This window comes from Diospyros lotus, chromosome 1 (genome assembly GCF_014633365.1).
Source record: "Diospyros lotus cultivar Yz01 chromosome 1, ASM1463336v1, whole genome shotgun sequence".
Taxonomy (NCBI): Eukaryota; Viridiplantae; Streptophyta; class Magnoliopsida; order Ericales; family Ebenaceae; genus Diospyros; species Diospyros lotus.
In genome coordinates, this window is record NC_068338.1 from 2,304,694 (window position 1) to 2,376,782 (window position 72,089).

General features: G+C 37.9%; 1 protein-coding gene across 2 annotated transcripts; it reads left to right on the top strand.

The window, feature by feature from the left end:
• The first annotated feature begins 315 nt into the window (after positions 1 to 315).
• On the top strand, positions 316 to 20,251 carry LOC127786935 (RNA pseudouridine synthase 3, mitochondrial). 2 transcript variants are annotated; one of them, XM_052314725.1, is made up of 9 exons: positions 316 to 1,169; positions 1,497 to 1,568; positions 1,760 to 1,918; positions 2,268 to 2,315; positions 2,408 to 2,488; positions 18,745 to 18,861; positions 19,029 to 19,130; positions 19,220 to 19,378; positions 19,593 to 20,251. In XM_052314725.1, exons 1-9 carry the CDS (start codon positions 792 to 794, stop codon positions 19,971 to 19,973), a joined length of 1,497 nt encoding a protein of 498 aa, XP_052170685.1. In that variant the 5' UTR covers positions 316 to 791; the 3' UTR covers positions 19,974 to 20,251. The 2 variants fall into 2 exon arrangements, with proteins under 2 accessions (XP_052170685.1, XP_052170694.1); XM_052314734.1 differs by having other exon boundaries at positions 316 to 1,151.
• Positions 20,252 to 72,089: the final 51,838 nt, after the last annotated feature.

Sequence of the window (72,089 nt, forward strand, 5' to 3'; positions counted from 1 at the left end):
AAGAAATCTGAAAATAGAGATGACAGTGGAGAAGAGAGATCATTGATTGCGTGGACAAAAGAGTAATTCTTTGTTAAAAATAAGGGTAAAATTGTCACAAAAATGTAACTGTTTAATCATAAGTTGTAGAAGCTGAGATATCCCAGATTTGAAAAAGCCAGTTTTTACCCATTCTAAAAATTAATAGAAACTATAAGGTAGAATTATACAAATTAAAACAAATACTATATACTCATTTTTTTGAAATTAAAAATTAAAAATTATAACTTTTAAACTACCACAAGCAAACCCAATGTAATTTTAGCTCTTGGAAGTGAGAACTCAGGAGAAGCTGAAGTGAAGCTGATACAAGCCCTACTAGAAGAGTAGAAGTTACGAAGTACCTACTAGAAGTTTCAAGCCCTTCCAGATACTAGTTCTAGTTCTAGTAAAGTAAAGCAGAGGAGCAGAGAAATTGTGTAAAAATATTCGGAAAGGAGAATAGAGAAGATTTGTGAAAATCAGCAAGTGTCAGGGTGCCAAGAAGCACAACATTATCACGATTCATCGGGAAGTGTTGGCCCGCAGAGATGTACTGGATATTAACTTATATGACAATTGGATCATCTAAGTGTAAGCCACCTTCCCTTCTGGTTTGCGAAACCGAAATTTGTAGCATCGAATTCAAGGTTGCGTGTTTTGGAACGACGAACGATTGAACCTTGGCCGACAGCGGCCACACCCAGGTATACTGAATCTAGCTCCTCTATCCGGTAGTTGAAAACCAAGAGCTCGAGATCTGTATCCGGGTAATGCACCCCAAGTGTTTGATAAAAGGTCTAGCATATGGTATGCGTCGACATCGACAAATCAGGCCATGTTGGTTTGACATGAGGCCGTACTCAAGAGTTTCACCGCCACCACCTGTGTGTGTTGAGCCTGTCCTACGAGTTTCCAACAACATAGCCCGTCTGGGGCCTCCCAAGGAAGGCCCGAAGCCTAGGCAAGTCATGTCTTTGCCTCCATTCCCTGCTCACGCCTTGCCTGGGAAGGACTCGTCTTCTACTGCTTCAACTGGGGTGCCCTCTCGTGTCACTGCCATTAGTTGGGTCAAGTATTACTTCGACGAAATCCCCGGCTCTGTCATTCAATCCCATTTCAACAAGGGCCTTGTGCGTGCAGTTACAAGCGTAATTCTTTTATTGTTCGACATGATTATTTATATAAAATCAAAATTTTGTTGATGGCAGATGACATCTATTTCATTTCAATATCTTTTATAATTTCGTTCATATAAATTTAATTTACTTTTCAACAAGTCTGGACCTTTAACGACCATTAGACTTGGTATAAAAGTTGAAAATGACCACCTAGTCCTGCTTCAGTATTTGAGAGTGGTGTACTTGCCATGTCCCTGAGATTTTGACAGCTAAATAATGCAGATCACAGTACTAAATGTTTTTCTTGTAATTGGAGTGTATAGAAGTTTTGTGATTCTGTTTTTCATCTTCGTGTAGGTTCAAGTGGAAGGCAATGGCTCCACTGGGTCGCCCATTCAGAGTAGAGGACAAACAAGACCCATGAGAAAGGTAATGGCACTTGCTTATTGAGCCTGCTGCTCGTTGTAATCTTATGTCAGTCTGAGCTGCAGATTTTTGGAGGATAGCTGTTATTACTTGCTGTGTACTATCATCCGTTTATACTTCATCTTTTCTTTTTCCCTTTACTCTTTTATTTTATATGGATTTGATTATCCAACAGCTCTACAGCCAATTTACAGATTAAGCACAATGAGATCATGGAGGTGGGGGCAAGAGTATATGTACCTGTATCCGTTGCAGAATCTAGAATTTCAAAGAGATTTGACACCATACCAAGTGGAACACTATGTCCAAATGCAGATGAGATAGAGTACTTGCAGAGGCTTGTCAAATACAAGGCAAGTCTATGGTTCAAGGATGATTGTTTTCTTTAACACCTCTTGCACATGTAAATCAACTATATATTACAACCTGGTAAAGGATTAGCCAAAAAAAATACTATAAATAAGATAAAGACCCCCAGTTCATTACTATAAATTTATAGTTGATTTCACTTATCAAATTACCAGGTTGTAATATATCAGTGTCTTATGATTTTCCCTGTTTCATGAACAATTAGATGTGAAAGAACAGTAGACTATTTGTGCATGTTCACGGTGCACTATTACTAGCTTGGTGAAGTCATACAACTGTCTGTTGTTTATATGTGCTTTGTTCTTTTGTTCATCATAGTACTTAAATTTTCAGGACTCTGCTATTCTTGTACTCAATAAGCCACCCAAACTGCCAGTAAAGGTTTGCATCCGTCGGTTCACCTCTTTCATGTGTTTGCTCATCCTATACTTATTCTTTTACCTTCTCATCATCAACACAATCATGTTGTTTAGGGAAACCTGCCAGTTCATAACAGCATGGATGCATTGGCAGCTGCTGCGTTGTCTTACGAGTATGATGAAGGTCCTAAATTGGTAAGCTAGTTGGTTTGGATAATTGCTATAAATTGGAAAGGCTAATAATGTTGATATAAACATAGTTTAACTAGTGGATGCGAATTTCACTTTGTTGGTTGATATTGAGGCAAAAATTATTCTGGTAATTTAAGGGTGATGCTCAAGATTTCGTGATTTGGATTTATGCACGATGACATAGTATGGGTTAATATTTGATTGTAATTGTTCTAGCATTTAGCTGACATGGGTTAATATTCTGGTAAATGAACTATTAAAAGTTCTTTAGCTTATTACAATATGTTTTAAAACGATCCTTGGCAAATGAACCATTTTGAGTGTTGGGTCTCATCTTCCTTTGTAGGGTTCGCATCATTGATCTTGTTGCAGAACCCCAAAAACATCACCATCGAGCGGACGGCCAAATTCATTAGTAGAAGGTTTGCCCCAACCTCCAGGATGATAACCACGACTAGCTCTAGGGGAAATAGGGGCATTTAGCCTAGGGATTTTCAAATGCGAATAAGAAGGGGGTGGACCATATCTCTGCATGTTGATGAGCCACGGGGGAGGAGCACCTTTAGGCATCCAAAGAGCTTCTTTTAGTTCATGTGACAGCATCCCAAGCTTCATCACCCTTAGCTTTACCTCATCAGCCTCATACTTCTCATCAGCTGCATGAGCACTATCTTCCTCTTCCACTGCTACTTCATGAGCTTTTTGCACTACTTGATTAGCAGCCTTAGAAGCTCCGTTAATAACATCGATTTTGGTACACAAGTCGCCTACAAACTCTAGCCAGCTCCAATACACCCTTCCTTGACTCCAATTTTGGAATCAAGCGTTTGCAACATCATCCAAATAAGTTGCAACCATGTTCACTTTCTTCTTTTCAGCCACTCGGTATTGGTAGAGCACTGCTCGCACCTCCTGATCCACCATTTAGGCCTATCTCTTTCTCTTAGAAATAATCAAAGACAATTTGTCTTAATTGATTAAAATGAGCAAGAACATCATCCTCTTTTAAGAAGAGGATTATAAACAAAAAAGGAAAGAAATAATCTAAATATTGACAGCATCCTAAACTACATCCTTGACTTACTATATTTACATATTATTTACATAAAACTCAGATCCTAGAATATTCTAGGATCAAGGACAAATCTCCCTTGATTTTAGCATATTTCCAGCACTCCCCCTCAAGCTGGCTTGTAGATGTCTTCCATAGCTAGCTTGCCAATAAGTTTATCAAATTGCTTCTTGTGAAGACCCTTAGTTAGAACATCAACAATTTGTTTAGTTGTTGGAAGATATGGCATGCATATTATTCCAGCATCGAGCTTCTCCTTGATGAAATGTTTGTCCACTTCTACATGTTTCGTACGATCATGCAACACCGAATTATGAGCAATAGAGATGGCAGCCTTGTTGTCACAATAGACTTTTATAGGTTTTGATTGAGGAAATTTCAGCTCTTCAAGTATCCTTTTGATCCACATCCCCTCACAGATTCCATGAGCAACAGCTCTAAATTCTGCTTCTGCACTACTTCTAGCCACCACATTTTGTTTTTTGCTTCGCCAGGTGACAAGGTTTCCCCCAACAAACGAATAGTAGCCTAAAGTAGATCTCCTATCATTAACTCTTCCTACCCAATCTGTATCAGTGTAGATCTCAACTTGTAGGTGGCCATGTTTCTTGAATAGTAAGCCTCTTCCAGGAGTCCCTTTCAGATAGCTTAGGATTCTGTAGACTGCTTCAAAATGCTCTGGCCCTGGTGAGTGCATAAATTGACTCATCACACTCACTGCAAAAGCAATGTCGGGTCGTGTATGAGATAAGTAGATTAATCTGCCCACAAGTCTCTGATATTGTTCCCTATCCTTTACTTCTTCAGCTTTGACAGCCTATAGTTTCACATTAGGCTCAATGGGAGTTTCTGACACCTTGCAGCCGAGTAATCCTGTTTCTCCAAGAAGGTCAAGAACATATTTTCTCTGATTGACAAAGATGCCTTCTTTGGATCTTGCAAACTCCATTCCAAGGAAGTATTTTAGGATTCCCAGGTCTTTGATTTGGAGCTCATTTGCAAGTTTCTGCTTGAGGACTGCTAACTCTGTCTCATTATTACCAGTTAAAATAATGTCATCAATATAAACAATCAAAATTGCAACTTTACTGTCCTTTGAGTGTTTATAAAATATAGTGTGATCTGCCTGATTTTGAAGGAAGCCATAACTGGTAACTGCCTTTCCAAAGCATTCGAACCATGCTCTTGGAGACTGTTTGAGACCATATAAGGATTTCTTCAGTCTACATACTTTGTTACTCTCAAGTTTATTTTCGAATCCAGGAGGTAAACTCATAAAGACCTCTTCTTCAAGATCACCGTTAAGAAACGCATTTTTGACATCAAGTTGGTGTAGAGGCCAATCTGAATTTACTGCAAGAGACAACAGGACTCTGATAGAGTTTATTTTTGCCACAGGAGCAAAGGTCTCCTGATAATCAATCTCATAAGTCTGGGTGAAGCCTTTAGCCACCAGTCTGGTTTTATACCTGTCAACACTCCCATCAGTCTTATATTTTATTGTAAACACTCATTTACACTCTACTATTTTTTTGTCTCTGGGCAAGTTAATTATCTCCCAAGTACCACTTCTCCTTAGAGCATTCATCTCCTCTATAACTGCTAATTTCCAGTTTGGATCATCCAAAGCTTCCTGTATATTCCTTGGCACAAACAAGTGTGAAATCCTGGATGTGAAAGCCTTTTGATTCTTAGATAATTTGTGGTAGGAGAGGTATTTAGCAATAGGATATTTAGTGCAACTTCTGACACCTTTTCTAATTGCTATAGGAATATCAAGATCAGAAATAGTAGGTAAATGATTGGAAATAGTTGAAGAATCAATTTTGGAACTATTAGGTTAAGTAGAGGGAGGTGGACTAGAAGTTGAAGTGGGAGTTCTTGAACTTACAATGCCATTTATCAGGTTTTCAGATTGGTTTTGTGCAGAATTGATATTCAAGTCTTTGTTCTTTTGATGAAATCTCTTCCTGGTTGATGCGGTCACCAATCAAGACTCGGCCCAAGGCTGACCCAACCAAACTGGAACAGTATCACCAAAATAGTAGTGCCATAATGTTATTTTAATACTTCTTAAGTTTTAGAATTAAATTTAATTTAGAATTCTACTTTATATTTCTACTTGATTTAGGTTTCTATTTTATGTTTCTACTTGATTTAGGATTCTACTTTATGTTTGATTAGGGTTTTATTTTTATTAGGATTCTAGTTGACTTTTATTTAGGATTTATTTATATTAGAATTCTAGTTGGATTTTGTTTACAAATATTAGATGGATTTGGATTAGCCAAATGCTATAAATATGCCTAAGATCTAGAGTTTGTAATCAAGTTTTAATCAATCAAATTTCAGCAACCTATTTGGGTTTTCTTAGCAAAACAGTATTGTTTTTGTATTTTCTTGAAAGTCAAGATTCGGCCATTGAAGTTTGTTCTTTCAAGGGTATATTTTGGTTTGTTTTCTTCACACTTGCGCTACACGCTGCGTCAGGTGGTATCAGAGCGGTTAATCAACCAATCAGATGGCCAATCTTGAAGGTAATGGTAGCAACCAGCCTCGTGACGGTGATCAGGGGTTGTCCGCAGTTTGGAGAGCAATTGAAGAATAGCGGGAAGTAACTCGTACTATCCAGCAGCGATTGGAGCAACATAGCAACCAATTGGGCACCTTACTACGAGTTGATGATGACAGGAACCTGAATAATGGGGTGAATCAAGCTGGAGCGGGAAGACCACCTATTAATCATGTCCTTGTTAATCCTAGAAGACCAGTGATTGAAGATAGCGATGAAGAGGATGATTTTGGTCGAGCAATAGCTAACCCTGGTGGTATAGGGGTTAGGAGGAATGCGCATCAGCACAACCACTGGGGCAACGATGAGTATAAACTAAAAGTTGATATTCCTACCTTTAGTGGAGATCTTGATATTGAGGGGTTCCTAGATTGGATCACTGAGGTTGACCGTTTTTTCGAATACATGGAGATCCCAGATGAACGATAAGTAAAGTTAGTAGCTTACAGGTTGAAGGGCGGTGCATCTGTTTGGTGGGAGCGATTAAGAGAAACGAGATTGAGGGAAAGCCGACAGCCAGTTCAGACATGGAGATGAATGAAGCAGCTGTTAAGAGGTAGGTTTTTGCCCATTGACTATGAACAATATATGTTTGAAGCTTATCAAAGATGTGCACAGGGAATGAAGAGTGTGAATGAATATACCTCTGAGTTTCTGCGATTGGCGGAGAGAAACCAATTGTCAGAAAGTGACAATCAACAAGCAGCTCGTTACTTGAATGGATTGAAGCCTGCTATTCATGATAAAATTGGGGTTCAGATGGTTCTGAGTGTGCAAGAAGCAAGGAACTTAGCTTTAAAGGCTGAGTTAATGTTGAGTGAGAGATCTCGTAATGACAACTATCGTCGGTATAGTGGGAATGAAAATAAACAACCAGCTTTTGATAAAGGCAAGTCGGTTCAAGGAGTGCAACCCTCCAATCCACCTCATATAGTCAACCCTAATAAGGTTACAACGGGGGGAAACATTCGAGGTACTACTTCTAATATTCCAAAATCCCCTAATCCTTATGCAAAGCTTATTCTTTTAAAATGTTTCAAGTGCAATGAGGTTGGGCATCGATCTAGTGATTGTCCAAGGAGGAAAACAGTTAACATTGTAGAAAAGGAAGAGGAAGATGTTGTTGAAGAGGAAGTATATTGCGGGCCTGATGGGGAGGAGGACGAAGAAGATTATGGACATGGGCAATATACCTGTGTAGTGAGGAAGTTAATGCTATCTCAAAAAAATGAAGATACTACTCAACGGCATAAGCTTTTTCGCACGAGGTGTACGGTGAAAGGAAAAATCTTTGAGTTGATTATTGATAGTGGAAGTCAGAAGAACATCATAGGAAGAGACGTGGTGGCAAAGATGCAGTTAACTCCTGAAAAACATCCAAACCCTTACATGATTGGATGGATCAAAGAAGTTGGTGGCATACATGTGGATGAACATTGCAGGGTGCCTTTCTCTATTGGTAAGTACTCTGATGAAGTCTATTGTGATATTGTTGATATGGATGCTTGCCATATTTTATTTGGGAGGCCTTGGCAATTTGATGTGGATGCTAAACACTCAGGTAGGAAGAACACGTATTAGCTTGAGAAAGAAGGTGTGCGTTATACTTTGTTACCCATAGTGGAAAAGAATCAAACCAAAGCTTCTAAAGTGGAGCTTGATTTCGAAGATTATGTTGTCCCAGCAACCTCAACGTTTGCAAATTCAGGTCTGATTTATACTGCTAACATGACAGAAACTCCAAGGTTATTGACTCATACTGGGGTATTTTTCAGTCCCGATGGCTCAAGCATTGCTTCGCAACCCAATGATGGTGGTGTTTCTTCTGATCAACTTGCGACTGTAAAGGAGATGGAGGTCATGGTAGCAAATCCTTCTACAGTTTATTCAAGCTCTGGCATGGTTGAATCGAAGGCAATAAGATCTACCAGATTAGAGAAGCGCTCAAGATGGAAGGTTCAACGTCCTCAATCTAACAGTAATAATACAATGGAGGCGGAGGGCAACAAACATGGTGATGGTTGAACCCATGCCAACAAAGATAGGGCTAAGAGGGAAAGGAATGTCTTTGCTTATGTTCCCTTAGCAGAAAAGTTCAAGCAGTTCAAGAAAATGTCAAACAAAAGTTGCACAAATAAGAAGTACAGGGTGACAACTGACAAGCATAGGAAGCACAAGGTATTTGAGGTTGGAGATGAAGTCATGATATTCTTGAAGAAGGAACGGATTCCAGCAGGAAAGCAGAACAAGTTCAAGCCAAATAAGTATGGTCCTTACAAGATTCCAAAGAAGACCAATGACAATGCTTATGTTGTGAATTTGCCTAATCATATGGGTATTAAACATTCAAAGTGGCTAATCTCTCTTCGTACTTATCGGATGTGGATTTGTCCAAACAGGATCAAAATTCGAGGTCGAATTTTTTCTCAAGTGAAGGTGAATGATGCGGTTACCAATCAAGACTCGGCCCAAGGCCGACCCAACCAAGCCGGAACAGTATGATGAGATTCAACACAATAGGTAGGATTTTCCAGAGAATTAGGTGATGTTTCTGCTATAATGCAACTCTCAATTACAAGGAAAACAATGGAAATAAGTAACAAAACTAGGCATTCGAGAGGCCCAGTACTCTCCTGCCAGAAACTCTAAATTCTTCACACCTTCTCTCTCTTCTAACCTCCTTTTTATAGGTTGTTATCCCTCCAGCCCATGCACATGCTGGTTTGTTACACAAACCAGCCAAGTGCCTATCCTACCCCTGGTGCACATGCTGGCCGTTACTCCTCTCGCGGTGTCACCCATATTCCCTTGATTCTTGTTACGCCTTTGGTATGTTTGCTATGTTTGCAGTATCTGTGGCCTAACACAGTATCACCAAAATAGTAGTGCCATAATGTTATTTTAATACTTCTTAAGTTTTAGAATTCTACTTGATTTAGGCTTCTACTTTATATTTCTACTTGATTTAGGATTCTATTTCATGTTTCTACTTGATTTAGGATTCTACTTCATGTTTGATTAAGGTTTTATTTTTATTAGGATTCTAGTTGACTTTTATTTATGATTTATTTATATTAGAATTCTAGTTGGATTTTGTTTACAAATATTAGATGGATTTGGATTAGCCAAATATTATAAATATGCCTAGGATCTAGAGTTTGTAATTAAGTTTTAATCAATTAAATTTCAGCAACCTATTTGGGTTTTTTTAGCAAAACAATCTTGTTTTTGCATCTTCTTGAAAGTCAAGCTTCGGCCATTGAAGTTTGTTCTTTCAAGGGTTTATTTTGGTGTGTTTTTTTCACACTCGCGCTACACGCTGCGTCACTGGTATAAACTTGAAGCTCAGAATTTAGATCATTATGACCAGTTTGTAGTAATTCTCCCATTGCCTGAGAAACCCCTTTACTTGGCATCAAAGAACCAGAATCTCCTAGGTGACCATTATCAGAAACATGTGGTTCCTGAGTAGGACAAATTGCATTTGGAAGGGGGACAGAAACATCCTAAAAATTGTCTTCAACTTCATGGTTCTCCCCATGGAGGGAATTTTTGGTAAAATAGGGTTTGTTTTCAATAAATGAGACATCCATACTCACGTGAGTCTTTTTTGTGAGAGGATCATAACACTTATAGCCTTTTTTATGAGAGGTATAACCCAAGAAAATACATTTGACAGCTCTAGGATCAAGTTTTGAGCGAAATAGAGTAGGTATATGAACATACACAGTACATCCAAAAACTTTGATGGGAAGGTCCGAATGTAATCGTGTGTTGGGAAAAATGTCTTTGAGGCACTCAAGGGGTGTTTGGTACTTTAATACTTTAGTAAGCATCCTATTTATCAAATAGGACGCCGTTAAAACAGATTCGCCCCATAAATATTTTGGAACATGCATAGAAAACATGATGGCACGTGCTACTTGGAGTAAATATTGATTTTTACATTCAGCAATACCATTTTGTTGAGGAGTATACCGACAAGTAGTTTGGTGGTGAATACCTTTGGTTTTCAAAAAATCCCCTAAGTGCTCATTGAAATACTCGGTGCCATTGTCAGAGTGTAAAATACCAATTTTGGTTTGAAATTGGTTTTCAATCATAGTGTAAAAGTTTTTGAATAAAGTTTCCACTTCAGATTTTTTGTGTATCAAATAAACCCAACACAAACGAGTATGATCATCGATAAAGGTAACATACCATTTTTTTCCAGATAGAGTAGAAATTTTAGATGGCCCCAAACATCACTATGAATTATATAAAAAGGTTTGGATGCTTGGTAGGGTTTTGGTAAATATGTAGAACGGTGATTTTTTGCCAAAATGCAACTTTCACATTGAAAAGAAGAACAATCCATTCTTTCAAATAATTCAGGAAATAAATGTTTCATATAGGTAAAACTAGGATGTCCTAGTCATGCCATAACATAATTGTGTCTTGAACAGGAATTGAACTAGTACTACTAAAGCCCAGAGCTTTTTTATTACCAGAAGACTTTTCATCAAAGTAATAAAGACCTTTAATCATCCTAGCACGCCCAATCATCGTCCCCAAGTTTTGGTCCTGAAATTCACAATAGGATTCAAAGAAAGTAACACGACAGTTAGAGTCTTTGCAAAGTTTACTAACAGACAAAAGATTGCAGGCCAAGTTAGGAACATGAAGAACAGAATGGAGATTAATTTTTTCAGTTAGTTGAATAAGACCTTTTCCTGCAATAGATGAAAAACTACCATCGGCAATTTTGATTTTTTCATTTCCCGAGCTAGGAGAATAGGTATTAAATAAATAAGGAGAACTAGTTATATGATCAGAGGCTCCGGAATCAATAACCCATGGAGAGGAATGTAGACAAGAAAGAGCTTTAGGTTTTCTACCTGTGTGTGCCAAGGAAACACTAGGAATACCAGATGAGGAATTGGATTGTAACAGTTTCAAGAGTTGATCAATCTGCTCTTTGTTGAAGGGACCTGTGTCAACCTCATTCGCAGTAGGGACCCTACGGTTACTGCTCTTGTCTCCTTACTTGTTGATCTTCCAATTGGCAGGTTTGCCATGAATTTTCTAGCAAGTCTCACGAGTATGGTGTGGCTTGTTGCAATGGTCACACCAAACCCGAGGCCGCTCATTGCTTCTATGCTGGTAATGTGTAGCCTTGTAGGCAGCTGTATTAGTAAACAAAGCAGAATTTTCAATTGACTCACCAACAGTTTTTTTGCTGAGCATGACACTCCTTCAGCTTTCTTCTCTTCTAACCTCAACAAATACTTCACTAATGGGAGGTAGGGGGAATCGGCCAATAATCCTCCCTCGCACCTCATCGAACTCAATATTAAGGCCAGCAAGAAATTTGTAAATACGACCATCTTCAACCATTTTCTTGTGGTGGTTGCAATCTTCAATAGATTTTTACTCATAAGTGTTGAAGAGGTCAAGATCTTGCCACAGTCTCTTCAAGGAATGGAAGTATTTAGTAACAGAATCGTCTCCTTGCCGAATCTCTCCCAACTTCAGAGTTAACTCAAAAACCTGAGATTGGTTACCTAGGTCAGAGTACATCTGATTTACATTATCCCACAACTCCTTTGCAGTAGGATAACACATATAATTAGAACTGATATTTTCATCCATGGAATTAACTAGCCATGTCATGACCATAGAGTTTTCAGCATCCCAAACAAAGTGTGCTGGGTCATCCACTGCAGGTTCCTTCTTGTTGCCAGTAATGTAGCCAATTTTTCCTTGCCCGCGGATATACATCTGGACAGATTGAGACCAGTGAAGAAAATTATCACCATTAAACGAATGGTGGTGATTTGGATAGAATGGGTACTTGAATGGTTTGGCTGGGTTGCTTGATATTTTGTTTGGATAGTAGCGACAGGATTTAAGGATGTTTCGGAAGTGACTTCCGACATAACTTACACGCTGGAAGAGGGAAAAAAACAAGAAGGAAAGGAAGCAAGTAAGGTTACCAAGATGGCTGCAAAATTGGTTGCTGTCGATGGAATGTGCCAGCAAGCAGAAGGCGGTCCCGACTCTTCTGCACAACGCGGCGGCCACAGTAAACAGTTGTGGCAGTGCTTTCCAGTGGCTGCAATTGCAGTGGCTGTGATGTGCAACTGCGCTGCACTGTGCAGCAACAGTGACGGAAGCTGGTCAAGGTCGCGAGCAATCAGCAGTGGCTGAAGCGAACACAACCGACCCAATTGGAGTGGGTGTCACCGTTCGGAATGAAGAGCTTGCACTTGGAAGCTTGCACTCGCAAGCGGTGGAACGAGACCTGGCGGTTGACGATGGAGGACGCAACAGAGAAGATGACCTTAGGTCGATCTTGGGTGGCTGCGACCAGTAGATTCAGGCTTGGCGATGACTGGGAATTGCCGAATCAGGGCGTCGGCGACCAATCGAGAGGCCAATAGAGGAGGCGTAGACGGTTGCGCGAATAGCCTCACACGGAATGGATGGCTAGGATGTAAACCAACTCTGATACCATCTTAGAAATAATCAAAGACAATTTGTCTTAATTGATTAAAATGAGCAAGAACAACATCCTCTTTTAAGGAGAGGATTATAAACAAAAAAGGAAAGAAATAATCTAAATATTGACAGCATCCTAAACTACATCCTTGACTTACTATATTTACATATTATTTACATAAAACTCAGATCCTAGAATATTCTAGGATCAAGGACAAATCTCCCTTGATTTTAGCATATTTCCAGCACTTTCAAACGCCGGAATAGCCATCTGCAGTGCTGGGAATGTGGAAGGGTTTCCTCCAACTCTTCTTACTACATCTCCCTCCTCTGCCTCCGACCTCTCCCCTGCTTCCATAGGATCGTTAGGCCTTAGCCTAGATCTTGGCATCGTTAGAATTGATGCTGATGAAGCCTTGGGAGTGAAATTCGTCGGAAGGTAGACATTAGATTGCCGAGCTAACATGCTCAAGGGAACATTCAACTGTTGGCTGATTTGCTGGCGGAATCCAACAATTTCCTCTCGAAGCTTGCTAATGACTTGATCCAAATTGGCCGCATACTTCGCTCGATAGTAACTTGCCTCCACTTGGAGCTGCTTGACACCAATTACCAAATTGTTCGTCTTGGTTTCTAGTCGTTCCATCCTCATTCCCTCTGCTTTGGATTGTGTAACAACCCAGTAAGTGCGTGTAACAGATTTCTGTTGGGAAGGAGCGGGGGAAGAATATGTAGGGGGGGGGGGGCAGAAGTTGGGGAGATAGACATCATTCTTGTATTGAGTCTTGGGAGAGTTAAGGGCCTTTCGAACGCCTAATTCTTCTTGTAATCGAATTGACGTGAGAATTTGAATTTAGTTTTCAGTGAATTTTCTTTGGGTTCTCATCAATTTGGTATCAGAGCATCACCGATCCTAATGGTGAACTTGACGGACCGAGTAGGAGAATTAGAAGGGAGGATGGAAGGCACGCAACTGGGAGTTGAGGCCATGAGGGGTGAGATGCAATTGGTGGACAAGAATGTCGTGAACTTGCTGGAGCAGTTCGCATGGATGAGAACAAAGTGGGAAGAGCAGGAACAGGAGCGGAAAAACAAGGAGAAGATGGGAGGCTAGCCCACGGAATTCATTCAGGATTCCGAGGCGACCCTGGATGTGGGAGTGCGGCGCGCCGAGATAGGTGGTGCCGATGGGAGTTGGCGGCCAAAAATCAGAGGGTGACGATTGGAGATGCCTCTCTTCGAAGGCGACGATCCGGACGGTTGGATATTTAGAGCCGAACGTTATTTTGTGGTGACTGGGATGACTGATGAGGAGAAGATAGATGTAGCTGCTTTGTGTTTGGAGGGAGCTGCTCTGTCGTGGTTCCAATGGTAGGAAAAGCGGTGAAGGGTGAGGGGCTAGGAGGACTTCAAGTTTTTGTTGAGAAGTCGCTTCCGACCCACCCAAGAAGGCTCTGTTGAGGAGAGGTTTTTAGCCCTCCGGCATAAGGGAATTGTCATGGGGTACCGCCAATGCTTCGAGACATTGGCATCCCGCCTTGAAAACTTGTCGGAAGCCATGTTGGAAGGGCATTTCATAAATGGGTTAAAACTTGAAATCAAGGCTAAGTTGAGGGTGTTGAGGCCAAGGGGTTTGGAGCAGATGATGGACTTAGTCCAACGGATAGAGGAGTGGAATCAAGTGGTTCGGGGAGGGGCGGTTGGAGTAGGTTCAAACAAGGGATCGACCGGGCCAAACCCAATCTCAACTTACCAGCGAGGGGGAATTCTGCCACCCTCACAACAGCCCCCAAAACTGACAACGATCAGTCCTCCTAACCCAAATCGACCACAGACCAATGGGAGAGGGGTAACCCACCCTTCAAGCGGCTTAGTGAGGCGGAGTGAAAGGCAAAAAGAGATAAGGGCCTATGTTTTTGATGTGATGAGAAGTATACTATAGGCCACAAGTGCAGAAACAAAGAGCTGCAAGTAATGATGATATATGATGAAGAGGTAGAGGAGGAGGAAGGGGAAGAAAAGTTGGAAGAGTTAGTAGGAGAGTTGGGGCAAGATGGGAAGGTAATTAAGCTCTCCATGAATTTTGTGGTTGGATTGACTACACCATAAACTATGAAGCTCAAGGGGGACATCGAGGGGCAGCTGGTGGTGGTGCTTATAGATGGAGGGGCAACTCATAACTTCATAGCAATCGAGCTGGTGTGGCATTTGGCTTTACCAAGGGAGGAGACAGTAGGTTATGGGGTAGTTATGGGGACTGGAATAGTAGTGCAAGGTGCTGGAATTTGCAGGGGAGTGAAGCTTAATCTCCAAAATCTGCAAATCATAGAGGATTTTTTACTTCTGGACTTGGGAAGCTCGGATGTAATTTTAGGAATGAAGTGGCTAGCGGCTGTTGGAAAAATGAATGTGGATTGGAAGGCCCTCATAATGAAATTTCAAGTAGGAGGCATAACAGTAACCTTGCAAGGGGACCCTTGCTTGAGTAAGACCTTGGTGTCCTTGAAGGCGATGGTGAAGGCCTTTAGGGAAAATGGAGAAGGAATGCTGTTAGAGTTGGGAACCATGGCGACAGAGATCAAAGAAGCTCAAGAGGAAGTTCCGGAGGTGTTTGGGGGGGGGGGGGGGTGTTGGCTGAGTTTAAGAGGGTTTTTTCTACACTAGAGGGGTTGCCACCTTGCAAGAGGAAGGATCACATCATCGATCTAGTCCCTGGAACCACACCAGTTAATGTAAGGCCCTACCGATACTCTTATTTGCAAAAAAATGAAATTGAGAAGCTGGCGGTTGGAATTATTCAGCCTAATTCCAGCCCATTCTCAAGTCCGATTTTGTCGGTTAAAAAGAAGGATGGAAGGTGGCGTTTTTGTGTGGACTATAGGGCCTTGAACAAGGTTATTATATCGGATAAATTTCCTATACCTGTGATAGAGGAGTTACTTGATGAGTTGCATGGTGCCAGGGTCTTCTCCAAGCTCGATTTAAAATCTGATTACCATCAGATTAGAGTTAAGTCGGAAGATGTTCCCAAGACAGTTTTCTGGACTCATGAGGGGCATTACGAGTTCCTAGTAATGCCATTCGGGCTGACAAATGCGCCAGCCACCTTCCAATCTTTGATGAATGATGTTTTTAGAGATTATTTACAACGTTTTGTGTTGGTGTTCTTTGATGACATATTGGTGTATAGCAGGGATTTTGAATAGCACGCACAACATCTACGTTGTGTCAAAGGTACTAGCGGACAACCAGCTCTTTGCCAATAGGAATAAATGCGTGTTTGGACAGTTGGAAATCGAATATTTAGGCCACATTATATCTCATCTCAGGGTTTCAGCTGATCGAAGTAAGATACAAGCCATGCTAGAGTGGCTTACTCCTACATCGGTTAAGGAATTGAGGGAGTTCCTTGGCCTTACGGGGTATTATAGACGCTTTGTGAGGGATTATGGCAGGTTAGCAAGGCCGCTAACAGAGAGGTTGAGGAAGAATAACTTCTTTTGGGACGAGGCAGCTGAGTAGGCCTTCTAACAACTTAAGGCTAAAATGGTATCCCTACCCGTTTTAGCCTTACTGGACTTTGGGAAGCCCTTTGTTATTGAGGCTGATGCATCGGGATAAGGTATGGGGGCTGTATTAATGCAAGAGCAAAGGCCTATTGCTTATTTCAGTCGTGCTTTCAATCAGTTAGGGAGAAAAAAATATGTTTATGAGAGGGAATTAATGGCCATAGTGTTTGTTGTGCAAAAATGGAGACATTATTTGTTAGGCCGGAAGTTTGTGGTACGAACAAATCAAAGGAGTCTCAAATACTTAATGGAATAGCGGGTGATGAGTCCGGAGTACTTGAAATGGATGGTGAAATTGTTGGGGTTTCAATTTGAGATACAATATCAGCCGGGCTTGGAAAACAAAGCTGCTGATGGGTTGTCTAGGATCTGCCACCCAGCAAAAATAATGGCCTTAACAGTGCCTAAAGTGGTCCAAATGGATAAGTTACCCAATAAATTGAAGTCTGATGCAAGACTGCAAAAACTTATTCGGGAGCTGCAAACTGATTCTACTTCACACCCTAACTTCCAGCTAGTGGATAGTTTTCTCCTTTACAAGGGCAGGTTGTACTTACCCAAGGGCTCCACTCTCATCCATTGTTACTTCATGAGGGGCATGATGGGAGCATAGGGAGACACTCAGGATTCTTAAAAACCTACAAGAGGATAGTTGCAAATGTTTGTTGGCAGGGAATAAAGAAGGATATACACAAGTACGTAAGTGATTGCTCAGTTTGCCAACAAAATAAATATATGGCTTTAGCACTAGGGGGACTCTTGCAGCCTCTCTCAATCCCAACCCAAATTTGGGATGACATTGCTATGGACTTCATTGAGGGGTTATCGAAGTCGGGCAAGATGGATTCCATTTTGGTGGCAGTGGACAGACTTAGTAAGTACGGGCATTTCATTGGACTTAAACGCCCGTTTATAGCTGGGGAGGTGGCTGGAATTTTTATTAAGGAAGTGGTGAGCCTTCATGGAATTCCAACGTCCATAGTATCGGATAGAGACAAAAGTTTCATGAGCAAATTTTGGGAGGAGATGTTTCGACTACAAGGTACCAAACTCAACAGAAGCACAGCCTATCACCCTCAAACGAATGGGCAAACTGAGGTACTTAACCGAACTTTAGAAATCTACCTTCGTTGTTTTACTTCCTCAAAACCGAAGACATGGTACATATGGCTACCTTGGGCTGAATTATGGTATAACACCTCCTACCACATTGCTACCAAGGTGACTCCATTTCAAGCAAAGTGTGGGCAAGAACCACCACCCTTATTGAGGTTTGAGAAGGGAACCACCCCTGTTTCAATGATGGAACAACAGCTGGTTGAGAGAGACTTAATCCTTGAGGAATTGAAGACCCAACTAACAAGAGCACAAGCTTTGATGAAGAAGAGGGCAGATCTGAAAAGAAGGGAGGTGAAGTACAAGGAGGGAGACTGGGTTTATTAGAAGTTAAGGCCTATCGACAAAAATTGTTGGCTGCCGGCTATTATGGTCCATTTCAAATTGAGAAGGAAGTAGGTCCGATAGCTTATAAGCTGATACTTCCATCTCATTGTCCAATCCATCCGGTATTTCACGTATCACAGCTATGGGGGGCAAGAGGGGCATTGGAGGCTAATGTGGAGCTTCCTCGACAGCTTACTGAAGACCTTGAGATGCTGGTGGAACCGAAGGCAGTGCTGGGAGTTCAACTAGGGTCTGGAAAGAACTTACAGGGGTTCGAAGTGCTCATACAATGGAAGGGGCTACCCCCATTGGAAGCTACTTGGGAACCTTACCACTTGATCCAGCAGCAATTTCCATTTTTCCACCTTGAGGACAAGGTGAAAGTTTGGGGGGGAGAGTAATGATAGGTCCCCAGTTTACTTGACTGACCAAAAGAAGGTCCAAGGGGCCCCCGGTTTACTTGACTTACCAAAGAAGGGGCAAGGGGGTAAATTGCATGGCTAGCATAATAACCAGCCATATGCGTAAGGGTAGAGAAGGGAAGTCGCTGGGTTGTTAAGTGCGTGTAACAGATTTCTGTTGGGAAGGAGCAGGGGAAGAATATGGGGGGGGGGGGGGGGGGGAAGCTGGGGAGATAGACATCGTTCTTGTATTGAGTCTTGGGAGAGTTAAGGGCCCTCTCGAACGCCCAGTTCTTCTTGTAATCGGATTGACGTGGGAATTTGAATTCAGTTTTCAGTGAATTTTCTTTGGGTTCTCATCAAAATCATAATTTCACCATTGTTAAGCATCTTTGGCTCCTTCCTTCATCAACAGTAACCTTATCCTTTCTTGTATGGTCTATCTAATCATTCTCATCTTTCTTCTTTAGGTGTTCCGGAATATTGACTTTTAATTTCCCTACAAAATTGCAAATCATAGTACAAGAAGTTCATAAAGAACTGCTTAGAATTTTTTTTATTTTTAAAAAGGGACTATTTAGACAATAATATCAGTTTGTCATACTTAAAAAAAAAAAGAAATAAATAAAAAGATGCTGTTAGTGAGAATGCTATGGCTTATGCTTTTATTACATAAAAAATTTGGATTAGTTTTTTTCTTTTCTCATTGGACTATTTATTAGGTGCATCGTCTTGACAGAGAAGGCAGTGGCGTCCTTTTGATGGGAAGAACAAAAGAAAGCATTTCTTATCTTCATTGGTTGTTCAGCCACGTAAAAAGTACAAAATCCTCATCTAAGGTACTTATTCCTCAGCCTGAGCAGTCCATATTCCTTTTCAAACATCACGAACTCAATTCAGTTTATTTATTTTTCTCCTCTGTCAATTTAGTTAAATAGGTTCAAAGATTATTTCAGCTAATCTCTTTTCTTTTCTGTGACATGCGAAAATGACAATTCAATATTAGGCTTGGAATGATGCTTGTGAGGCAACATATCAGAAGTATTGGGCATTAGTCATAGGGTCTCCCAAGGAAAACGAAGGCTTCATTTGTGCCCCTCTCTCAAAGGCTCTCTCTCTCTCTCTCCCTCTCTCTCTCGCATTTGGTTGATGTGAAATAGTTAGCAATGAAAATGGGTATCTTTTTGCTGATTGCAGGTACTTCTAGATGATGGGAAAACTGAGAGGGTTATAATGGCTAATTGCTCTGGTTTAGAAGCTTACCAAGAGGCTGTAACTGAATACAGGGTGCTTGGTCCAACGATAAATGGGTGCTCATGGATTGAATTGCGTCCACACACAAGCCGGAAACATCAGGTAGCCTGAAATTAGTTTATCGTGTGTGTCTTAAGCAAATGAAGTCAGACAGTCATGATATACTCATTTGTTTCTCAATGATGGAATTTTGGGGTAGCCCCGGGCACTCACGTGCATCTGGAGCCCATCAGTGTTGGAAAACGCCTCATTCCTGTGTAGGGATTTTGAGGGCATACCTAACCTAACAAAAGTAAATTTTGCCTACGTCTTGCAGCTGCGGGTACACTGTGCTGAAGCTCTGGGAACACCAATTGTGGGCGACTACAAGTATGGATGGTTTGTGCATCGTAGATGGAAACAAATGCCTAGAGTTGATATCGAGCCAATTACAGGGAAACCCTACAAGTTGCGGAGGCCAGAAGGTTTGGATGTTCAAAAAGGAAGTGTGCTATCTAAGGTTCCATTGCTACATTTGCACTGCAGGGAGGTTGTGCTTCCCAACATTTCAAAGTTTGTGGAGGAGGAGCTTCATAATAAGAAGAAGAAACAGAAGAGCAGCAGCAGCAACTCAAAGCCAGATGTGCTTCGTTTTGTGGCGTCAATGCCATCCCACATGAAAATCAGTTGGAACCTGATGTCCTCTTACCTTGTATAATAAACAAAGCGCACAAGCTTCCACGGGCCACGCCCTCGTCTTCTTGACTCGCTCTGCGTCAAATTTTGATGCGCTTTTAATTACTTTGTGCAATTTTATAGATTTCATGTATGTTGGCACCGTTGCCAGACCTGCTTTTTTTTCAGTTTTGGTAGTAAAGCTAAAATTATTCTGGTGACCCAAAGGGAATGAATTTGAGTTGTGAATGTTATTCAGAAAAAGAAAATCATAAATTCTGAAAATAGTCTCTTTATTAAGTGCAGTGTAATGGTACCTATCAAATGATAATTTTTTTTTTTTTTCAATGTCTTGAGATTCATACGATTTGAGTCTGATTCTATAATTTCCTTTTGACATTATTTTTCAATAAAAAAAAATAAATTTAATTACATGTCAAAAGAAGAAAATGACCTTAATGTTGTTGGATCATATTGACTGTTGGGTCGTGCCTAGATAGTAGGCCCACCACTTGGCACCTAGCCCAATCACCAGGCTGGATCTTGGTTCATGAGCTCAGATAATATTTTCATTTGAGCTGAGATTTTTGTGCCAGTAACAGATTTTATCAACGTCGGACTACTCACATTGATCTTCATCAGTTCATGATTCTCATCAAAATTCGAGATCCTCGGGAATGATCCCTATTGATACCGTGCATCTAGGCCCTCTATCTTTCCATAACGGCCGGCAACAAGCAATGTACCTTCATCTCTATATAAACCAAATTGATCACAGGCCAAGGTATGTTCTTTCCAAATCTTACTCATATTCTGACATTCTGAATCCCTATTGACTTGAGCGTCAGAGTGCTTGCAGGTGCCAGCCATCCTTACTGCGCAGATTGTTAGATCGGGACTCTCAGCTACTATTGCAACCATTTGGATCAATCTCGTTGGGCCAGAAGGAACATCGACGCCTACCGTGGGGCTCGATAAAACTTATCTACCCTACAAGTTGAGCCTCTATAGCTTCTTCTATAAACCATCCATGGTCAAAATTAGAAGCCACAACAACATGGCTCTTAAGCAGGAAAACCCAAACACCACCAGCAACCATCAACCATAGAATCCAGCAACTATGGAGGCCCTCATCCGAACCATTCAACAGCTCCAGCACCAAGTTGTCGAGTTAACCTGCAACTAACAGTGTGACCAGTACAATGAGTGGATTGACGATGACGTAGAGGTCAGCCATCATCAATAGCTACAAGCCACCCACACCCTTGCTCCTCCACCGTCAGCATCCTTATACACTTCGAGCCACCCTTTCTTGGAGTTCATCATGCTCGTATCCCTGCCAAAGGGATTCTGCCTTCCTGGTACATTGAAGCTATATGTTGGAACCACCGACCCCTAGAAGCACTTAACAATATTCAATTTGTTGATGATATTCAGTAGGGGAACCAACCCGATCATGTGTCGTGCTTTTCCTAGCACTTTGAAGAATTCTGCCTTGCTTTGGTTCTCTACCCTTGAGCCAAGCTCCATTCATGACTTTTCCGAACTGGCGACCCGTTTCCTCACCGACTTTTCCACCGGTCGAGCTCATTATAAAACCTCAGCCAACCTGATCAACCTGAAGCAAGGATAGAATGAGTCACTCTAAGCTTTCATGAATCGGTTTAACTAGGAGGCCATTCAAACCAGGGACCTCAACTCGGCTGTCTCCCTGCACGCCATCATGGCAGGGCTTAAGCCCAGGTCCTTTGCTAACTCTTTGGCTCGGAAGCCTCCTGCCGACCTTGACGAACTTCGATTACGAGCAGCTGGCTATATAAATGTGGAAGAAATGTTGGTTGTTAGGTGTAAGAACTCCCAGCCACAATCATGTTAGAAACCCTTGACTGTGTAGGCTTCGATTCTGCCCCATTTCAATCCGTAGAGTTGCAAGCGCGATCTCCTCTAAGTTGGTTCACACGATCGACCCTTCCACGAACACCTCGAGAAGTGCTAACAACCCTAAGCGCCTTTTGAGAGAATACGAATTTTCTTATCCCTTTTCCAGCTTCTTACGAGGCATATAAATAGAGTTCAAGAACCCTAATCGTGCCTTGGAAAAACCCTAAACACTTTAGGCCTGACCCTTAATCACATTGGGCCGACTCTTTCCCTTTTTAATAGTAGAATGAGCTCGATCTAAGTGTGTGACCCCTTAGGTCCACCATTAAACTAGATGTAGGGTCAATTCTATTGGGCTATATCAAGACCTAACTTATTAGATTAATTAAACTCATGGGCTTTTTAATTAACACATCTCATGGGCTTCTTAATTAAACTCTTTTAATTAATAGTTTTAGAATTAATCAAATTAATTCTAAAACCCTACATATCATGGTTAACGTCTAGCAACATGCCTTGAATACCTAGCCAACGATGAAAAAACACGGACCTTTTCAATTGCAATTACTATGCAGTAAAATCCTTTCATCGATCTATGTCCCAATTGAATTTAGGGTATGGTTTTATGATGAAACCCTAATCATTCAATAACTATATATCCATTCCAGATTTATGACTTGATAGGTAAAATCAAAACACCTTTTGATTTCCATCTCACATTGGCTAAGGATTTCCTTAGTCATGAAATCATCGGAATACATAGGACATCCTCTCATCTCGACGATAAGTGATGAATGTTATTTCGACATTCACAAGCCTTCATATGTGATAAAGCCACGCCTAGTGATAGTTTGTCAATGACTCCATTAGAATCCAAAAAGCATCAAAACGTAACTAGTCAAATATACGACTACCATGATGTCTCAAGTCTAAGAATCAATCTGCACTATTGCAACATAGGAATTCCAATTCGATATTAAATAATAACCATTAGGAATTCTGTAGGGGGTCAGTTTAGTGTACTTAATCTTATAATAAACACCCATATATATGCACTAGTGTCCTCACATCAATGTCCATGAAACCAAGACATTCTCCTAATAAAGTATACATCATATATGCTAGTCTATCCGAGTTATTAGTGTCCAATCCTAATAACTCTATGACTAGGAACATTTAAGATCAAGGCTTGTAAGGAATATGTTTCATGATCGTCATCTCTATGCACGACCATATTCCATGAGCCTATTTGATCTATGGACTTTGTCAAGTATAGAATGCAATAAATAATGACGACAACCATTAATGACAAATAAAAGCATAATGCCTTGCAGTAATAATTGATTGAAAATAAAGAATCCCAATGTAAAATATGATCAATTACATAAAACACGATTGACTTGTGGGGTATAACTCTAACAAGTCGAACCAGCGACTAGGGTCATCTGCTGTGCATCACTGCCACCATAAGGACTTCGGCTGAAGACAAGAGAACAAAGATAAAGCTAAGGGACGAAGAAATCTAGCCTGGGTTCCCGAGCCACCCAGTTGCACTATGGCACTTACACCCCTCCGACGACAAGGCGAGATCGGATCTTCCAAGAAGTCTATAACTCAAGGGTCATTCCACTTCTCGAGGTGAGAGCCCGGCCTAACCCCAACCCTAATGTGGACACTAACAAACGCTGCGATTATTATCAAATGTTCAACCACACGACCAGAGAATGTACCGCCCTCAAGGACCAGATTGAGAAGCTAGTTAGAGAAGGTCACCTCTACCGATATGTTTATAGGAGACGGAGTCAGAGCAGAGAACCACATGATGACTGACGTCTGAGAAGAAGCCATAGCCCGCGAAGAAGACCTAGGGCTAAAGAAGGTCAAGAAGCCAAGGTAACCCCCTTGAATCAAATATAGGGGTTATTGATACGATTTTCAAGGGCTTCGCTGGCGGAGGAGATTCCAACTCATCAAGAAGACATCACCTTAGGGTGGTAATGTCTGTTAAGAGCACCAAGCATCGGCCAAGGAGAATGGCTCGATATCTAGTGATCTCCTTTACTAATGAAGACTATGCGAGGATCGACTAGAACTTAGATGATCCCATGGTGATATTAGTGGTCATGACCAACTTTGTCATCAAGAAGGTCCTAGTGGACCAGGGCAACTCTACTAACTTATTATACTTGTAGACCTTAAAGAAGCTGGGGGTACCAGAAGAAGATTTGAAGCCATTTAAGGGAAATCTGGTCGGCTTCTTTAGGGAGAAGGTGAACGTAAAGGGGTACATTGAATTGCTGACTACGTTTGGAACAGCTCTGCTACTTAAAACAGTTAGCGTCAAGTACCTGGTGGTTGACTGTCAGAAACCTTACAATGCCCTACTGGGCCGCCCGTCTCTCAATTCCCTAGGCATAGTCGTTTCTACACCACACTTGGCAATGAAGTTTTTGGTCTCAGCCACCAAGGTTAGAGTAGTCCACGCTGACCAAAAGGAGGCCTGGCAATGCTATAATGATAGCCTGAGAGTTAAATGCTCCCCGCTTGGTGGCGGGAGCCACAACAACCAAACTACTGCCACCAATAGCCGATCTATGCATCACAACATAAACATGGGCGAGCTAGACCTGTAGAGTGAGCTCCCAGATAGCCGACCACAAGCCACGGATGAGCTACTTCCTGTGAGCTTGGGGACCTACTTAGGGTATAACCAGGGTCGACACGACACTTCCCCCTAACCTCAAGGAGCAACTGGTTAAGATACTATAGTAGAACGTTGACCTTTTTGCTTGGATGCCCACAGACATGCCAGGCATTGACCCATCCTTTATTTGCCACAAGCTGGCAATAGACACAAATTTGAGGGCGGTTGCACAAAGGAAAAGAAAATTGGGTGAGAAAAGATGACAGGTAGTATTTAAGGAGACGTCAAAGCTCCTCAAAGCTGGAGTCATAAGTGAAGTGCATTATAGCACGTGGCTGTCAAACGTAGTGACGGTGAAGAAGTCCTCAAGCAAATTGAGGATGTGTGTGGACTTCACTGATTTAAACAAAGGGATTCTTACCCCTTACCGAATATCGATCGGCTTGTGGATGAACCCTCAGGGTATAGATGCCTCAGCTTTATGGATGCATACTCGGGGTATAATTAGATCCGAAAGCACCCGGATACGAAGAAAAAATAGCTTTCATCATCAAGGACGTGAATTTTTTCTATAGAGTCATGTCGTTTAGACTAAAGAACGCAAGAGCTACATACCAACAGTTGATAAATAAAGTGTTCGCTAATTAAATAGGTCGAAACATCGAGGTGTACGTTGATGATATTATGGAAAAGACATCAGAGAATAGATATCATTGCTTGGATCTTTGAGCAAATCCGACGACACAACATGAAGCTGAATGCGAAAAAATGCATTTTCAGTGTATAGGCTGAGAAGTTCCTTGGATTCATGCTCATCAGTTGAGGAATAGAAGCCAACCCCAACAAGTGCCAAGCTATCATCGAGATGCGCAACCCTAGCAATGTGAAAGAGGTCCAACGGCTAACAGGTCGGATAACCCCCTCTCCCGTTTTCACTCAAAATTAGTAGACCGGGACCAATTGTTCTTCCAATGTTTGAAGAAGCCACCAGAGTTCTGATAGATGAAACAGTGAAAAGTTGCATTCCAAGAATTGAAGCACTTTCTAACAACCCCTCCCATCCTTTCTAGGCTGAAGCCTAACGAGGAGCTTTTACTTTACCTCTCCGTCTCTAAAGGCGTGCTCAGCTTGGTGTTAGTAAGGGAAGACGAGAAAATACAACAATCAACCTATTTCGTTAGTAAAGTTTTACAATGGCCCAAAATGCGATACCAGAAGATAAAGAAGTTAGTCCTAGCATGGTTATCGCAGCTCGGAAGCTCAGACCTTATTTCTAGAGTCATCAAATCACAATGTTGACCGATCAACCAATCAGGCAGGTGCTCCAGAAGCCCGAGCTCTCAGGAAGAATGATCGCATGGTTAGTGGAGCTTTTTGAATTCGGCATGCAGTACCAATCCTGTAAATATATTAAATCTGTAATATCCTAATATTTTGAGAATAAAAATAATTAATTTTTTGTATTTAAAATATTTTTTGCATCCATTAGAGATTTTAATTGAAAAAAGAAAGGCTAAGTAAATAGGTTAAGAGTTAGTGGGCTAAGTTAAAAAAAAAAAGGAAAGGCTAAGTAAATGGGCTTAGAGTTAGTGGGCTAAGTAGAAAAAAAAAGGGAAAGGCTAAGAAAATAGGCTTAAAGTTAGTAGGCTAAGAAAGTGGGTTTAAAATTAATGAACTAAATGAAAGAATAATCTATTTAAAAGAAGATTTAGTGGAAAATAATTAAGGTGACAAAATAATTAAAGATGATGGGTGAAATAATTGAGAAATGTGGGAGACAAAGTAGGGTGTGGACAAATAATAAAAGATAATGGGTGAAATAATTGATAAATGTGGGAGACAAAGTAGGGTGTGGACAAATAATTAAATATTATAAGTGAGATTTAGTGGAAAATAATTAAGAAAGATGACAAAATAATTAAAGATGATTGGTGAAATAATTGAGAAATGTGGGAAACAAAGTAAGACGTGAACAAATAATCAAAGATAATGGGTGAAATAATTGAGAAATGTGGGAGACAAAGTAGGGTGTGGATAAATAATTAAAGATTATGAGTGAGATTTAGTGGAAAATAATTAAGAAAGGTGACAAAATAATTAAAAATAGTGGATCACTACAATTATGCTAAGCTTAACTCAACCTTCTATGAATAGAGGAAATTTGAAAGGTTTGAGAACTTAGATTAGAAAGAGAAAGGTTGTAAGAAAGAAAGATTTGAGAGTGAGAGAGAGATTTGAAAAAGAGAAAGAAAAAAAAAATAGAGAGAAAAAAATGCCTAAAAATTCTTAGAAAAATCCTATAGGCTAGATTTAGTAGTTTGTGTGAAAATTTGTGGCAGAAGGTGTTGTTGGATACGCAAATCGAGGTTTCATCGTAATATTGAAGAATACCGAATCGCTCCGCTAGAAGCTGAGTTATCTTCAAAAATTTCAGAAATATGAGAATGATATTTTAGAATTTTTGATGATGAAATTGGAAGATAAATGCATGATTGGTATTTATTTTGGATTTTTTGAGGTAATAGATGTTTGAAAATCAAAGAGAAAATGAGAAATAAATAGAACATGGATTCTGAAAATTATGAGGAAATTTTCAGGGCTTAGGAATATTGCTTTAGGAATTATTGAGAAGAGAAATTGAGAAAATTTTATGAAAAAGTATTTATTTCATAATCTTGAGAAAATAATAGGAGAAAATGAGAGAAATTAGGAAAATTAGAAATCTGATTTTCTTAAATAATTATGATGCCCAGGGTACGCCAAAGTTCATAATTGAGTATAATTGGAAGTCCAATGCGAATTTTGAGACAAAATTACGCTAGAGGCAAAATTATCTTTTTGCAAGGTAAGTGGTACTATTCAACTGGAATTAGTTTATGAAAATGGCTTGTAAGTGGTTCCACCAAAACCTGATTTTATGTAAATATTTTCATCATGTTGTCAATGTCTTGATGTGAACATGTCATGTGGATTGCATTTACATGTATTGATGAGATGTCTTGATGTGAACATGTCATGTAAATATTTTCATGTCTTGATGTGAACATGTCATGATGAGATTCACGGTCATACATTGCATGGGTTTGGGATTAGATACTGGCGCCGTTGCTTTTGCCAATGGTGCACCTATACACCTCGGTCTAGCAGAGAGACTGTAAAAATGGCAGGTAATCTTAAGTTGCAATCGACCCAAACATGAGAGATTATGATGTTATGTGCATTGCATTCATACATATGTATTATGATGTACTCTTACTTAGATGATTCATCATCTAATGTGGGCCTTGCCCCTGGTATATTCAAACGTTCCAGATGAGGTTTGCAGCGAAGACATAGAAGCGGATGAATTGTAAAGACGCAAGGCATTATGAAGTTAATTTTTACATTTAGTTCCTGTATAAGGACCTGATCATGTATCAGTCGTGCTATGTTATGTTTTAAGTTATGATATGTTATGTTTTCAAGTTATGTTGGGAAAAAAAAAAACTTATGTCATGTTTCATGTTATGTTGAAAGACTTAAGTACTATTGTCGAATAATCTTGTGATACTAATTTCGTTGAGGCGATCATGTTATATTATTAATGTTTGAGGTATGTTGAGGTTCGATTCTTGCTTCCGCTATTTATGATTACCTAGCCTAGCATATGCAGAGAAGTAAGCTAATGATAGGCAAGTAGTAGGGAAATTTTGAAGTTATATCATGATGAGTTATTAAAAAAAAAAAAAAATATAGTCAAAATTTCCTAAGTTATAACATGCCCGTGGATGTGGGGTGTTACAAAATCCCAGGTACTGTCCGACTTCTGTGTTGAGTTATCCTCACCTATTCAAGGTTCTGATAGTGACCCTTGAATTTTATCTATGGATGGAGCTTCAAACATCAAGGGAAGTGGGGCAAGAATAATCTTGGAGGGACTAGATGGGCTTCTGATCAAATAATCCCTCTGCTTTAACTTCAAAGTGAACAACAACCAAGCCGAGTATGAAGCCCTCATTGCTAGGCTAGGCTTGTGTAATACCTCGTATTTCGTAGTGTTAAGTAAGTTCGGCTTGAGGAAATAACACATTTCAAATGATTATGAAAGTTTTGAGATAAAAGTGGAGTTTCTGAACTAGGGACAAAATCATAAATACAGAAGTTCAGGTAAAAGTGTAATTTATCTAAAATCTCAGGGTTTTAGCGTAATACATCCTTTCTTTAGGGGCATAAGTGTAATTAAAAAATGGCCCAGGGACTAAGTTGCAAGTGGTTTAAGTGCAATTACCCAAAAAGTTTAGGCCAAAGTGTAATTCTTGAAATCTTTTTCCTAAGGGCATTTGAGAGATTAAGGATAAAGACTCATGATGACTTTCGTGATAAGGATGAAGTCTCATGATGACTTTAAAGATAAGATAAAGGCTTATGATGACATTAGAGATAAGATGAATGTTCATGATGACTTTAGAGATAAGATAAAAGCTTATGATGACATTAGAGATAAGATGAAGGCTCATGATAACTTTGGAGATAAAATAAAAGCTCATGATGACGTTAGAGATAAGATGAAGGCTTATGATGACTTTGGAGATAAGATAAAGACATGATGAATTAAGAGATAAGGATGAAGTTGCATGATAACTTTAGAGATAAGGATAATGCTATGATTAGTGATCAATTTTGTAAAAATTTCATTATAATTTCACCCTTATTTTGATCTTAAAATGGTTTAAATTGAATATTATTATGCATTTTGTGATTGTATGCAAGTTTAAAAATATTAATATAAAAATATATATAAAATAAAAAATAAAAAAATATAATATATATAATATATGGATTGTAAGCCCAACACAAGAAAGGCCCAAGTCCAACACAAGGAAGGTCCAACCCCAAAACAAGGAAGGCTCAAGCCCAACACAGGGCCTAAGCCCAAAACAAGGAAGGCCCAGGCCCAAAACAAAGAAGGCCCAAGCCCAACACAAGGAAAGCTCAAGTCCCACAAATTGCTTACATCATTGCTTATATCATGGGTTGGAATGACATCATCGCTTACATCATGGGTTGAAATGACATCATCATTGCTTATATCATGGGTTGGAATGATATCATCACTTACATCATGGGTTGGAATGACATTATTGCTTACATCATGGGTTGGAATGATGTCATTGTTTACATCAAGTCACGAAGTTCCAAGAACTACACTTTGGCCCGAACTTTTTAAGTAATTAGATAGTTTATTTTTCTTTGTATTTTTAAATTAGGTATTTTGTTTTTCTTTAGATATTTTGTATTATTAAATTATATATTTTGTGTGGTCTCCATTGCACCTTGTGGGCTATAAATAGCTCACTTGGTTGCATTTGTATCTATTCAATTTTTCTATAATGAAAGCATAGTTGTGTCCTCAGGATTTTTCTCTCAAATTTTTCACTTTAGTTTCTATATAGTTTTGTTCTTAGAATTTCTCTCTCAAATCTTCAACTTTTGTTTTCGTATAGTTGTGTTATGTTATTCTTATTGTCTTTTAATTATTTACTATAACGCCTCGCTCCCACCTACGGGTGTTACTCATGAATAGCCAACTTACTATTCACACGCTAAGGCAAAGATGAAGAGACGGCTACGTTTCAACGGGAAACGACTTAGGTGGGAACTAGGCTTTGCCCTCTCTTCGCTCCGCTCGAGGGTCCGGGAATTATCGAAACGACCTATTAAAACCCGAAACCTCGCAATCGTCACCCCTTCTCAAGCTCTTTAATGAAGGGCTAAGGGTGACCTCCCAGGATCGAAAGAAAATAAGCTATAACTCTCTTTAGCTTCAAATAAATTATGGCATAACGCTTTAATTATAAGAAAATAATTTTTCTTTTCTTTTCTTTGCCCCAACCATTAACCCATTTATCTCACTTCCAATTCCTTTGGAAAATATTTGGATTAATATTTCTTTGGAAAAATTTAAATAAATTTTCCTCATTAAATCTCCATTGATTTTTCCCTTTAATTATTTCAAAATATCATAATTTTCCAACCATTAGGAAATTAATTTTTGAAATACAAACCTCAAGGCATCCTCGTCCAGTTTCAAAATTTAAGGAAAATACTCCATTATTTTAATTTTCCAAAATATAGAAAATTTTCCCACAATTGCCTCAAATTCATATTAATTTAATAATTAATTTAGAGGCTAAAATACTCCTTTATTTGTTTATTTAAAATACATTTTATTTCATAATTAATCAAAATGTCAGAATAATTTATTAAACAAAAAATAAAATTTAAAATTAAAAAAAAAAAGCATAACAGCAAGGGGGCCGGCCAGCAGCAGCCAGCCGCGCCCCCAGTGTGCGGGCCGCTCGCACACGCGGCCTGGCTGCGCGCGCTGGCCGCTCGGTCGCACGCGCGCCCGGCCCCGCCCAAGCGCGCCCTGTCGCGCGCCCTTGGCACCAGCACACTGCCTCCATTTTTTTTTTGTTAAAATATATATATATATTTTTTTTTAAAAATACCATATTTTCCAGAATACCTTTCCATACCAAGGGGCTTCCAAAACACTCAAGTTTACCCCCCTTTCACCACATTTAACATACATTACATATTTAACAAAATAATACAACACAAGACCACAAAACTACATAAACCACTACACATGCTTTCTTCTTTGCTTCAATAGCTTCAACCTTGCAAAACTCCCTTTCCCTTAGATGATTCTCCACCTACATAGAGGTCAAAGGACCTTATGAGCCAATGCTCAGTAAGGGTGTTATGCAAATGTAAATGTAGTATGAGAACATGAACATGTAATGCAAATGCAATGCATATTAAGGGTAGTTCTCCATGCCCTCATAACCACTTAGGTTAAGGCACCAACCAACCCCTCACTCCCATCACAAGTCCTCCTTATGGCCATAGGTCCACTAGGGCACAAAACATGCAAAGAATCATTACATGCAACTCATTCACACATGTACAAATGCAAACAAAAACCCCTCCACTTGGGGCTATCCCTTACCTTGTTTTCTTTGAAGCTTTAATACTTCCACAAGCTAAGAATCTCTCTTAGACTTTGAAGCTTCAACACTTCCACAATCCAAGACTCTCTCTTAGACTTTAATCACCCTAACAAAATAATAAAGAAATTTTGTTTTTAGCTCTTATATGTAAGCATTCAACTATTTCAAGAGAGGGAACTAGGTTTACCTTGCTAGCCTTTCTCTTCCTTCTCTTAGTCTTGCTTGCCTTCTTGCTTCTTTCACTTCACATGTGGGGAAAAACTTTGAACCAATTTCCCACTCCCTATTTATAGAACTTTCTTTTTAATCCATGCCAAATCTCAAGATTACATCCTAGCCATAGATTTCTTCTTATTTCAAGAGACTAAATCTCCACCTTTAAACACTAGCACAATCCTTGTGCTTCTCCCAAATTTAATCCTAGCCATTGATCTTAGGAGAACACTTCTCTTGACTCAAAGAAAACACAAATCCGAGAGACTTTGTCTCCTTGAATCTCATCCATTGATCTTTCTTTGGAGATTAAATCTCATCCCTTGGATCAATACCAATTTTCCATAATTCTCCCATTTTTCAAATAATTAAATCATGACTAATTTCCAAGATTGACTAATTTCCCAATTTTGCAATTAATTTAAATCCACAACTTTTCAAGCATTTAATGGAGACTTAAATAATTTCTTTTTGATTTAAATTTAAAGGCTCTTGAAAGACATAATCCATTTACTTTAGCATTTATTTAAATCTACCATTTTCCAACATTAATGCTTGACACATTTCTTTTTAATATAGATTTTCTTTTAATTCCCTCCATCATGGCTCTCATTTAATGTTTGAGAGACTAATTTATTTTCTTTTTGCATTTATTTAAATATCACTCTTGATTTATAAGATCATGCCATGTGTCACCAAATTCACTCAATTAAATAAATCCTTGTCTCCAAATTTAATTAAATCTCATTCCATAAGATTTTGCCAAGTGTCACAAATCTAGCCATACTTGGTTTTCCAATTTAATCCCTAATTATCCATGCACTTAATCAAGAATTAAATTCTCCAAAAAATTAATTCTCCAATATAATAATTTCTCCAACAAAATTATTTATCTTCCTTTGGGATGGAACTCCAAATTACCATTTTGCCCCTCCTAAGACATCCAATATATCATGGCATTTTCTTTAATTCAAGGGCAATTACGGAATTTTTCATAGACCAATACTCTCTTACTGTCTTTTTATTATACATTGCCTATATGGTCGATTAAAAATTGTCTTTTAAATACTATTATTTAATTTCCACTGCCTATATGGTTGGGTAAAAATTATCTTTTAAATACTGTAATTTTAATTTATGTCATTTAAATTCCTGCCAATTTATTTTAAAACGAAGATGAGTAGCTAAATCCAATCTTGGGTTAAGTCAAGAACAGTGTCCAACGCTAATGATTCCCAAAGAAAGCTGCGCTTTAAATGTGTAATTTTAATTTGATTTAATTTGAGCAGTGTGCGTATAATGTATCTTTGAGTTTGGATTGGAGCATAAGTCTAACTTAGAATTTCCATGCCACGTATGGAGATTGCTAGACCTGTAAATATTTTCATACCCAACCCCAAATGATTAATCTGTATCTGTAAATTCTATCTGTGAAATATAATTCAATTTATGGTAATTGCTTAACTTAGAATTTTCATGCCATGTATGGAGATTTTTTAAACAAGAATTATCATTATCTTGAACTAAAACTTACTGACAGATCAACAAAACTTAATTCAGATGAATATTACTGATCTTTTCCATTAAATCAGGAATTAATTGATTTTGACACTGAAATTGTCTTGACCCAAGCTGTTTAAATTCAGTACTAGTTTAGTTTTAATTCTTGCCTTTAGATCATCTTAATCAACTCTTAAAATCAAATCTTTTGAAATTTTTGTTTTCATCCATAAATAATCTCCATGTGAATCGACTCGGACTCATCGAAATATAAATTTAAAATTGTACTACACGCATACTCGCACACTGGCGAGTATAATCGCCCTACACCTACTTTAATAAGAGGATTGACGTTTAATGAATTAGGCTGTAGTTTTGATGAATAAATGTGCAGGGTAGCGTAGCAGTTAGTTTTTGGCGCCGTTGCCGGGGAGATTAAATTTGGTTGAATTTTCCTGTTGTTTTACTATTTAAAAAAAAAAATAAAAAAAATAAAATAATAAAAAAATATAAATTAAAAAAAAATATTTAGATAACTTTTAGTTACTAAACAGTGCAAGAGACTATGGTTAGGTATGATTATTGAAACATTAATTGATTCATTAGCATCATTATCTGCTGTTGAATTGTCATTTCCATATTCTCTATGTCTCAGTATTTTAGTATGTCTGTGACTTCTAATGCATTTAGCCATCTCGATCCCAGTGAGGGGAGGTTTTCTTTTAACTAGAGTTAGAGGGAGAATTCTTATCTGTCGGGCTACGACCTATATCTTTACACTGATTACCCTAGTTCCTATGACCATTGGAATTATCCTTGGAACAATGACTCTGTGTTCCAATCTCATGAGCCTTTTCCTCCACCACCTCACCAATTTGAGTTAGAACAAGGGGTTAAATCTGATACTTATCAACCTTAGGATGAAAAATTTTTAGAGGACACCCTTCAGGAGTTTATGCAAGGTTAAATGAGTTTTAATGCACAAGTGGTCGAACTTCAAGAACAAACCACTAGGGCCATAGGTGACATTTTAGAACAATTGATCGAGTTTACACAGACCTTGAGCATGAGTGAGCCAGACGAGTTTCCAAACCAACTAAATCAAAATTCTGTAGGTCAATGTCTTGGGGAGGAATCGTCGTTCAATTCACCCATAAGTCAAGAGTCGTTCCAATCTACACCCATCCCTAGGAATGATGAACCAATTGAGAGACTTGATGACCCTAGGATGGTACGAGCGATCATAGAAGGAAAATTGGACCAAAATGATGTGAGAATAGAAGAAGCCTGGGACGAAGAAGAGGATAAAACCCAAGAGCCCAAATGTGAAGATAACATGGGCCTAGCCAAACTTGAGCCTAAATTTATGTCTTTTAAGCTAGTCTATATTATTGGGGATCAAATTAAACCAGACATGTGTGGGGTGTTTTTGCAAATTGATGTGCCGTACTCTGATGTAATAAAACCAACACCTTCGGATGACATAATTTTGAAAATAACTTTAAAAGTGGTATAATGAATGGGAGTTATTATACGAATAGGTGGGCAATGTAACACCTTGCCTTATACGGGCGCGTCACTATAAGGGAATCCTTGGGAATCTTTTTTTTTTCCAAGTCTATCACATGCCGGGCCATGGGAACAATCTTCACATGCAGATGAAACACTCATCGTACACAATGGCCGACGCCTATGGTGATTTCAAGAACAATCTTCACATGCAGGTAAAAGTCCCGAGAACCCCAATCTTACTTGTTTAATTAACAAGATCAATAGACTTAAGACTAAACGAGACATAATACAACATAGCGGAATAATTAATACCAAAATGTCATGGCTTACCACGAGTTTCATATAAGGTATTCCCATACCGAAATATGTATTACAAACTATCAAACGATACAGCGTTGTCATACAACTGTTTATACATATACCAAAATAAATACTAACACTTCCAAAATGGTACAACAACTATCAACTAAACACCGTTGGCCCCACCGGCCATGTTCTCGATCTCGCAACTGTCTCTGGTTGGAACGTTGAATGTTCCAGGGGCATAACCCAGATTAGATGATAAAACATCGAAGTGATGGCATGAAACAGTTTACACAATGCATGAACAACATACAAGCATGGCATATACAGACAAACGACAACATGCAAAAACGTTTACCTTGAGAAATCTCCGTGACATACTCAACCTCCCATGGGAAAATCCATTCCACACACCGTTGGGGGTTAACCTTACCGTGACATACTTAATCTCTTGAGTGCCCTACTGTGTCACTCGTTTACCAGGATTGACCTTATCCCATTCCCAAGAAGACCTTATCCCGTCCCATACGGACCCAACTACGACACGAAAATTGACACCCCGATGACATGAAAAATACACGCCATGCACCGACTCATTTTAAAAGTAAAATAGTTGATGCAATATATCACATGTTCAATATGCAAATGATGCCACAATGTATATAAGTGAAACACCTTTGTAAACAACCCAAGTTCATGAGGGTATAACCGCTCACTAGAACCCACTACACACACTCCAAAACACATTCAAGACAAGGTAAAGCTAGAATCAAACCACTCACCTCAATTCGGAAAAGTCCAGTTTTTGCCTCGAAAAACGTGCCGCATCTCAAAAAACATGCAATCCTTCTTCCCAACACACCAATCGTCTCATATTCACCATTAGGACCTTAGAAATCAATATTTCTATTTTTCTTCAATTTTCTCTATTTTTCTTTATTTTTAAACCTTTCTTACCTTCGAAAATTCATAAAAAAATACCTAACATCAAGTTTCACCAAATATTTTCCCATGATAATTCCTAAAATAATTTTACAAAAATTAAAAAATTAAAATCAAGGACAAACCCTACCTCATGTGCCACCTAGGGGATCGGCGAGTGAAGCCCATGCGCGGCCAGCTCCGATTGTCTTCTCCGGCCTTCTTCTCCGACTCTGACGATCTCCAATGCTCCAAATGACTATAAGGGCTTGAAGAGCTTGATGAGGCGACCTCAATGGTGCCTTCAAACGTCAGAAAAAGTCATCGAAAATGGCTTTAAAAGCTAGTTGCAGGTCGCGGCGTCGGCAAGCCCGATTTTTCGGCTGAAGCTCCAAAACCCTATCAAACACACACCAATCTCTTTGAAATTCTCCAGAAATGATCCTTACAACTCGTAGAACAAAAACCCCTTATCCCAGAAGCTCGATTCAACCTAAAACGAGAAGAATTTCACCCAATTGTTCTTCAAAACTCTCGGCCAAGACCCCATTTTATACTCTTTTTTGACTAGATTTCCCACCATATCTTGCTCGTCCTTATCCCTTAAGCCCAGATGTAGCCTTTATTATTTTATATATATACATTTGGGAAATCTACATATAACCATGAAAGGCATATAAATATTCAATTAAAACTAATTTTAAGATTAAACTAGGGGTATAAATATAATAAATTTTGACATTTTTGAGCATCAATCACACCCCCCAACTTAAACATTGCAAGTCCTATAGCAATCAGATTTTATACTGGCCAATTTTCATTCACAATATCAACATTAATGTTTAAATTTCAATTTTGAAATCAAAATTTATAAAACAAGAATAAGCTACTCTAACACATAATTGATCATTCTTTGTCAGATTTTCATCATAGGACACTCAATCATAGAAAAAGCAATCAAATAAATTAGCACACCCGCATTACAACCTCTAAGCTTTGACTTCAAACCCTCTTAGTCTCAGGTGTACACTCCAAGAAAAATGATCCCTCATGGCTACTCTTTGGGATGCACCGTAATAAGAGTAAATGCAAAACAAATTCAAATCGGTGTCATCCTAAAATGAAAAATGGACTTTAATGAAAGAAAATGGATTTTAACATAGCTTCATGATAGGAATAATGCACAAATGCACAACTTTAGATTTTAAACAAAATTTCAATTCTAAAATTCAAATCTCAAGCTTCCATGTGTCATAGGATCTAGAGGGATTGCATATTGGGTTGTAACGGGGTTTAGGGGTAAATGGGTTAACAAAGAAAGGATAAAGGATTCGAAGGATTGTATCTTGGGAAATAATTCTATTTAAGAAGATTCTCATTTTCATTCATTTTTTTTTCTTTTTTTTTTCTTTTTTTTTTTTTTTTGAATTTGATGTTGACAAAAAAATGAATCAACACAATGAAAACATACATCTTCTCATCAGCTTTTTATTGAATAGCTACGAGTTTTTTTCTTTTTTTTTTTCATCATTTGTTTTTTCAATTTTCAATACTAAGATAGACTATTTCCCGTACACATTAGGCGGGGCAAAAATTTACACGGTTTAGGATAAAATGAGGGTAATAAGAAAAGAAATAATTTAATGGGCTCAATGGGGCTAATAAGGGAAAATAATAGAAAGAGAAATAGGTTAACAAGCTAAAATTTTCAACAAGAGAATTCCACTGTCACATCCTATGACACACTTTCACTCAATCATCAAATTTTAGAATTTGATCCAGTTTAATTATTCCATTGACATTTTTGGCATTCAAAGCAAAGTAATGTAATGAAGCTATTGAAAAAAACATGAGAGGCAAGGAAAACTGCAACTAGAGTAAGCATTTATTCACTCAGAAAGAACATTTAATAGGCTCAATTTCTCACACTAGATAACAGTCTCCACTTTTGAGGAATCATGAAGTGCATTAACCAATTAATTACTATTCCAATAGCTTTCATACCCGACTGACAAATTTCCAATTAAAGAATAATCTATGCATACATATCACTCATTCTAAATTCTATACATTTATGGGTTCAAATAAGAAATCATCACACTCATGCCTCAAATTGCAAACTCAAATTGACTAACAGTATAAAAATTTAATGCAATAGAATAAGCATTAATTAAGCACATTAAGTTCCCAATAGTGAAAAATTTAGATTATATATAGGAGTAAAAAAGAGAGCAAAAGAATCCAATTTTTTTTCTCTTTCTTTTTAATTTTTTTAAATTTTTAATTTTTATTAACTTTTATTATTTTTAATTGATGCATTCAGATGCTACAAGAAGCTCATCCGAATTGATTCTTCATTTTTTTCTCTTTTCTTTCAATTAATTAATTAATTAATTAATTTTTTTTAATTTTTTAAGTGATTCATTCGAATGTTACAGGATCAACTTTTGAATACATTTGTTAATTTTTTTTTAATTTTTTTAATTTTTTAAGTATTTCATTCGAATGCTACAGGAATAACATTCAAATTGATTTTTTTTAGATTTTTTTTAATATTTAAAAAAAATAATTTTTATTATTTTTATTATTATTTTTTAAGTAATTCATTCGAATGCTATTGGAATAACATTCAAATTGATTTTTGCAGATTTTTTTATTTATTTTATTATTTTATTATTATTATTTTTTAATATTTTTACTTTTAAGTGATGCATTTGAATGGTGCAAGATAACATTCAAATGCATTTGATCAAAATTTTTTTTTTATTTTGTTATTTTTTTAGTATTTTTAATTTATTTATTTATTATATTTTTAATTTTTAAAATCATTCGAATTAGTGTGAAATTGATTCGAATGAATTTCAAATAGAAATTCAATTTGTGAAGAGATTGTACCACCCATTCGAATGAAACAATGATATCATTCGAATGTGTTGTTTTATTTTTTTGTTTTTTTAAATTATATTTAATTAATTATTTTAATTTATTTTTTTTTAATTTTAAAAGATGCATTTGAATGCTAGGGACAACATTCGAATGTATTTTCTCAACAATTAATTTTTTTTTTTAATTTTCAAATATATTTTTTTAGTTTTTTTATTTAATATATATACATATATATTTTAGGATTATCATTCGAATGAGAACAAAATTCATTCGAATGAATTTTAAACAGTAACTTAATTTGTGAAGGATTTATATAGGTCATTCGAATGCAACAATGCTGACATTCGAATAAATTTCATGTATATTCGAATGAAAATGAGGACATTCGAATGGTTTTTATTTTTCTGTACATTTCCTTCTTGTTTTTCTTGAGTCATTCGAATGTAACTGCAACTCATTCAAATGACCTCCAAGACATTCGAATGACTAAGCACACATTCGAATGTTAGCCAATTTTTTTTATTATTATTATTAATTTTTTTTTATATAACACAAACAGAAAATCACACAAACAAATAAAATTAAACACTTAAATTGAGACACTAAAACCAAACGGGATTTTTTTTTCTTTTCTTTATTATTATATAACACAAACAACTAAAATTAAACACTCAAATTGGGACACTAAAACAAAGAAAAAACCATTTTTTTTGTTTTTTTTTTATATATAACACAAACAGAAACCCAAATAAAAACAAAAACACAAATAAAAACTTACATTCGAATGTTTTTATAACACAAACAGAAAGTCACACAAACAAAATTAAACAGAAACTATTTTTTTAATTATTATTATTATTATTATTATACATTTTTTTAAAATAACACGACCACAGAATTAAACAAAATCAAAATAGAGTTAAACATGCTCATGGGTAAACATGAAATAGGGTCGCAATTTTTCTTTTTTTTTTTTTGCAGAAACTATCGCAAATTCATCCGAATGCTAGTCGAGGCATTCGAATATGAAGGGGATTCATCCGAATGAATTTGACGCTGGGGTTCAATTTTTTGAAATTTTGTGAAAGGCATTCGAATGCAACAGTGCATCATTTGAATGACTGAAAGGATATTTGAATGGCTGAAAAGTTATTCGAATGTGCGCTAAGGGATTTTCAAGAAATGGACGCCTCATTCGAATGTAAGCAAAATTCATTCGAATGAATTTTAAACAGTAATCTCATTTGTGAAGAGATTTAGCTGGTCATTCAAATGCAACAGTGCTAACATTCGAATGAATTTCATGGACATTCGAATAACTTTGAGGACATTTGAATGGTTTTGGCAAAATGCGCACTGAATACTTATAGGCCATTTGAATGTGCTAGAGTTCATTCGAATGCTGCAGAGCTTAATTTTTTTTTTTTTTCAAAAGAATTAGAATTGCTGAAACCTATTTAACAAAGCCACATAATACTAAGAAAAATAAACACATCAAACACTAGCAAATATTTTTTTTTTATCAAAAATAAATCAAACAAACAACCACAATTAAGCACGAATCAATTATACCTCACCCCCCCAACTTGGATTGTGTATTGTTCTTAAACACAATAACACATGAAAATTAGGAATACTTGTATAGTGAAATATGCTTGGACACAATAAAAAGTTGAGATTAGGAGTACCTGGTGTCTTCAATGTAGAAAACATCCATATGCTCATTGTGGATTTCAAAAACTGAACTAAAAAAAGAAGAAGCATAAACTAGTGAATGTTAAAGAGGAATGCCAAACTTACAAAAGAACTCTCTAATAAAAAACACACATTCAAAAAAAATAAAAATAAAAAAAAACTACATGAAGGCAGAACTAATAGCCTTTTATTCTCTTTTTTTTCTATTGCTTTTTCCTCTTCTTCCAATTAAGGATCAAATAAGTGGTTGCACTTCGAATCACAGCAATGATTACATGCTTTAAACCACTTATAACATTATTTTCAAAATGATGCAATTAGATTTTTCTTATAAAAGCACGACCATCTTTTGAAAATGTTTCATTTAGAGGTGTTGGATCTATTACATCAGAATTTGGCATATTAATTTGCACAAACACCTCACACATGTCTGGTTTAATTTGATCCCCTACATAGACCAACCTAAAGGATAGAAAGTTAGGCTCAAATGTGGATAAACCTATGTCATCTTGACATTTCAACTTTTGGATCTTATCCTCATCCTCCTCTCGAATTTCTTCTTCTATAATGGTATCACTGGACGAAAATTCCTCCCCAACACATTGACCTATGGAATTTTGATTGGGTTGGGTTGGAAACTCACCAGGCTCACTCATGCTCAAGGTCTCTATTAACAAGGTCAACTGATCAAGAATGTCACCTATGGCTCTAGTGGTTTGGTCTTGAAATTCGGCAAATTCAACCACCTGTGCATTAAATCTCATTTGACCTTCCATGAATTTCTGAAGGGTATCCTCTAAAGATTGCTCATCTTGAGGGTGGTACTCGTTGGATGTAAACCCTTGCTCTAACTCAAATTGGTGAGGTGCTGAAGGGAAGGGTTCATGAAGTTGAGAAATAGAATCATTGCTCCAAAAAGAATTCTGATTATCATATGAACTGGGGTAAGGGAAAAGACTTGGGTTGTAACTCGACACAAAAGAATCCTCCCCCTGACTCTGAATTTGATTAAAAGAAAACCTACCCTCATTGTGGTGTGATTGAAAATCAAATGGTTGCCCCTTCAAAAATCTTTTAAGAACAGGTATGGTAGGACAATCATCTGTTTGATGATTTAAAGACTTGCACACTGAGCATCTCACCTCACTTACATTTTGAAAATTTTAATACTCCAACCACTCCACCTTTCGGGTTAAATAATCTAATGTCGCACTAGGGTCGTCATTAAAATCATGGTGAAGGAAGTGTGGTGTAGGAAGGAGTTGGTTGCCTAGGAAGGTTTGGGTAATCCTCAATGGGTCTGGAAACAATTTGCTCAATGGGATCGTGATAACCAAAAGCATTTCCAAACATAAACATGTAATCAAAATACCGAGACATAAAGGAATATGAACGTGAAAATGCAGATAAGAATTCTAACAATGAATCTTACCTAACCTATGTCTTATGTATTAATAACACAACAACAAAATTAACAGAAACTAAGTTATTGTATTTTTTTTCGCAGCACTAATTCCATCACCGATCTCCCCGGCAACGACGCCAAAATTGGCTGCGCTTAACCTTGTGCATTTATTTCAAACAAACACATACAAAATAAACAAAGAAGAATCAAGCATGCAGGCACAAGGCGTTTATACTCGCCAATGTACAAGTGTGCGCTGTAGCACAATTTAATTTTTTGGGAAAGTCCAGGTTGATTCATTGGGAGATCATTAATAAAATGAAAATAGAGCCACGATATAAATTGGGTTGTCAGGCAAATTCATTTGATTTTAAGTGAACAAAAATGAAGTACTGTAACTGTAAGAAGTCTTGAGTCAAGGCAATGTTTAGTGCCAATTCCATAACCTCCCAATAGATAGATAGGTACCAGAAGCATATGTTTGAATTAATTTGAGGTTTTGATATTAAAATGCATCTCAAGATGATGGTAGTTCTCGGTTTAGCAATCTCCATACATGGCATGAGAGATTCTACGTTAAGCAACTACCATAAATTAAAATACAATTAATATGAAGTTATCAGATAACCCATTTGGATTTGGATATGATAGCATCTCTAGTTTAAGTAACCTCCATACATGGCATGGAGACTCTAAGTTAGGCTTATGCTCCACTCCAAATTCAAAGATTCAATGAACGCGCAATACTCAAATTAAATCAGGTTTCTGGTAATGCATTTGAAGTTCGGCTATCTTGGGAAATCTATAGCATTGGACACTGTTCTTGCCTTGGCCCAAATTTAAGCTTAGCCACACATCTCCAAAGAAAAAAATTTAAAGAGACAGGAATTAAAGTTTTGGAATGTAAATACTGAAATTGAAATTAGAGAAATGTAGATGAACAATGAATTAAAGTTATAGAATGAAAAGAACAGAAAGGAAAACTGCAGAATGTAAGTAACTGAAATGAAGAACACTGGAACAACATGAAGAAACAAAAAAACTAATGGAATTTAAGAACAAAAAGAAAGGAATAGAACAGTGTGCTTTTCCCCTTATTCTAGTTAAAATGGCGGATGGGGATATCTTTTTTTCTTGAAGCCGATGATATATATATATATGTATATACTCTGCAAATGGCCTTGGTCAAAGAAGAAATTACGTCGCGTGCCACCACGATCATTTGCGCGTGCTCTGACAAAATCTTCAAAAAGGGATTCCGATGATGGTGCTGGAAAGAGCGTTGAACAGTTTGGAGAGGGCACATCCGGATGAGGGACGAGTCATTCGAATGAGTTTGATCTTCAACAGTACTTGGACTTCATCCATCCGAATGGGTATTGTGAAGCATCCAAATGAATGTTGGCTTTATCGGATTGAGCTTCACGCATGGCTGCCAAGACATTATAATATGTTATAATGTTATATATATATATTATATGATGTATTATATACTTATATATTATATTATATATATGCTTCACGTATGCACTTATATGATATATATATGTATTTATATTTATATAGGTATTATATTTATATATATTATGATATATTATATTATATTTATTTTATTATTACTATTTATTATTATTATTTTTTATATATATATATTTGGGAAATCTACATATAACCATGAAAGGCATATAAATATTCAATTAAAACTAATTTTAAGATTAAACTAGGGGTATAAATATAATAAATTTTGACATTTTTGAGCATCAATCAAGGAGCTGCTAGAGAAATTACACGCTTTTATTCCACAACACAATTCTTACGAGTCTCGGATAGACTGGTTTAAGGCAATTGGAAGTAAGCGTCAAATGGGTCCGATTAATTTAGATTTATCCCTCTAAGGAGGGCAAGTCTATGATAAGATGGTTGAGTAAGGAGTACTTTTCTATACTCTTGAGACGTATCTGTTTATTTTGACTTGCATGAATTTATTTTATGTTATGTTTAAAAAAATTATGGAATGTTGTTTGGTAAGTCTATGATAAGATGGCTGAGTAAGGAGTACTTTTTGTATTCTTAAGATGCATCTCTTTATTATATGATTTGCATGAATTTTTCTTATTTTAGTGTGGAAAAATATATATATAGGGTATTCTCAATCGTTTGTTGAAGATTTAGCAGTTCACAGTAAACTTACAGACTTGTGGAGTTACAGGTATTCCTAACAACCCTATTTTATTACTATAATTCAAGTTCGGGAGAAGTAAGGTATATTTATGAATTATCTGGTCCATGTTTAATTGTGAATTTGCAATTGCATGTTTATAGTTTTGTGTGAATTGTTTACTTTTATCTACTCCTATTAAAAATTAAAAAAATTATGTGTGCTTTAAATAACACTATCCCTAAAGCTTTGGAGTTATACATTGATAGCTAGTTGAATTTGCAGTATGAATCATGAATGCATTAATTTCTTATTTGAAAACGTAGATGTATGGAATTAGAATAAGTGATTTACATGTATCGGGTGTTCAATAATTTAGAAATTGGTTTATCGGTCATAAAGTCAAAGGCAATGGTAATTAGCTAATGAGCACACTGCATTATCCCTCAACAAAAGTGGAGACTATTACCTGAGTAAGTGTTTGAGCCTAATAATCGTTGATTCTGAGTGAAATAACACTTACTCTAAATGTGCTTTATTATTGATCTCATCTTTTCAATAGCTTCAAAACCTCAATTTGCTTTAAATGTCTAGTATGATAGCGGATGAATTTGGCTGGTTTCAAACTCTAAATTAGTTAACTAAGTAATATCGTTTTGTAGAAGCATGATAGGGGGATCAATTTCTTTCAATTTGGGTCTATTAACCTTTTTCTTTCTTTACATTAACCTCATTTGCTAGCCCATTTGAGCTGTTCTTAGCACAATTTCTTTTCTTACCCTCATCTAAACCGTAACCACATGAAGTTTGTCTTAACCTGATGTGTTTTTAGGAATCAGTCCATCTTGGAATTCTCATATAAAAAAAAGAACAAAAAGAAGAAAAAAAAAAACAAACAAGGAAGTTCTCTTAGTTATTCAGCATAAGTGTTTCAAAATAAATGCTGAAGAAAACATTACATCCAGTTTGAGATTAATGTTAAAAAAAAAAAAAAAAAATCCCGACACACTCTTTGCACACTTTACCCTTTTCTTTGACAACTCGTATTAACCTCATAGCCTCATTACAACCTAGTCTGGTCCATCTTGATGCTATAAATCAAGTGATCTCAGGATTCGAGTTAGGAGTAAGGAATTATTTTTAAATTCAGAAGTTATTTATCTATGGCATTATTCAAGTCATGAAGCTATGTTTAATTCCCTGTTCTTTCATGAAAATACGTTCTTTGTGTTTGGGATGACACTGAGTTTGAACTTGTTTTGCATTTACTCTTAAAAAGGTACACCCCCTTGTGTGTACACCAGAGAAATCATTTTTTTTATTAGAGGGAAAATCCATAGTAAGGTTTGAAGTCGAAACTTCGAGGGAGTTAAGTAGAATGATGGTCATCCTAATTGCCGTTCTTAAGATTGTATGACTTTTGACCGAAATCTGATTTAGAATATTCGACTGTATGTTAGATAACTTGTTCTATTATATGCATTTTGGTTTTGAATTTGAAATTTTTATATAAATACTGGCCAGTGTAAAGTCTAATTGTTATGGGACTAGCCATGTTTAAGTTGGGGGGTGTGATTAGTGATCAATTTTGTAAAAATTTTATTATAATTTCACCCTTATTTTGATCTTAAAATGGTTTAAATTGAATATTATTATGCATTTTGTGATTGCATGCAAGTTTAAAAATATTAATATAAAAAAATATATAAAAAATATAAAATAAATAAATAAATAAATATAATATATATAATATATGGATTGCAAGCCCAACACAAGAAAGGCCCAAGCCCAAAACAAGGAAGGCCCAAGCCCAACACAAGGCCTAAGCCCAAAACAAGGAAGGCCCAGGCCCAAAACAAAGAAGGCCCAAGCCTAACACAAGGAAGGCCCAAACCCAAAACAAGGAAAGCCCAAGTCCCACAAATCGCTTACATCATTGTTAACATCATGGGCTGGAATGACATCATTGCTTACATCATGGGTTGGAATGATGTCATCGTTTACATCAAGTCACGAAGTTCTAAGAACTACACTTTGGCCTGAACTTTTTAAGTAATTAGATATTTTATTTATCTTTGTATTTTTAAATTAGGTATTTTGTTTTTCTTTAGATATTTTGTATTATTAAATTATATATTTTGTGTGGTCTCCATTGCACCTTGTTGCATTTGTATCCTTTCAATTTTCCTATAATGCATAGTTATGTTCTTAGGATTTTTCTCTCAAATTTTTTACTTTAGTTTCTATATAGTTTTGTTCTTAGAATTTCTCTCTCAAATCTTCAACTTTTGTTTTCATATAGTTGTGTTATGTTATTCTTATTGCCTTTTAATTATACACCGCCTATATGGTCTGTTAAATATTGTCTTTAATTATACACCGCCTATATGGTCGGTTAAAAATTATTTTTTAAATACTGTCATTTAATTTCCACCGCCTATATGGTCGGGTAAAAATTATCTTTTAAATACTGTAATTTTAATTTATGTCATTTAAATTCCTGCGTATTTATTTTAGAACGAAGATGAGTAGCTAAATCCAATCTTGAGTTAAGGCAAGGACAGTGTCCAACGTCAATGATTCTCAAAGAAAGCTGCACTTCAAATGTGTAATATTAATTTGATTTAATTTGAGCAGTGTGCGTATAGTGTATCTTTGAGTTTGGATTGGAACATAAGCCTAACTTAGAATTTTCATGCCACGTATGGAGATTGCTAGCCCTGGAAATGTTTTCATACCCAAGCCCAAATGATTAATCTGTATCTATAAATTCTGTCTGTGGAATATAATTCAATTTATGGTAATTGCTTAACTTAGAATTTTCATGCCATGTATGGAGATTGCTTAAACAAGAATTATCATTATCTTGAATTAAAACTTACTGACAGATCTGCAAAACTTAATTCAGATGAATATTACTGATCTTTTTCGTTAAATTGGGAATTAATTGGTTTTGGCACTGAAATTGTCTTGACCCAAGTTGTTTAAATTTAGTACTAGTTTAGTTTTAATTCTTGCCTTTAGATCATCTTAATCAACTCTTAAAATCAAGTCTTTTGAAATTTTTGTTTTCATCCATAAATAATCTCCCTGTGAACCGACTCGGACTCACCCAAATATAAATTTAAAATTGTACTACACGTACACTCGCACACTGGTGGGTATAATTGCCCTACACCTGCTTTAATAAAAGGATTGACGTTTAATGAATTAGGCTATAGTTTTGATGAATAAATATGCAGGGTAGCGTAGCAGTCATGCTACATGATGACTTTAGAGATAAGGATAATACTACATGATGACTTTAGAGATAAGGATAATACTACATGATGACTTTAGAGATAAGGATAAAGTCTCATGATGATTTTAGAGATAAGGATGAAGTCTTATGATGACTTTAAGGAAAAGCTTTTATTTGGATAAGATTTGGTAAGATTTGATATGATTACTACAAAATCCAAGCCTATAAATAAGGTGTTCATAGCCAAGGGTTTTCTCATTCAAAGTTGCGATAAATTCATGCTAGACGAGAGTACTTCGGGTTTAGTGGATAGAGGGATTTCAAAGCATACGTGAGGCATCACGTGCGTAGAGCACTTGGGCAGCGCATGAGGGCGTGTGACTGCTATGCTACCCAGCACATTTATTCTTCAAAACTACAACAAAATTCATCAAACGTCAATCCTCTTATTAAAGCAGGTGTAGAGTGATTATACTCGCCAGTGTGCGAGTGTGCGTGTCGTACAATTTTAAATTTATATTTCGGTGAGTCCAAGTTGGTTCACAGGGAGATTATTTTGGATGAAAATAAAAATCATAGAATACTTGGTTTTAGGAGGTGATTAAGATGATCTTAAGGCAAGAATTAAAACTAAACTAACACTGAATTTAAGCAGCTTGGGTCAAGACAATTTTAGTGTCAAAACCAATTAATTCCCGATTTAATAGAAAAGATCAGTAATATTCATCTGAATTAAGTTTTGCAGATCTGTCAGTAATTTTAATTCAAGATAATGATAATTCTTGTTTAAACAATCTCCATACATGGCATGGAAATTCTAAGTTAAGCAATTACCATAAATTGAATTATATTCCACAAACAAAATTTATAGATACAGATTAATCATTTGGGCTTGGGTATGAAAACATTTCCAGGTCTAGTAATCTCCATATGTGGCATGAAAATTCTAAGTTAAGCTTATACTCCAATCCAAACTCAAAGATACACTATACGCACACTGCTCAAATTAAATCAGATTAATATTACACATTTGAAGCGCAACTTTCTTTGGGAATCATTGGCGTTGGACACTATCCTTGCCTTAACCCAAGATTGGATTTAGCTACTCATCTTCATTTGGAAATAAATTAGCAGGAATTTAAACGACAGGAATTAAAATTACAGAAATTAAAAGACATTATTTAAAAGATAATATTTAACCGACCATATAGTTGGTGGAAAATTAAAAGACAGTATTCAAAAGATAATATTTAATCCACCATATAGGAGGTGGATAATTTAAATGACGGAAATATAAAGACAATATTTAACCGACCATATAGGGGGTGGATAATAAAGAAAAAAAAAAGAATAACATAAAAAAACTATATGGAAACTAAAGTTGAAGATTTGAGAGGGAAATTCTAAGAACACAACTATGTAGAAACTAAAGTTGAAAATTTGAGAGAGAAATTCTAAGAACACAACTATACTTTCATTGTAGGAAAAATTGAATAGTTACAAATGCAACCAAGTGAGTTATTTATAGCCCATAAGATGCAATGGAGATCACACAATTATCTAATGCAATAATAAAAAAAGATAAAAAAAAATATTTAATTTAATAATACAAAGATAAACAAAATATCTAATTAAAAAAAATAAAGATAAACAAAATATCTAAGAAGCTTCCATAAGTTGGGCCTTTAGTTTTGGGCTTGGGCCTTCCTTGTGTTGGGCTTGCAATCCATATATTATATTTATTTATTATTATTATTATAATTTTTTTATTTTATATATTTTATATATATTTTTATATTAATATTTTAAAACCTGCACGCAATCATAAAATGCATAATAATATTCAATTTAAACCATTTTAAGATCAAAATAAGGGTAAAATTATAACAAAATGTTTACAAAATTAATCACTAATTAGCATGTAAGGAAATGGTTTGGTTAAAAGACTTGAGGAGTTGCACAAAAATTAAGGTTGGGTAAAAGATTTGAGGTGTTCTGAGTTTCGTTCAAGGAGAATGTTCGCCCCCAAAACTTGGTTTATTGTGGGTGATTTGACCCTATACTTGAATTTATTGCATACAAATAGTTTAACCTGTGAAGGTTGTTTTCATGTGGGAGGTTCGTCCCAAAATGTTTATACATGTGCATTGAATTTTGTGCGATAAATTATGTACATGAAATGTTGTTTTAAATGATGCATCGAGTTATGGTATGTGGCATTGGCATGTTTTTGCTGTCCATATGGGATGTCAACATGGGTTGTTGTCTGGATAGTGTAGCTGGAATAACCTATAGGGGTATCTTGTGCCAGGTGTGCTTACCGGGATGGCTGCCTAGGGTTTCGTGCTGGGCTGTGGGGCTAGGGAAGTTACATTAGGGCGATTGGTTGTCCATGTGGGATATGGGTTGGGAATGGGTAATGTGTCTGGAATGCTTTTGAGTGGGAACGTAATCCCTAACGTGAATGTGGTGAGCAAGGTTCTTGCATTGATATTGATCCTCCTGAGCTGGGAGTGGTAATGATTGTTCCCGAGGTGTCGGGGAGATGCATTGACTTTGCCCCTCTTAAGCTAGAACTGTGTTATGCCAATGTGTCGGTGTGGTGATGTTGCCTTTAGAGAGATTGCTCTTTCCCCGTGGTTGGGTTAAGTATTGTGTGAGATTCTCTTGGGCTGGGGCTTGTCGGGATGTGTCGGTTTGTTTCATGTCTTGCATACATTCATGAAAAGGTTTTTGAACTCTCACTTAGATGATTCAATATCTAATTTGGACTATATCCCTAGAATATTCAAAACGTTCCAGGCGAAAGCAATGGCGCCAAGGGAAAGAGGTTATCGAGATGTAGTGATAGAGCGCATATTTTCATATTATTTAGCTCTCATATTTAGTCTTTTTGCACGTTAGTTGTATCATTTTATTCATCTTGATTTTGTTTTATTTTATTTTATAGGAATTGGGCTTCACACTATTTTATCTTATTTTGGACAGATTAGGGCTTCCTGGGTCATGAGAAATTTGATGGCAAGAAGGGAAACAAGGAGATTGGAAACAAAGAAGCAAAAGTGTGCTCACAGATTTGACCTTCTGTGCTTCTTTCAAGTTTTTGGCCAAGTTACAATCCCAGAACGTGAATGATATCTTCAGAGATATTGTAGAGGATTTCTTGGGCTTTATGGAATGGTATGGTTTGTCCAAATCCAAGTTCGTTTGGGCCTCCAAACATCGCTTCAAAGTCGGGACCAGAAAGTTGGGTCAAATTAGGAAAGCTGCACAGATGCTGAATCTTTAAAAGGCCATAACTTGGGCGTCCGATATCCAAATCAAGTGATTTAAAATCCCAAATTCATCTACTCTTCCTGATCTACAATTTTGATGAGGGAAGAATCCTAGAACGCACTTTATCCTATTCGAAATCGGTTGTGAAGTTGCCGTAACCTAGGGTTTCCTCCCTAAGCTCTATTTAAGCACATTAAGTGGCCGATTTTGGGAGAATTCTCACGATTTCAACCAAGAAGATGGAAGGCTAATTCGTTTGTGATTCGCTACATTCTCGTACCTCTTGCCCGGTTTGAGTCTCGGTCATATTGTTGAATCCGATTTGGAACTCGATTTTCATGTTTTAATTGATGATTCTGTTTCTTTTCCTTCTCTAAGTTTATGTATGTTTCTTTTATGCGATTGTGTGAATGCATGCATGATCTTTGGATGGTTTTAATTGACGTACTCGGTTGAGGCTTTGATTAGAAAGAAACGGTATATTTGTATGAGCGATTGCTCGATTGGATTTAATCTTTTACGGTTGTAAAAGAGTTTTTCAAATCAAAAGAAAATCAAACCAAAATAGATTGTTTTCATAAATGAGACAAGGATTACCGTGGTAAGGAGGTAGGGTTTGTAGCGGGTTACGTTTTACTTCATCGTTGTTTCATTCTTGAACGTTTATATTTCAGTTTTCATCACAAACCCCCTCGTTTAGTCTTGTTTTGACAAATCCGTTTGAGGTTCGTTGGGAGACGACTTTGGGTTGCACCCTTATTGCAAATCCGAATCTATATTTCATCTTATCTATCGTTGTTCGACAGCACCGATCATGTAGCTATTATTTTCATAGGTGACCTTTAGCATGTTTCTGTTGTTATGGCTAAAAGATATGTACCTATGTATTACGTTTTGATGATGTCATGTTAAGCGATGATACGATTTCAATATTATGAATAAATGAATTACGGTTATGTATCATTACAGATTTCGATCTAGCTTCTGCATTTATGATGAGTTACCTGTCTTAGTTTATTCATTATTAAGTTTGATATACTGAGAAGGTGTAACGGGGTTGTTGAGGAACGATTTGTGTGGAGTTTATGTTGGAAAAAAATATATCCCCAAAATCTTACATTATCTAACGCCCTGGGAAAAGTGGGGTGTTACAATTGGTATTAGAGCGAATGTTATTTGAGAATTATAGATTCCGTTGGAAATTTAGAAACTATTAATTTGAGGTCAATAGGTTAAATCCTTACGCTGAATAATGGGATAACTGGTAGTTATCGAGAATGACCAAGTTAGGAATAATTCAATATTGATCGAGGATCCTAGGGAATGATGAACTTAGGATGGTTCGATAAGTGTTTTTGAGAGTAGAGTTTAAGGATTTCGAAGGTCGATTTTGATGATAGGGATCTCGAAGTAGACATTGTGAGAATCAAGGTAAGGTTACCTCAAGGAAACAACTCATGGAAATGAGTCATGTATGCTTAGTCAGTGTTGACTTAGTGGACGAAATGGCCAAGGTATAGTCTTAAGCCTCGAAAGAGTTTCGAGTTGGAAATTTTAGCTGTCCTTGATTTGGGACGTGATTTAACGGTTCTATATGTATAGAGTCATTATAAATTTGGATGGTGATAGTATAAATTTTGTAGATGATAGTATATACATGTAGAAAAGACATGTGATGATCAAAAGTTTGGGTATGATCTTGAGATGAGATGTGTAGATAGGTTACGCCTAAGGCAACCGCATGGGACCCAAACCACTAGCAAGATTAAGATTACGTGGGTAAAAGTGTAGTTAAGCAAGGAACAAGAGAAAATGTTGAGAAGTTGATTGAGGATCAAGCATTGACATACTACCTTGAGGATTAAGCATGGCTATAGTCAATTAATATCGAGTGATGTTTTGAAGATTAAAGGATGGGATGAATAGTTTGGTAATGCAGAATATTGAGGATTAAATGATGTACGAATTAATTTGATAACAAAGAATGTTATTTTGAGGAATCAATCTGAAAAATGTCTTAGAGATAAGAATTTAAGATCACTTGATGAAATAGTTATGCAAGAACGACATAAAGATATTAGTTAGTTTTTGATTGATATTAGAAAGTTGAATTCAAAATGAAGGTTTGGAGACAGATGGAATCTATTAATGAATTTTAAGGATCTCTTGATGAAATAGTTATATGACATAAAGACGATTGTGGATAATTAACAAAAACTTGAGATTATATGAGGTGATGAATATCTACAAGAATGAGGAAACAATAGTTTAGAAGAAGCCTCGAATATAGTAGCACAAGTAAAGATTAAGCAATGATTAAGTTTGAGGTGACTTAAGGTGAGGCATAGCTAATTTTGATGACAAAGATCATTTGAGGACTTGATGAGAAAGATAATTTGAGGACTTGATGCCTTGAGTACAAGTGATTTTAAGGTAAGTTGGGTTTGTGACGTTCATGTGAAAAGTTGGAGATGAAATCTAAATTTCAAGAAATCAAAAGTTTGAGTGTCTGATGGAAAACGACTTTATCCCTAGAGATTGCTAATTTCGGGGACAAAGTTTTTTTAAGAGGGGAGAATGTAATACCCTGTATTTCGTAGTGTTAAGTAAGTTCGACTTGAGGAAATAATACATTTCAAAGGATTATGAAAGTGTTGAGATAAAAATGGAATTTCTGAACCAGGGGTAAAATCGTAAATACAGAAGTTTGGGTAAAAGTGTAATTTATCTAAAATTTTGGGGTATTAGCGTAATAAATCCTTTCTCTAGGGGCATAAGTGAAATTAAAAAATGGCATGTGACTAAGTTGTAAGGGGTCTAAGTGCAATTACCCATAAAGTTCAGGCCAAATTGTAATTCTTAAAACCTTTTTCCTAGGGGCATTTGGAAGATTAAGGATAAAGACTCATGATGACTTTAGTGATAAGGATGAAGCCTCATGATGATGTTAGAGATAAGATAAAGAATCATGATGACTTTAGAGACAAGATAAAGACTCATGATGACATTAGAGATAAGATGAAGGCTCATGATAACTTTGGAGATAAGATAAATGCATGATGACTTTAGAGATAAGATAAATGCTCATGATGACACTAGAGATAAGATGAAGGCTCATGATGACTTTGGAGATAAGATAAAGACATGATGATTTTGGAGATAAGGATGAAGCTGCATGATAACTTTAGAGATAAGGATAATGCTATATGATGACTTTAGAGATAAGGATAAAGCCTTATGATAATTTTAGAGATAAGGATGAAGCCTTATGATGACTTTAAGGATAAGATTTGATTGGATAAGATTTGATTTAGATAAGATTTGGTAAGATTTGATATGATTACTACAAAATCCAAGCCTATAAATAGGGTGTTCATAATCAAGGGTTTTCTCATTCAAAGTTGTGATAAATTCGTGCTAGACGAGAGTACTTTGGGTTTAGTGGATAGAGGGATTTTAAAGCATACGCGAGGCATCACGCACGTAGAGCACTTGGGTAGCTCGTGAGGGCATGTAAGGAAGTGGTTTGGTCAAAAGACTTGAGGAGTTGCACGAAAATCGAGGTTAGGCACAAGATTTGGGGTGTTTTGAGTTTCGTTCAAGGTGAGTGTTCGCCCCCAAAACTTGGTTTGTTGTGGGTGGATCGACTCTATACTTGAATTTGTTGCATTGTTTTCATGTGGGAGGTTCGTCCCAAAATGTTTATACATGTGCATTGAATTTTGTGTGATAAATTATGTACATGAAATGTTGTTTTAAATGATGCATCAAGTTGTGGTATGTGGGATTGGCATGTTTTGGTTGTCCATATGGGATGTCAGCTTGGGATGTTATTTGGATAGTATATGTAACGACCCATTAGAGGGCCCAGTATTTATTCAGGAATTATTTAATTAATTATTGAAGTGTTGATTAGGAGATTTTGCTAATTAATTATCTAATGTGGCAATTTAGAGATTTTGAAGGAAAAGAATAACATTTATTTCCTTTTAATGTTGGAGTTAAAGGAATTTGCCAAGGTGGCAATTTAGATTTTTAATTGGGAGAATAGTATATAAATAGCATTTAAAGAGCATTTAATTCTAGTTATTTATTTAATTAAATGCAAGGGCATGAAGGTAATTTTGGAGTTTTAGTATTATTTGAGAGTTTTAATAATAATTTTTGTATTATTATTAATTAAGTGGGACTATGTATTTAAAGAAGAATGAGAATCCATGTATGAGATGGAATTGGATTAAGAGTCTCCTAGTCCCAATAGGAGAAGGTTTTGAGAGTCTCCAAGTTCAATTGAGAGAGGGATTCCAAGTTATAAAAGGAAAGGGATCTAGGACTTTATGTCTATATATAGAGCCCATTAGCTTAGCTTTTCTTCACATCGTGTGAAGAATAGAAAGGCCAAGAGATAGCAGAGGCTTGCTAGAGTCTTTAGGATTGCTCCAAGGTTCGATCAGAGAGTTCTATCAGGCAAGTATTCTTCCTGTAATCCCTTCCATTATAGGTTCATATTAGTTTTTCAGATTATTCCAGTTCTTCATTGAGTTCTCAGATTTTATATCAGTAAGCAGAGACGTATATATATATATATATATATGCGTATAACAGTGAAGTTATGAGCCAGTTCTATTAATCCTCATCCATTTTAGATTGCAAGTTTCATTAATCCTTATCCATTTTGGATTGCAAGTTCTATTAATCCTTATCCATTTTGGATTACAAGTTCTATTAATCCTTATCCATCTTGGATTGCAAGTTCCAGTAATCCTTATCCATTTTGGATTGTAAGTTTCATTAATCCTTATCCATTTTGAATTGCAAGTTCCAGTAATCCTTATCCATTTTGGATTGCAAGTTATATTAATCCTTATCCATTTTGGATTGCAAGTTCTATTAATCCTTATCTATCTTGGATTGCAAGTTCCAGTAATCCTTATCCATTTTGGATTGCAAGTTTCATTAATCCTTATCCATTTTGGATTGCAAGTTCGATTAATCCTCATCCATTTTGGATTGCAAGTTCGATTAATCCTTATCCATTTTGGATTGCAAGTTCTATTACTCTAAATTCTAATATCCAGATACCTTGTATCGTATCCGGATGTATCTAAAGTTCTTCGAGTATGATATCCGGATGGTTTGTTTATACATCCGGAAAGGTCAAGATAATATCCGGATGTCTCGCCTGATATCCAGATGCCTCCCTCAAAAGTTGAATTTTTCATTCGAATAGTCCCCAGTTATATCCAAATGCATCAGTGAGATATCTGGATGACCAGAATCATATCCGGATGTTCTAGTTCATATCCGAATACTTCCCAACATATCCGAATAGCTTTTGCTTTGAATGTTAGTGAGCCTTCTTCATATCCAGATGTCTTTCATCATATCTGGATATCCTTCCTAATATCCAGATGACTTTTCCAAAAATCCAATTTTAGCTTCTAGTGATATTTTAATCCAAGTTTTAATCAAAGTAATGTATTCAATACCTCCAAATATTATATTTAAAGGCTAGAATCTATCAAGTTAATCATACCCATTCCATAAATCATAATTCATAGAATCTTTGTATTCCATTATATAGATGAAGATCATATCATGTTCAGCATTATTTTATTATAACATGACCAGCATTATTTTGTGAGATTATGTGCATACATTTTGGTATGAGCATTGAGCATGACTTTATATGGAGCACTACATATCGTGTGCTAGCATTTATGTGAGCATTGCATTGCATTATGCGCACCAGGCGGCTTGTCCTCGGAGATCCCATCAGTTTCAGTTTCAACTCAGTTTATGAGTTGTTCGCCTGGTGGCAACCAGGGGGCTAGGGGCTTATTGCCCACAGTATGTGCTTACAGTTTTTATGTATGCAGGTTTCAGATCAGACAGGTATGTATTATCAGATTATATGGGCCTATGAGCCAAAGTTGCATACTTGCATTTAGTTTACAGTTTATGTGCATTACATTTTTATGAATGCAATCAGATAATGATTATTCAGTACAAGTTCAGTGAGTTATTTATCAGTATTGATATTCTTCGATTCAGCTTCAGTATTCTTTCCACCTTATTACTTGCTGAGCTTTTGTAGCTCACCTTGTACTCTTCACCCCTCCAGGTTTTAGCAGGGGAGTATCAGATGTGGGGCTTAGCAGCAGTGTTCAGTAGTGTGTGTACGTGGAGCCGCTCAAGATAAAAGATGTCTGGGAGTCTGTTGAGTTTTATAGTGTTTTCTCAGTTTAGATCTATTTTATATTTCAGTTGAGGGATTGTCCCTCAGTAAGAGTTTATGCATTTCAGTTTGTATTGACTAAGAGTTTTTATTCTAGTTGATCGAGATGTTCAGTCATGGTATCAGATTTCAGATTATTAGCCAGTTTATTTTATTTTCCCCGTAGCACCTCTTCTCGGGCAGTTCTAAGAGAGGCGGTGTTACAGTATAGCCATAATTCCCCAAGGTTGTTACTGAAATAATGTATAGGGGTATCCCGTGCCAAGTGTGCTTACCGGGATAGCCGCCTAGGGTTTCGTGCCGTGTTATGTGGCCAGGAAAGTTACACTAGGGTGACTGGTTGTCCATGTGGGATATGGGCTGGGAATGGGTAATGTGTATGGAATGCTTTTGAGTGGGAACGTAATCCCTGACGTGATTGTGGTGAGCCGGGTTCTTACGTTGATGTTGACCCTCATGGGCTGGGAGTGGTAACGATTGTTCCTGAGGTGTTGGGGAGATGTGTTGACTTTGCCTCTCATAAGCTAGGACTGTGTTATGCCAATGTGTCGGTGTGGTGATGTTTCCTTTAGAGAGATCGCTCTTTCCCCCGTGGTTGGGTTAAGCACTGTGTGGGATTTTCTTGGGCTAGGGCTTATCGGGATGTGTCGGTTTGTTTCATGTCTTGCATACATTCATGAAAAGTTTTTGAACTCTTAGATGAATCATTATCTAATTTGGACTATGTCCCTGGAATATTCAAACGTTTCAGGTGAAAACAGTGGTGCCAAGGGAAAGAGGTTATCGAGATGTAGCTGTTATTTTCATAGGTGATCTTTAACATGTTTTCGTTATTATGGTTAAGAGATGTGTACCTATGTATTATGTTTCGATGATGTCATGTGAAGCGATGATACGATTTCAATATTATGAATAAAGGAATTACGATTATGTATCATTTGAGGTTTCGATCTAGCTTCTATATTTAAGATGAGTTACCTGTTTTAGTTTATTCATTATTAAGTTTGATATACTGAGAAGGTGTAATGAGGTTGTCGGGGAACGATTTGTGTGGAGTTTATGTTGAAAAAAAAATATCCTCGAAATCTTACGTTATCTAACACCCTGGGAAAAGTGGGGTGTTACAGCTTGCCCAAAGAAGTTGGAACCACTAGGTTGATTGCAAGGAGTGATTCGCAACTAGTGGCTAATCAAGTTAAAGGTGAATTCCAGGAAAATGATCCTCAGCTCCGTGAGTAAGTTGACAAGGTCAAAATCCTATTCGAAGCCTTCGAGTCCTTTGACATTGAGTATGTTCCAAGGGAGCAAAATTCAAGAGCAGACTTGCTCTCAAAGCTCTCTAGCACCAAGGCTCCAGGAAACAACCGGTTGGTTATATAGGAAATGTAACACCTCGCTCATCCAGGCATGTTATAACTTAGGAATTGCTAGCTAAATAATTATTACACAAAATTTCCCAAGAATAAAATTTTCAACTACCATTCATATATCAAGAATGAAAATCTTTATAAACATCAAACGCAAAAGCTAAGAATCGAACCTCAAAATAACATTGAACCATAATATTAATCGTAATACATAACATTTCTTTATTTTACAAGATTATTTATTAAACAGAATATAAGTTTCTCAACATGACTAAAACATATCCGAATGAAGAAGTAAAATATAGGAACAACCTGCCAAAACTTCATCGGATAAGACATGTTGTGCTATTACATCTCATTTGTTGTGCTACAAACCCCATCTAGAACGTTTGAATGTTCCAAGAGCATAGCCCAAGTTAGATGCTAAATCATCTAAAAGAAGTTTTATAAAATCTCATGCATGATATGCCAAGTGAAAAATGCTTCATCTTTCCTTTCAAGCTAATTTATCATTTTGCGACCTACTTGTAAGGGCAGGATGTACTTACAACATCTGTGATAGATTAACGATATCATCATTCCATATGCGATGCGTGCCAAGAAATATTAGAAACGTACATATGCATCAAAACACATAAGGTGAATGCATTTCTAAATGTATTATGCATCTCAACACATGATAATATGACAAATAAGCATTTTCATATTATTTTGGGAAATAACCCTTTAGGTAAGAACTATAATACCTTGAGAGCCCAAGGTCAGGTCTAAAAAGGGATTCTAGAGAAGTTAGTATATATATCGAGGATAGTAAAGAACGAAACAACACCAGTTGGATACCTTTTGGGTTGAATGTGGATAAAGAGCTCCTGGATTAAGCGTACTTGAGCTAAGGTAGCTCAAGGATGGGTGATCCCTAGGAAGTTCGCGTAGGCCCATCAAGGTAAGTTGATCCGATCCTTCATATCGCTCGATGTGGGATGTTACAGGTGATATCAGAGTTAACCCTTGAAGAAGGCGATCCGATGAGGGCAGGGAGTGGCGCCGGGGCACAAGGGCCTAAACAAGGAGTGGCTCATGGCAGGCTTCTAGGATGGCAGCCCCAAAGGGGAGAAGATTTGGGACCAGTTGTAAGGTTACATGACGAGGATGTCATGTGCTCAAGGGGGGAGAATGTAATTGTAACATCCCGCATCGAGCGATAGGAAGGACCAGATCAACATACCTTGATGGGCCTATGCGAACTTCCCAAGGGTCACCTATCCTTGAGCTACCCTAATTGAAGCACGCTTAACTCGAGAGTTCTTTATCCACATTCAGTTCAAAAGGTATCCAACTGGTGTTGTTTCCTTCCTGACTATCCTCGATATATATACTAACTTCTTTAGAGTCCCTTCTTGGACCTGACCTTGGGCTCTTGGGGTATTACATTCTCCACCCCTTGAGCACATGATGTCCTCATCATGTGACATTACAACTGGTCCCAGATCTTCTCCCATTTGGGGCTGCCATCCTAGAAGCCTGCTAGGAGCTGCTCCTTACTCAGACCCTCATGCTTCGGCGCCATTCCTCGCCCTTATCGGATCTCCTTCTCCAGTGGTCAGCTTTGATACCACTTGTAACATCCCGTATCGAGCGATAGGAAGGATCGGATCAACTTACCCTGATGGTTTACGCGAACTTCCAAGGGTCACCCATCTTTGAGCTACCCTAACTCAAGCACGCTTAACCCTAGAGTTCTTTATCCACATTTAACCCAAAAGACATCCAGTTGGTGTTCTTTCATTTCTTACTATCCTCGATATATATACTAGTTTCTCTAGACTCATTTCTTGGACCTGACCTTAGGTTCTCCACCCCAAGAGCCCAAGGTCAAGTCCCAGATGGGATTCTAGAGAAGATAGTATATATATCGAGGATAGTAAGAAAGGAAACAATACCAGCTGTATGCCTTTTGGGCTGAATGCGGATAAAGAACTCCTGGGTTAAGCGTGCTTGTGCTAGGGTAACTCAAGGATGGGTGACCCCTGGGAAGTTCACGTAGGCCTATTAGGGTAAGTTGATCTAGTTTTTCCTATCGCTCGATGCGGGATGTTACAAGACACTCACCTCAAGACTCGCGTTGGGTTTCCTATAGATGCTTCCTATGTCTCAGCGTTCCTTGGACATTGAATTTACTCAAGAAATTTAGCATCCTATTTTCCTTAATTTTTTCGTGTTTTTTTCTTATTTTTCCTAACAAAGAAATTCAAATAAAATTCCTTCTTAATTAATTTTTTTTTCCAAATTTTCTTCCATCAAAATCCCTAAAATATTTTTTTAGATTTTCTATAATTTTTCCATAATTTCTTCTTCTTCTTATTCTTCTTCTTTTTTTTTTTTTCCTTTTTTCTTCCCCCATCTGCAGGCCAAGCGTGTGTTCACCACGCGTCTTCTTGGGCTGGTCCCTTCGCTACTGGCCATCCTTTCGACTTCCAAAACTCACTTCGATTGCCCTCATAACCTAATTTCGACCTCCTGATTTCAAATATAGTGTTTTAAATTAAGAAAAATTTTAATCATACCTTAAACCAACCCTTGAAGAATCAGCTCCGGCGAGGGCTCGTTTCTTGGTTGCTTAAGCTCCAAACTCTCCCAAACTCTCCAGAAACGCTCCTTGTGCAATGGGGAACAAAAGCTCCTTATCCTTGCGAGCCCACGATGCCTCAAACCTTAACTTTTGAATACCTCAACCTTTGGCCGAAAACTCCCTATTTATAAGGGAATTCCACCGCTTCTCCAGCCAATTAATGGTCTATCCTTGGCCCCCCAAACTCTTCCTCGGCCACTGGGAAACCCCAAAACCCCTTGAAAAGGACCAAAACTAGCCACGACACCCTTGGTTTTTTGGGCAAAGAGTTGGCCAGAGGACACGCTATCTTTGACCTATTTCTTGGCCATTCTGGCGATGCTTCATGCTAACCTACCTCCTTAGGCTCTGAAGCCCTACGAATAGGCCTTCACGTAGCCAATTATGCCTCTGGTCGGCGGCTACAAAGGCTGCCGGCTACTGCCGTGCCCCATCGGCCAATTTTTTTTTAACATGTATATATAATAAGATATAATATTTTTTTTTCAATATATATATAGCATGTTACTGCCATGAAGTAAAATTATACTCTTAAATTCCTATTTCCAAAAAAAATACTAGTTGATCACTTTTGATCAAGATTCAAATTTTTGGCCCAAGAATTTCGAAGAACCAAACACTTTTATTTATAAAATTCTGGGGCATTACAGGAAACCTTGGGTTCACCAACTATTGACCTAGAAGAAGTGCACGTTGTAGAGGCAGACCCTAGCTTCTAGGGGTTCCTTATCATCCAATTCCTGAAGGAAAGAGTGCTACCCGATAGCCCGTAGGAAGCCATAAAGTTAAGGAGGATAGCTAGTCCTTATACTATGATCAGGGATCATTTGTACAAAATAAGCTTTACCATGACATTTCTCAAGTGCCTAGATGGGATACAGGCTGCGTAAGCAATGTCTGAAGTTTATGAGGTGGTCTGCAGAAGTCACATTGGAGGTGTGTCCTTAGCAACAAAAATACTACGAACCAAATACTATTGGTCGACCATATGTAACGAGTGCCTGGAATACGTAAGAAGATGCGAGAAGTGCCAGAAATATGCAAATGCGCATCACTCCCCATCGAAAGAATTATACAACCTCAACGTATCTTGGTCCTTCTATAAGTGGGGGATTGACTTACTCAGACCTTTCCCCTGGCCCTAGGCCAGCTCAAATTCATTGTGGTGGCCATCGATTACTTCACCAAGTGGATCGAAATTGAGCCTCTAGCAACGATTATGATAGAAAAAGTCAAAAAGTTTGCTTGGAAAATTTTATTTGCAGATATGGCCTACTCAGGCTAATCATTTTCGATAACGACACTCAATTCACCAACGTAAAGTTTTGAGGATTTTGTAAGGAACTTGGCATTCATTAGGCCTTCACCTCAATCGAGCACCCCTAGAAAAACGGACAAGTCGAAGCCACCAACAAGGTCATCCTTGCTAGGCTCAAGAAACGACTGGAATAGGTGAAAGGCGCATGGTCGGGCGAGCTTCCTATGGTGTTATGGCCATACCACACCACAACATAGACATCAACGATGGAAACCCCCTTTAGGATCACCTATGGGTCGAAAGCTATGATTCTAGTGGAAGTCGGGGAACTGAGCCCCCAAAGGCAACACTTTCAAGAAAATACCAATGAAGATGAGGAAAGAGTCTACTTGGATCTCCTCTAGGAAGTGCGAGACCTTGCTCATATCTAAGAACAAGTAGCCAAGAAAAGGGAAGCCCAGAGGTACAATTTTGGGGTTAGGCCCCAGAGTTTTTGGAAAGGAGACCTGGTCCTAAGGAGGGTAGAGAGAGCAAGGCAGCAACCCGGGGAGGGAAAACTTGGTGCTAACTAGGAGGGCCCCTGCCATATCACTTGTAGCCTCGACAACAAAGCTTACCACCTTGCCGAGCTCTCAGGGCGACCCTTGTCAAGGGTGTGGAACGTAGTTAGTTTATGGAAGTATTACATTTAAGTGATGGTCTCATGATTATTTTAGAGAATTGTTTATGGTTCAAAGAAAACTTGATTTAATTTATTTACTGAAAGAAGCTAAAGCCTAATGTTTTGTTCTTACTTAGATTCAGTATGTTATTTTCTTAGATTATTTTGTTTTAGCTTTATTACATGGCATAATACCCAGTTCCACGCGGAGGTCCTCTTATCAATAAAATCAAATGTTCCATTCTTTTGCACGGCACACCACCATCCTAAGTTGCTTCGAGCTTCATCCTGCTCTCCACATCTAGCTATGCCCTATTTCAGACGGGCTCAGTCAGTCTGCCCACCTATGCCTAGGCCAGTCCCAATGGGCGGACCTTGGGTCACCCCAGCCTACTCACCAAGTAATGCCCTACTTCAGACAGGCTCAGTCAGTCTGCTCACCTGCATCCTGTCTAGTCCTAGTGGGCGAACCTTGGGTCATCCTGGCCTCCTTAAATCCCTTCAAACTAAACACACTCACTTAACCTAGCGTTTGAAGTATAACAAGAAGTAGTACAAACATACCACGAAACTAACATTCAAAAATGAGTTAAACAAGAAGACTACATGCTATATAAAGATTAAACTCAACGATAATACAAAAGCTAACGTACACCTAGCCTTGTGTTGAAAATAAAGGGAAAAGTTGCAAAGTGAAACCAACTACTAGAGCATCGGACAAAAAAACACCAAACAGTATGGGTAAGTAAAATTCTTCATTTTATTATAAATTGGGGTACATATTACAAAAAACAGCTGAAGAACTACAAGAAGATTGCAGTCCAAAAGTCCCGGGAGCAAACCCAGTTGCGATAGCTGTTCTTGAGATAAGGTTAACCACAATAGGGTTCATTGACTAATTGACAACTCCCTTAGCTCAACTCTTTGTAACCTATGCTACCCTAGCCGAAGGCTCAGGTTGCCCAACTTAGTCAGCATCATCTAGGTCCACAAGTCGGCCATCCACGATCTCCTTAAAGGGATCGAAGGCAGAGAAGTCAAGCATGGGACAAGGCCTTCTCATACCCAACCACAAATTGGTCGACGGCCTCATCCAACAAGCCCTCAATCATTAACCGTGCCTTGTCAACCTCGCCCTTCAAATAAATGACCTTGATCTTTTCTTGTTCAACCCCCAAGAGAGAGGTTTCCAGCTTGTACTTCAGTTTCCCCTCCTTCTCCACCGCTAACTTTAGCTCGATCCTTTGTCAGTCCCGCTCCTTCTCCAAGGTTTTCTTCTAGGTCATGAGCTTTTCGCATACTCGACCCAATCTCACAATTGCCTACTCCGCCTACAGCCGGCTCTTTTCTGCCTCCAGTTCCTCTCTTATTCGCTCAACCTCCTCTTTATGAGCCAGCTCGACACTCTGTCATTGGGCCTAGCACTCCACCTCCAAAGACTGGTAAGTGCTCGATAGTCGGAAGGCCTAAAGGTCGGCCCAGCGGTAAAGCTCGGGCTGCCCCAGGTCTAACATCTTTTGGCGATTGGTGGGGTTGGATAGGTGCTCTTCAATGAACTCCTAGAGGGTGGAATTGTTTGTTTCATAGGCTCCCCGAGTGTTTCTTGTTAGCGGATCCCAGAGCATCATCTTCCTAGATAACTCTTCTTTTCTTTCGTACTAGTTAGCCCTCCTCGGCATTAACTAGCTCTTTGGAGGCAGGTCGAGCAGTTGACACAGGGCCCTTAGCTGGGACAATGGAAAACATTGGCAGGAGCCTTCTCGGCAGCTCTAGAAATGGGGACCTTCTCAGTGGCACCAGAGAAGGGGGCTTCCTCAATAGTCTTGCTTGCTGATACGAAGCCAGTCTTGGTTGCCTTGACTTTCTTCCTTTCCAGACGCCTCATCACTTCCTCGAGGGTCATCTTAGTAGCCATGGAGTCTGAAACAAGAAACCAATAGTATGAGAAGCAAGTAAGCATGACAAGAGAAAGAAAAGCAAAGCAGCTAGTGGTAAGGAAAAGAAAAACAAAGCGCGAGCCTACACATATACTCCGCCAAATGATTTTGGTCACCACTGAGCTTAATAAGAGTTGATGTCTCAAACATTGAGGAAGTCTCAAGCACATCCACCATCACTTGATCCTCTAGGATGAGGTTTTGATATTTAGGCCCCATAAGAGAGCTCAATTCACTCCTTTAGTACATGGGGTACTTCTGCAGGCTATCCATGCCTAAGAAGAAGGTGAGCTCGTCCTCTCAGGAGGATGCCTTGAAGAAGTTGACGTTAAAGCCCTTGTAAAAGCTATCAAGGGGCTTTAACAATCATCTCCTCGGAAGATCGTTTAGGGAAATCCAACTACCTTTGCCAACCCCCATGGATTGAAAAAGTAGAACGCTTTTGTACTCTCCTCTTGACCTAAAAATATGGAAAGCACTTCGAAGGCCCAAACAAAAGCCTAATTATTTGGATGTAGCTAGGTCAGAGCAATGTTTAACATTGCCAACACTGAGCTTTGGAAGTCGGTGAGGGAAGCTGCAGTTGAAGACGCGTGAAGAACATCTCTTACACTTAAATTGACCCTGAATCCACATCCGACGCCGATTCCATGTAGACTCGCTCTGCCTTCCCACATGGGTGACACACAAATAAGCCTTGATCCCCAGCAACCGGCAAAAGTATTCTCTTCCTTAGCTCGATTGTAATACCCTAAAACTTGTAAGCTATTTCTATTTAATAAATGAAACGATTTCCCGATTTTCTTTAGGTTCTCAAAGACTCGGGAATTTGTGAGATTCAAGGATCTTTAGGGGACTTAAGGGTAATGGATTCCAAAAAGATATCAAAAGTGGCTATGGATTTCAAACCCGAATTAAATTCAATTAATGGACACATGTCACCATATGGATGGAGACACATGGGTAGAAATGATTACATGGACACGTGGCATAATTTGGATGGAAAATCAAAAGTAATAATTAAACACCAATCTCGAGGGACACGTGGCACCGTAGGATGGAAGCAATGATGAAGGCTCACATCTTGAGGGACACATGTCGTAGTAGGAAGAAAGTAATAATGAAAGCTCATATCTCGAGGACACGTGGCGCCGTAGGATGAAAGCAATCATTATGGCTCAAATCTCCATAACACGTGGCGAAAATCCATTCGTTAAAGGGTTAAAAATGTCATGATAAGGCTCATATCTCAAGAGCCACTTGTCACCATGGGAAGAAAGCAATAATTAGGGTGTAAATCTCAAGTGCCAAGTGTCACCATCTTAGAAAGCCAAGTGTCTCAATCCTATGGATTTAAGGGCACTATATAAGAATGCCTTGGGTTGGGTTTTTGGCCACCAAATTAAGGAGGTAAGTTGCTTATAAAGGAGGGGAAACTCTGCTGTAAAGAAGGGAAGGAAACCCTGCCCAAGTAGGAGCCGAAAGCAAGCTGTTGGAAGGCACGAGCCCCTTGAAATCCGTGCAAAACAATAACCAAAACTGCAAGGTAAGCTCATCTTTTTTCTGTAATCTCGTAGAGGGTTGAAAGAGGAGTCCGTAGGTTCAAACGGCACTCGAATCGGAGTTAAAATGAGAGAGTTATGCCCGTTTTAATTTTCATGGTCGGAATTCCGTCTGGCGCGTGACCGCACGCGCCCAACAGAGCTGCGCGTCCAGGCGCGTGTAAGACCTTGTGGGAGCGCGTGTGGGCGCGTGATAGCTCTTCTTGGCTTTAAATTTTTCATTAAAACTCCTAATTTTAGTAGATACTTACCTATCTAAACATATTTTAGGTTTGGATACAAACAGGTCTCGGTTTTTATAGAACAGTCCACTTGGAGCGACGTTTGGCCGTGAATTTTTGCAACCAAGAAGTGGGAAGCTTCGGTGAGTGGTTTCTAAACTGTATTTCTTACATGTTGTGCATATTATTGAGCATGTCGGCTGTGATTGCAAGTGCATATCATGTTTATTTCATTTGATACGCATGTTTCTTTCCATTTGTTCATGCATCACTACGTGTGGCTTGTGACTAGTTGTGAATATCATGGGTGAAGGGAGTCTTCACTTGGCCGTGTTGTTAGGCTGTGTTACATGATAAGGTTGGCAGGGGTGATTGCAACACCCTGGCGTCACATCCACCTGGAGCATGCATCTTTGCATTTTGCATTTGCACGCATGAAGTTATTTTTAACCCTCACTTAGATTTAACGATCTAACCCGGGTGTTCATACCCCTGGAATATTTAAATGTTCCAGATCTGTCAGGCTCGGGCTCAAAGAGAGAAGGCCTGGAGGCGGTGCGAGTGTAGTTATCTTGTTTAGGCATCTCTTATGATGTTGTAGTATGTTACAAGATTTGTACTCTAACTTTGACAATATTTTGTCTCGTGGAGAATGAAGTCTACTTTCCTTGCTATCTTGATAAATTGTGTGTGAGAATGTTTATTTTATGGAAGTCCCAACATCTCAGGTTACGATCCTTACTATAGTATATGGGATTTCCTTAACGCCCGTGTAAATATTATAGTACCTTATATACTATCTTTTGGTTGGGGCGTTACATCGATGATCCTCTCAGAATAGTCATATACCGAGGCAATCATAGCCACATTTTTGCTCACCCAAGCATATATGCTGCAAGGTATACTCGAAGATGAACCCACTTGGTTAGCCCTAGCCTCCTCACCGCCACTCACGTCATCCATAATAGCCCTCCTAGCCATATACACAGTACCTACAATGTAACACCTGGTGTTGTGGGTGTTAGGAGAATGAGAAAGGAAGTGAGAAAGTTCCAAAAATACCCTTGAGAAGGTGATGGATCCTTGAGAATGAGGGTGCCCTATGAGAGGGGCATTTTGGTAATTTGGATAATGAAGTCTAATAAAGGGTAATTTGGTAAATTAGAACAAATTCCTAGGATGAATTAAGTATGGAAGTGAATTAATTTCTCATAAATTATGAAAAATAGGGAAAATAGAGAATATTCAATTATGAGAGAAAATAATTGATTTTCCCTAAATTGGTGAATTAATGTGGTGATGCCACATGGATGGCTTGGATGGAACTTGGAAGTTAAGGTTAGTGTCTAGAGATGACACTTGGCAAGCTCTTGTCCAAGATAATGGAGAGATTTAAATAATTGCAAAAAGAAAGGATATTAGTCTTTCAAGCATTTAATGAGAGGCATGATTATGGTGAATTATGAAAATCTAAAAGAAAATGGTAATTAGTCACCATTAATGCCTTGGAAAATATGGGGATTTAATTAAATGAGAAAGGAAATGGAAATTCAAGATGATCCAAGGGTGGAGGATTATTCTTGAAATGAGAAGTGATCTAAGAGATGAGATAAAATCCTTCAAGTTGGCATGGATTGCCAAGTCATTTAAGAAATCTTTTTTAAATTGATTTTGGATGGTGGAGATCATGGGTTAAGAAGATGGAAGGCTAGGATTAAAACCTAGCAAAGCACTTGGATTGTGCTTGTTCCAATGGCTGAGATATTCTCTTGGAAAGTGAATGAAATCTAATGGATGAGATTAAAGAAGGAAAAAGCACATGGATTGTGCTTTCTTATATGGTTGGGATTTTCTCTCTAAATGTAAAGGGAAATCAAGGGCTAAGATGAAGTCTTGAAATTGAGATATCAAGACAAGAGGAGTTTAAAAGGGGAAAGAGAGCTTTATGCTCAAAATTTTCCCCTTTGAAGAACTTGGAAGGAGAAGTCTTCCAATGGAGAGAAAGAAAGAAACAGAGGAAGAAGAAAAGAATCAAAAAAGGTAAGCTTTCTTTTGTATTGATTTATGCTATGTAATGGGAAGAGGAAAAGAAAGAAGAGTCTTCTTACTCCTTAATTTTCTAGTCTTCAAGAGAGTAATTAATGATCAAAAACTTTATTTTTAAGGGATTGTGTAACACCCCAATTTTCTTGAGCGTGTTATAACTTAAGATTTCGGGAATATAAAAATTTTTCATACCACAATCGCTGCCATGCATCACACAAATTCCCAAAAGACCCTAATTTTCACCTTCTCAACTTAACAAACCCAATATTAAATAGCTAAGACAGGTGTTAAAATTTCAAATGCGGAAGTTAGATCAAACCTTATATGGTTCTCAACCATAATACTTTATTTATCATAAAATTATTCAAGACGTCTACAAAATATATTACATGGACATCATCAAGTGATAACTGAACATCTTAAACAAATCCAAAATTACATAGGTTCGCACAAAAGTATGCTAATCATGCTATAGACAGTAATTTAAGCTAATTCTTTAGCTACCTCATTTCCCTTAGAGCCGCTCGTCAAACCTGGAACGTTGAATATTCCAGGGGCATAGTCCAATTAGAAGATGAATCTTCTAGTGAGAAACTCCAAAAACAGTTTATATCGATGCATGATCAGGTATAAAATGTATGAGAAGACAACGAGAACTACTCCGAAGTGCCTCGTGAACACGTCAGCCTCCTCTAACGAGAGCTTTCTCAATGGCGCACGCATAACGCCTCTCGGGAGGTCCCTAACCATGTCACTTTGGCCCGACCTCATAGAACTCAGGCAAGCACCACATCCGTTGTTCCTTAGACTCACGGTCTTCCCCACGAGAGCTTTCTCGATGGCACATGCATAGCGCCTCTCGGGGGATATTCGACTTTTACTCTCGGCTAACAACAATAGGTACAACAGTATGGCCACATGAATTTTATAAATGCAACAGTTAAAAAGCCAATAGCATATAATTTTCAGAAAAGTACATTTCATATATGCATCATGATTCAACGTAAGAGAATAACAAGCGTTTATGTGTAAGAATTTCATGAAACACGTCTCATGCAATAGAAGTCTCTCATAAGAGAATAAAAAATAGGATTTGGAGTATAGGAGTCTCACCTTGTTGGTTTATCTCTTTGACAGTATAATTCCACAACAAACGGCCTAGGTTTCTGCAGAAATACACATTTCGATAAACCTAAACCCAAATATTTTTATATAGGGTTGAAGGGTATTAAATTAGGGGCATAACTGGAAAATTTGAAGGAAAATGGTCCACTCACGCCCCCTCACGGGCCCCCGGAAGGTGGCTCACGCGCAGCCATTTTCGGCGCGTGTAACTCACGTGCTGCCCAACACTTTCGGACAGCTTCGCCTCTCTTTCGTATTTCGACCATAACTTCCTTATTTTAACTCCGATTCGACCCCTGTTTGAACCTACGTGACCCTCTCTTCCCCCTCTACAGGATTATGAAAAAAAAAGGGACTTACCTTGCCTTTTTTCTGACTGATTTCGATGGATTCCGGCGAAGACCCGCAACTCCGACGAGGCTCGTTCTCCGCTGCTTCTTCGCCGCTTTCTTCCCGCCTTCTTGCCGAACTCCCTTCTCTCTCTCTAGAGCAAGCTCCTCCACTTAAAGCGCTTCACTCCTCAAATCTCTCTTGAATGGTTTGAAATCAACCCATGGTGCCTATTTATAGATTTCTCCAACCAATCACATTATGCCACTTGTCACAATCTTAGCCATGGACTCCAAAGACTCAAACCTATAATTGAATGACTTTTGAAATCCAAAGCTAGAATGAATTCAACTTTTGAAATCCAAGCTAAAACCCCAAACTTCTTTCAAATAACATTTTGGCCCTTATTTCAAGTCCTCAACTTTAATATTTTACTACATAAGCTCTTAATTTTATCCTTATTTCGTTTGGATAATTTTCTAATTACAACTACACCCTCAAACATCAAATTTATCGAGATACTTAAAATCTCAAAATTAATAAATCAAAATTACTCGATATGTATGATTTCCCGAAGCCCCTTACCATCATTTGGCTATTTTAGGCTACAACTTAGCTTAACTGAAAAACCGTCTCTGATTTAATTTCTTTCAGCGTCATAAATCTCACCTCGGGACGCTCGTCAAAAATATACCTTTATCCTCAAGTATCTAAGATCTAGGGCACTCCCTGCGACTGATTTGGTCACTCGTTGCCAATTCAAACATATTTTTCGGTATTTTAAACTCACTTAAAATATGTGGCATCTTCAAAAAAATATGGGGTCTTATATTCTCTCCTCCTTAAAAGAATTTTGTCCTCGAAATTTGAAACATACTCAACATTATTGAAGGTTAAATAATTATTGCATTCTGAAATACAATTTTTGGAAGAAAATATAAAAATTTCCTACTCTATTTCCATTTCCTTGAATAAATGAGGATATTTCTTCCTAATTGTTTCCTCAAGTTCCCACGTTGCCTCGTCATCCGAGTGCTTTCCCCACTGAACCTTCACTAACGGGATCTCTTTATTTCGCAACACTTGAGTCCGGCCATCTAAAATTGCTCTAGGTGACTCCAGGCAGGTCAAGTCCTTCCTTAGCTCAATTGTCTCCACCCGAACTCCGAGAGTTGGATCTGGCACATGCCTTTGAAGTTGGGAGACGTGGAACACATTATGAATCACGGACAAGCTAGGCGGAAACTCCAATCGATAGGCCAAAGGTTTGACTCTTTCCACAATAGGATATGGTCCTATATACCTTGGCTTCAACTTTCCTTTACCGCTTCCACGCGTCACTAAATGCTGGGGTGACACCTTGATATACACTAGATCCCCTACCTCGAACTCTAGATCCTTTCTTCTTTGATCAGCGTAAGATTTTTGTCGGCTTTGCGCAGCTTGAATTCTCTCTTGGATTATTCGAATCTTATTGGTAGTCTGTTGCACAAGCTCGGGTCCCCAACATCTGTCGTTCCCCTGCTTCGGTCCAATAGATAGGTGACTAACACTTTCTCCCATACAAAGCCTCATAAGGAGCCATCCCGATGTTGCCATGGTAACTATTGTTGTACGGGAATTCTATCAATGGCAGATGCTCCACCCAATTTCCTCCAAAATCAAGGGCACAAGATCTCAACATATCTTCGAGCGTTTGAATAGTCCTTTCTGACTGCCCATTTGTCTGGGGGTGATAAGTCGTATTCAATTTCAGCTGGGTCCCCATGCATTCTTGCAAACTCTCCCAAAATCTCAAGGTGAACCTTGGGTCCTGATCTGAAACTATACTTACCGGCGCACCATGGAGTCGTACTATTTTCTTTATGTACTGCTCTGCAAATTTTTGTACCGGTTGATCCATCCTCGTAGGCAGGAAATGCACTGACTTTGTCAACCTGTCTACCACCACCCAAATGGCATCATAACCCCTTCGACTCTTCGAAAATCCTGTCATGAAATCCATCGTGATATGTTCCCATTTCCACTCAAGAACTTCCAAAGGTCTCATCAACCCTGCGGGTTTCTGGTGCTCAATCTTTACCCTTTGGCATATATCACATTGTGCCTCCCTCCTAGCCACGCTGGCCTTCATCCCAGGCCACCAATAGATTTT

Bases quoted from the DNA above. Each gene is read 5' to 3' on its own strand.
- LOC127786935 (XM_052314725.1), top strand. From the start codon at position 792: ATGCACCCCAAGTGTTTGATAAAAGGTCTAGCATATGGTATGCGTCGA. The intron at 2,316-2,407 runs GTTTGCATCCGT...CATGTTGTTTAG, and splicing joins CACCCAAACTGCCAGTAAAG to GGAAACCTGCCAGTTCATAA. The intron at 19,379-19,592 runs GTAGCCTGAAAT...TACGTCTTGCAG, and splicing joins ACACAAGCCGGAAACATCAG to CTGCGGGTACACTGTGCTGA.